The following is a 72,089-nucleotide window of genomic DNA, read 5'->3' on the forward strand; positions in this document are numbered from 1 at the left end:
ACGTGTGTAAAGGTGACAGTGTGTGCACCGTATGGGTCTCTTAGGCTATATTTCACAGAATACTTATTCACTGAGTTATGATTTGAGTTGGATGTCTCTATGAAATTGTGGTGTGTTAGTACCTCCTGTGAATGCTCAAAGTGACAGCGTGGGGTGTTCATTAGTACTTGGGAATACATCTTTAAGGTTTGCCTACATGATGAATTAGAGTTCGTTATCTTGCCAGAGAGTAATTCAGAATAGCATAGTGAAGTGCTTATATTTATATTCCTTTATGATTGCAATGTTGAGAGTTTCCACTAGTGAAAGTATGATCCCTAGGCCTTGTTTCCAAATACTGCTATCGCTGCTTGTTTACTGTTCTACTGCATCTGTATTGTCCGCAATATTACCACCATCAACCACACGCCAGTCCTGGACAGCAAAGCACTTTTCTGGCGCTGTTACTACTGCACATACTTATTCATACCACCTGTATTTCACTATCTCTTCGCCGAACTAGTGCACCTATTAGGTGTGTTGGGGACACAAGAGACTTCTTGCTTTGTGGTTGCAGGGTTGCATGAGAGGGATATCTTTGACCTCTTCCTCCCTGAGTTCGATAAACCTTGGGTGATCCACTTAAGGGAAACTTGCTGATGTTCTACAAACCTCTGCTCTTGGAGGCCCAACACTGTCTACAAGAATAGAAGCACCCGTAGAAATCAGAGATCATTAAGCCTCCTCCAAGCTTGAGCAATACTTTCTCCAACATGAGGCCAAAAATTATAAATATGACAACGATCATCATAAGCTTCTTTAGGAGTGTAGAATTTTGTATAGAAGGCCTTTCGCAGTAATTCCTAGTCAAGACAACATTTAACTTCCAGAGATCTAAACCACATGGAAGCATTACCAGCAAGAGATATATATAATAATTTTCTCTTCACATCATCATGAGGAACATCAGCCAATTTAAATAAAGAGCATAGATCTTTAATGGCATGTAATTGTCTCATATAGTTTGACTTTTATCCACTGTGAAGTTTAGTTTTATAGCTTTCTTTGCAATAGAAATAGGAATTTGAAATGCCACCTTAGGTAGGCTCGGGTGGTTTCTCTTCATTCTCTTTAACAGATTGAGCATATTCATATAAAATCAAACCAATCCATGATGGGACAAATTGTAAATAGCAAAAATAGTAACACTTTTCTTACCAAACCACTTATCAATAGCGCTACGCTCCCCGGTAAGGACGCAAGAAAAGTGTCTGTATGGCTCCCAAGTGTCTGTATGAGGTGGAGCACGTGGAGGAGAAAGAAAATTATGTTGCTGAAAATGATAACACTGCTGTTCAACACTCACCACCTGTTTTGCAGCAAATAACAAATAGTTCCATTGCTACTGATAGACCGAGGCGTAACAAAGGTCCACGTCCTCGTTTAATTGAAGAATGTAATCTTGTTCATCATGCTTTGAGTTGTGCTGAACAGGTGGAGCATGATACTGAACCTGCTACATATACTGAGGCCGTTGCATCCGTTGACCGCGTGAAGTGGATTTCTGCTATGCAAGAGGAGATGCAATCGCTTGACAAGAATGGCACATGGGATGTCGTGCCCTTGCCTAAACAAAAGAAGGTTGTCAGCTGTAAGTGGATATTTAAAAGAAAGGAAGGTTTGTCTCCTAATGAGCCTCCGAGGTTTAAGGCAAGGTTAGTAGCAAAAGGTTTTAGCCAAATCCCATGTATTGATTATAATGATGTATTCTCTCCGGTTGTGAAGCATAGTTTCATTCGTGCATTCTTTGGTATTGTGGCTATGCATGATCTTGAGCTTGAGCAGCTAGATGTAAAGACTGCTTTTCTGCATGGTGAGCTTGAGGAGGAGATATACATGGACCAACCTGAAGGTTTTGTTGTGCCTGGTAAGGAGGATCTTGTTTGCAAGTTGAAGAGGTCCCTTTATGGTCTGAAACAGTCTCCAAGACAGTGGTACAAAAGGTCTGATTCATTTATGCTTGCACACGAGTTTAAGAGATCTCAGTATGATAGTTATGTTTACATCAAGTTTGTTAATGGATCACCTATATACTTGCTGTTATATGTTCATGATATGTTGATTGCTGCCAAGAGCAAGAAAGAGATCACTACTTTGAAAGCACAATTAAGTAGTGAATTTGAGATGAAGGATCTTGGTGCTGCTAAGAAAATACTAGGTATAGAAATTACAAGAGACAGAAAATCTAGTGTGTTATTTCTTAGTCAGCAAAATTACATTCAGAAAGTTCTTCATCGTTTTAATATGCATGATGCAAAGTCTGTTAGTACACCAATTGCTTCTCACTTCAAATTGTCAGCATTGCAATGTCCTAGTACCGATGAAGATATTGAGTACATGTCACGAGTTCCGTATTCTAGTGCTGTTGGTTCCTTGATGTATGCCATGGTTTGTTCTCGTCCTGATTTATCATATGCTATGAGTTTGGTCAGTCGATACATGGTTGATCCTGGTAAAGAACATTGGAAAGCTGTTCAGTGGATTTTCAGGTACCTTCGTGGCACATCCAAAGCTTGCTTGAAGTTTGGCAAGACCGGTGAGGGACTCGTAGGCTATGTGGATTCAGATTTTGCTGCCGATTTGGATAAGAGAAGATCCCTCACAGGTTATGTGTTCACTGTTGGTGGATGTGTGATGACCCACAAGTATAGGGGGTGTATCGTAGTATTTTCGATAAGTAAGAATGTCGATCCCAACGAGGAGCAGAAGGTGTTGACAAGCAGTTTCGATGAAGGATTCACTGTAAATGCTCACAGACAAGTATTCAGGGGGTTTTGATGTAACAGTTGAATAAAGTACGAGTAAGTAAAGTGCGAGAGTAACAATTGCAGCGAGTGGCCCAATCCTTTTTAGCACAAAGTACAAGCCGGTTTGTTTACTTATAATGACCAAACGTTCTCGAGGACACACGGGATTTTAGTCTAGTGCTTTCGCTACATACGGCTAAATAATCTTCATTGTTATGATAAGTGTTGTGTGGGTGAACCTATGCTAATGTACCGCCCTTCCTAGGACTAATACATACTTGTGATTATACCCCTTGCAAGCATCCGCAACTACAAGAAAGTAATTAAGATAAATCTAACCACAGCCTTAAACTCTGAGATCCTGCGATCCCTCCTGCATCGATATACCAACGGGGGTTTAGGTTTCTGTCACTCCGGCAACCCCGCAATTGGCAAACGAATACAAGATGCATTCCTCTAGGCCCATAAATGGTGAAGTGTCATGTAGTCGACGTTCACATGACACCACTAGAAGAATAACACCACAACTTAAATATCATACCATTGAATATTACTCAACCATAGTTCACTACTAACATTTAGACTTCACCCATGTCCTCAAGAACTAAACGAACTACTCACGAGACATCATATGGAACATGATCAGAGGTGATATGATGATGAATAACAATCTGAACATAAACTTGGTTCAATGGTTTCACTCAATAGCATCAACAACAAGTAGAGATCGATACCGGGAGAGTTTCCCCTATCAAACAATCAAGATCAAACCCAAATTGCTACGGCGGTGACGGTGTCCAGCGGTGGAGACGGCGGTGATGATGGTGGAGATGATGATGATGGTGATGGAGATGATGTCCAGCTTGATGACGGTGACGATGGCGTCGATTTCCCCCTCCCGGAGGGAATTTCCCGGCGGATTCCCTGCCCACGGAGAGCTCTTTTCTCTCTGGTGTTCTCCGCCCCGCAGGCGGTCGTAACTCTTCGCGAGGTACCCTCTGTGGCTTAGGTTTTCGGGACGAAGGGTTTCGCGAAGAAAAGGAGGCGAAAGGGGCTGTGGGGCCCCCACACCACATGGTGGCGCGGCCAGGCCATGGGCCGCGCCGCCCTATGGTGTGGGCCCACCCTGGGTCCAGCTGACTCCTCCTTCTGGCTTCCTTCGTCATCTTGAAAAATAGGATTTTTGGTATAATTTCCTTCCACAGTTGATCTTCCGAAATATTGCGTTCCGACGGTGCTTTTTCCAGCAGAATCCTGGCTCCGGTGCTTGATCCTCCAATAATGATAAAACATGCAAAATAGATGAAATAACATAAGTATTGTGTCCCAATATGAAATATATCAATGAATAACAGTAAATTATGATATAAAATAGTGATGCAAATTGGACGTATCAACTCCCCCCAAGCTTAGACTTCGCTTGTCCCCAAGCGAAACTGAGCTCGATAAACAGGACCACATGTTTATGGAGTGAAGAGTCGATAAATAAAATACGGACAAGAAGCATCATATTCATTCGCACAAGACATTATAGTAGACAACTTCCTCATATAACTCAACTTGAAACAAGTATAAGGTAATCACAAATAAAGGTGCATAAGAAATCATAATTGGTGATGGCAAACTTCGTTCTTGGTCAGAGAACAGTTAACAGATTATACTTATCTCATTGAGCAGCGCTCTCATGTTAAAGTTTATAAGGCACAACTTGCATACTCAATCATAATGGTCTCTTCATGATCATTGATAACTTGCAAAGCTATATTAATTCAGATAAAACTTGTACTAAACAAGGAAGAATAAAAGACATGATGAAGCAAATCACAATATAATGGTTTGATCACAACTACTCAAATGCTTGCTTGAGATGGAGGGAAATAGGTTTACTGACTCGACATAAAGTAAAAGAAAGGCCCTTCGCAGAGGGAAGCAGTGATTAAATCATGTGCTAGAGCTTTTTCAGTTTTGCAATCATATAAAGAGAATAAAAGTAACATTTTGAGGGGTGTTTGTTGTTGTCAACGACTGGTAGCGGGTATTCTAACCCCCTTGCCAGACAACCTTCAAAGAGCGGCTCCCATATTATTTTTATTTTGTGTGGCACTCCTTCCAACCTTTCTTTCACAAACCATGGCTAACCGAATCCTCGGGTGCCTGCCAACAATCTCATACCATGAAGGAGTGCCTTTTTATTTTAGTTTTATTATGATGATGACACTCCCCCCAACCTTTGCTTACACAAGCCATGGCTAACCGAATCCTTCGGGTGCCGTCCATCAATCACATACCATGGAGGAGTGTCTATTTAGTTTAATTAATTTGGGACTGGGAATCCCATTGCCAGCTCTTTTTGCAAAATTATTGGATAAGCGGATGAAGCCACTAGTCCATTGGTGAAAGTTGCCCAACAAGATTGAAAGATAAACACCACATACTTCCTCATGAGCTATGAAACATTGACACAAATAAGAGATACTGAGTTTTGAATCGTTTAAAGGTAGCACATGAAGTATTTACTTCGAATGGCGGAAAATACCATGTAGTAGGTAGGTATGGTGGACACAATTGACATAGGTTTGGGTTAAGGTTTGGATGCACGAGAAGTATTCCCTCTCAGTACAGGTCTTTGGCTAGCAAGGTTAATTAGCAAGCATAAGAGTTGAGGGAAACAAACAAATATACATGTGATAGAAACAATCATGCATCTTCCTTGTAAGCACAAACAGTTTTAACTTCAGAATAAAAAGCTATGAGCTAACAAGAAAGAAAGACAATGAAACATCTACATGTATTTCTCTTTTCTACTTAAACCTCAAAGTGTTGTTGCTATTGACCAATACTAAGTTTTCCAAAACCAAGTAGATTTATTCAATGCTCCCAAAGTGATACCAATACTAACAACAAGGTAAATCATATGATAGAGATTGCAAACTAGAATAAGATGTGTAATATGTAAATGATAAGACTTCTCATTAATATTCCATAACGATAACTCACACCAAGGGATACATAGACAACCAACTAAAGGAGAGATACTTCCTAACTGCAACCCATCTTATATGATAACTTCCCTACTCATGATATGACACTACTTGACAATAAAAGTAAAAGGTAGTGATAATGTGATACCGCGGCACTCCCCCAAGTTTGGAACAAACCAAGGGGATGCCAATACCGATGGTGAATTACTCCTTTGGCGATGATGGTGATGAACTCCTCCCGCGCTTCTTACAGAACTCCTTCAACTTCAGTTTCTCAGCTTGACAATTCTGCACTAAGATTCGAAGAGATTCATTGTTATTTGAAATTGGCGATGATGACCTTGTGATGCGAATCGAGTGGTATTCCAGCATTCTTCGGAGACGGCAATTCTCCTCCTGGAGTATCTCCACTTCTCTTCTTAGAGCCCGATATTGATCACAAAACTCATCGGTAGTCCGTAGAACTTCTTCCAACATAGGGAAGGAGTCGAGGCTAAGAGCGGGTGGTAAAGGTCCCTGCAGGTTATGAGAAAAAGAACGTCGAGTGTCAACAGATCCCACCAAGATTTGCTTGCTCCCACCGGCTTGCTGCTCTTGTCTTGATGGCACCTTCTTCACTTCTTCCTCCGAAAGCCCCTTGCCCTTGTTGTTGGAGGCCATGGTGCTTCTAGACCGAAAACAGATCCTGGCAGAAACAGCTCGAAACAAAACACATCGATAAAATGATATACGGACCTCCAGGGGTCCAGGGGATTATATAGCAAAAATTTTCACGACAAACGGAAAGTACCAGATCGAACCAGAGTCGGAAAGGGGCGACGAGGCGGCCAGACCATAGGTCGGCGCGGGCCCAGGCCAGGCCGCGCCGGCCTATGGTGGCGCCCCCTCGTGCGTCCTTTCCACTCCGTTTCGAACTCGTAATTTTTCATATTTTCCAAAAACAGCAAAAATATTGTTCGGAAAGTAAATTGCGTACTTTTCATTACCAGTACTGTTACCTATTCAAAGTCGAGTTCTGGCAGACTGTCAATTTGCCCTTTGATGAAAGCCTCCGGTGTTTCCACTTGAATAATATCAACATCAACATTATAGGAATCACCTGAGATATAATGCTTGAGTCTTTGTCCATTCACCACTTGTGTGGCATTGCCTTGGAGAGAGCTAATTTTAATTGCTCCTGAACGATACACCTCCTCGACAACATATGGTCCTTCCCATTTCGAGAGTAATTTCCCTGCAAAGAGTCTGAGACGAGACCGATACAATAGGACTTTATCCCCAATATTAAATTCTCTTTTGATAATCCTTCTATCATGCCATTTTTTAACTTTCTCTTTAAAGAGTTTAGCATTTTCATAAGCTTCACTTCTCCATTCATCTAGAGAACTTAATTGCAACAACCTCTTATCACCGACAAGTTTAGGATCTTTATTTAATTCTCTAACAGCCCAATAAGCTTTGTGCTCTAGTTCTAAAGGTAAATGACAAGCTTTCCCATAAACCATTTTATAAGGTGACATTCCCATGGGATTTTTATAAGCAGTTCTATAAGCCCATAGTGCATCCTTCAATTTACTAGCCCAATTCTTTCTAGTTTTATTAACGGTCTTTCCCAAAATAGATTTAATCTCTCTATTTGATAATTCTACTTGACCACTAGTTTGAGGATGATAAGCAGAAGCAATTCTATGATTAATACCATACTTAGCAAGAGTTTTTCTAAAACCTCCATGAATAAAATGAGAACCTCCATCAGTCATAATATATCTAGGCACTCCAAATCTAGGAAAAATAATGTCTAAAAGCATTCTTAAAGAGGTCTCACCATCAGCACTTTTTGTAGGTATAGCTTCCACCCATTTAGTAACATAATCAACAGCAACAAGTATGTGAGTGTTACCTTCTGAAGACGGAAAAGGTCCCATGAAGTCAAATCCCCAACAATCAAACGGTTCAATAACAAGAGTATAATTCATAGGCATTTCATTACGTCTGGAGATATTACCAACCCTTTGGCATTCATCACAAGATAAAATAAACTTTCTCGCATCCTTGAAGAGAGTTGGCCAATAAAAACCTGATTGTAGAACCTTTTGCGCGGTTCTCTCTCCGGCGTGATGTCCTCCATAAGCACTACCATGACATTTACTCAATATCTCTTGTTGTTCATATTCGGGAACACACCTTCGCATAATACCATCCACTCCTTCTTTATATAAGTGTGGGTCATCCCAGAAATAGTGCCTCAAGTCATAAAAGAATTTCCTCCTTTGCTGAGCTGAAAAGGTTGGAGGCAAGTACTTGGAAACAATAAAGTTAGCGTAATCAGCATACCAAGGACTATCTCGCGAGCTCACCTTTATTACAGCCAATTGTTCATTTGGAAAACTATCATTAACAGGAACAGGATCATAAGCAATATTTTCCAATCTAGACAAATTATCAGCAACAGGATTATCAGCACCATTCCTATCTACAATATGTAAATCAAATTCTTGCAAAAGAAGTACCCATCTAATAAGCCTCGGCTTAGCATCTTTCTTTGTAATAAGGTATCTAATTGCAGCATGATCAGTATGAATAGTAACTTTTGAATCAACAATATAAGATCTAAATTTATCGCAAGCAAAGACTACAGCTAATAATTCTTTTTCAGTTGTAGCATAATTTCTTTGAGCAGCATCAAGAGTTTTACTAGCATAATGAATATCATTCAGTTTTTTATCTACTCGCTGTCCAAGAACAGCGCCTACAAGAAAATCACTAGCATCACACATAATTTCAAATGGTAAGTTCCAATCGGGAGGTTCAACTATAGGAGCAGCTTGTTAAGGCTTTCTTTAGAGTTTCAAAAGCTTCCTTACAATCATCATCAAAAACAAATGGTACATCTTTTTGAAGAAGATTAGTAAGAGGTTTTGAAATCTTGGAGAAATCTTTAATAAATCTCCTATAAAACCCAGCATGACCAAGAACACTACGAATACCTTTAACATCCCTTGGATAGGGCATCTTCTCAATTGCCTCAACTTTAGCTCTATCAACTTCAATACCTCTCTCAGAAATTTTATGTCCCAATACAATTCCTTCATTAACCATAAAGTGGCATTTCTCCCAATTAAGAACAAGGTTAGTTTCTTCACATCTCTGCAAAACTTTATCAAGGTTTCGCAAGCAACTATCAAAAGAATTCCCATAGACGGAAAAATCATCCATGAATACCTCTACAATACTCTCACAGAAACCATGAAAAATAGCAGACATGCATCTTTGAAAAGTAGCAGGAGCATTACATAAACCAAAAGGCATACGTCTATAAGCATAAGTTCCATAGGGACAAGTGAAAGTGGTTTTCTCTTGATCTTTAGCTTTAACAAGAATTTGTGAAAACCTGCATAACCATCAAGAAAACAAAAATGGGTATTTTTAGACAATCTTTCTAGCATTTGATCAATAAATGGTAAAGGGTAATGATCTTTCTTAGTAACTTTATTAACTTTTCGAAAATCAATGCACATTCTATACCCTACAACTACTCTTTGAGGGATGAGCTCATCATTATCATTAGGCACAACAGTCATTCCTCCTTTCTTGGGAACGCAATGCACAGGACTAACCCATCTACTATCAGCAATAGGATATATAATACCAGCTTCAAGAAGTCTTAATACCTCATTCCTTACCACTTCCTTCATCTTCGGAATTAGACGACGCTGATGTTCAACAACAGGCTTTGCATCATCTTCCATATTAATAGAATGTTGGCAAATAGAAGGAGAAATCCCTTTCAAATCATCAAGAGTGTAGCCAATAGCGCCTCGGTGCTTCTTCAATATTTCCAATAACCTTTCTTCCTCAATCTCTGAAAGCTTAGAACTAATAATAACAGGATATACTTTCTTATCATCAATATGAGCATATTTAAGATTATCAGGCAAAGGCTTTAATTCAAAAACAGGATCTTCCTTTGGTGGCGGTGTTGTACCCAAATCTTCCACCGGTAAATCATGCTTAAGAATAGGTTGGCGAAGAAAAATTTCCTCAAGCTCATCTCTTTCTTTCCTAAAAACTTCACTCTCGCTATCCTCCAAATGTTGCTGCAAAGGATTGTTAGGAATAAGAACAATAGATGCACACTGTTCCATTTTAAAATCATCACTAGGCAAATCAGCTTTATAAGGAGTTTTGGTAAATTTAGAGAAGTTAAACTCATAAGATTCACCAGCAAATTTAGTCAAAATTTTCTCTTTCTTGCAATCTATAATAGCTCCACAAGTATTTAGAAAAGGTCTACCAAAAATAATAGGACAATAATCACTAGCAGCAGAACCAAGTACCAAAAAGTCAGCAGGATATTTAATCTTACCGCATAAAACTTCCACATCTCGAACAATACCAATTGGAGAAATAGTTTCCCTATTAGCCAGCTGAATAACCACATCAATATCTTCAAGTTCACAAGAATCAATTTCGTGCATAATCTCCGTGTAAAGCTCATAAGGAATAGCACTAACACTTGCACCAATATCACATAATCCATAATAGCAATGATCACCAATTCTAACAGATAGCATAGGAACACTAGCTTGTTTGGGTTTATTAGGATGTGAAACAATATTAGAAGCATCTTCACAGAAAATAATATGACCATCCTCCACATTTTCAGTCACAAGGTCTTTAACTATTGCAACAGCAGGTTCAACTTTTATTTGTTCTTCAGGTTCTACAGGTTTCTTTTCACTTTTATGAACCACACTATTTATAACAGAGTACTCCTTCATTTTAGCAGGGAAAGGAGTTCTTTCAATATAAGCTTCAGGAATAACATGATCAGTAGTTTCAACTACAACGCATTTATTAATAGATGAATCAATTTTATCTTTATACGGTTCATGATACTTATCAAAATTCTTCTTTGGCAATTCATAATGAGAGGCAAAAGCTTTATAAAGATTTACAGCAACTTGAGAATCAAGACCATATGTAGCACTCATATTACGAAATTTATCAGTATCCATATAAGCTTCAATGCATTTATAATCATAAATTATACCTGATTCTCTGTCCTTGTCGTTCTCCCAACCTTCAGTATTTTCTTGGATCCGATCAAGAAGGTCCCTTTTAAACTCTTCTTTGTTGCGTGTAAATGATCCAGAACAAGAAGTATCCAGCAAGGTCTTGTCTTGAAAAGAAAGTCTTGCATAGAAATTATCAATAATAACATTACCAGGAAGCTCATGAATGGGGCATTTGAGCATTAAAGACTTCAATCTCCCCCAAGCTTGGGCAATACTCTCTCCATCATGAGGCCAAAAATTATATATGCGATTCCGATCCTTGTGAATTTCACTTGGAGGATAGAACTTAGAATAAAACCGGGCACAATATCATTCCATTCAAGAGAATCCCCATTATCCAGTAATTTATACCAATGCGCCGCTTTACCGGACAGCGATAAAGAGAATAGTTTCTTCCTCACTTCATCCATAGCAATACCTGCACACTTGAATAAACCGCATAATTCATGCAAGAACAATAAATGATCTCCAGGGTGGACAGTTCCATCCCCTTCATAGCGGTTATCCATAACACGTTCAATAATTTTCATAGGTATTTTATATGGTATCACTTCCTCACCTGGCGCCTCATCCACTACCGTTGCAGTAGTAGTAGATTTCCCAAATAAAAATTGAAGAGAAGATCTCTCCATAATGACTTATAGCAGCAGACAGAAATAAAATCAGCACAAACAGTAAAGGTTTTCCTTACCAATTCCACTTACCAATAGCGCTTCACTCCCCGGCAACGGCGCCAGAAAATAGTCTTGATGACCCACAAGTATAGGGGGTGTATCGTAGTATTTTCGATAAGTAAGAATGTCGATCCCAACGAGGAGCAGAAGGTGTTGACAAGCAGTTTCGATGAAGGATTCACTGTAAATGCTCACAGACAAGTATTCAGGGGGTTTTGATGTAACAGTTGAATAAAGTACGAGTAAGTAAAGTGCGAGAGTAACAATTGCAGCGAGTGGCCCAATCCTTTTTAGCACAAAGGACAAGCCGGTTTGTTTACTTATAATGACCAAACGTTCTCGAGGACACACGGGATTTTAGTCTAGTGCTTTCGCTACATACGGCTAAATAATCTTCATTGTTATGATAAGTGTTGTGTGGGTGAACCTATGCTAATGTACCGCCCTTCCTAGGACTAATACATACTTGTGATTATACCCCTTGCAAGCATCCGCAACTACAAGAAAGTAATTAAGATAAATCTAACCACAGCCTTATACTCTGAGATCCTGCGATCCCTCCTGCATCGATATACCAACGGGGGTTTAGGTTTCTGTCACTCCGGCAACCCCGCAATTGGCAAACGAATACAAGATGCATTCCCCTAGGCCCATAAATGGTGAAGTGTCATGTAGTCGACGTTCACATGACACCACTAGAAGAATAACACCACAACTTAAATATCATACCATTGAATATTACTCAACCATAGTTCACTACTAACATTTAGACTTCACCCATGTCCTCAAGAACTAAACGAACTACTCACGAGACATCATATGGAACATGATCAGAGGTGATATGATGATGAATAACAATCTGAACATAAACTTGGTTCAATGGTTTCACTCAATAGCATCAACAACAAGTAGAGATCGATACCGGGAGAGTTTCCCCTATCAAACAATCAAGATCAAACCCAAATTGCTACGGCGGTGACGGTGTCCAGCGGTGGAGACGGCGGTGATGATGGTGGAGATGATGATGATGGTGATGGAGATGATGTCCAGCTTGATGACGGTGACGATGGCGTCGATTTCCCCCTCCCGGAGGGAATTTCCCCGGCGGATTCCTGCCCGCCGGAGAGCTCTTTTCTCTCTGGTGTTCTCCGCCCCGCAGAGGCGGCTGTAACTCTTCGCGAGGTACCCTCTGTGGCTTAGGTTTTCGGGACGAAGGGTTTCGCGAAGAAAAGGAGGCGAAAGGGGCTGTGGGGCCCCCACACCACATGGTGGCGATTTTGCATGTTTCATCATTATTGGAGGATCAAGCACCGGAGCCAGGATTCTGCTGGAAAAAGCACCGTCAGAACGCAATATTTCGGAAGATCAACTGTGGAAGGAAATTATACCAAAAATCCTATTTTTCAAGATGACGAAGGAAGCCAGAAGGAGGAGTCAGCTGGACCCAGGGCCGCCCTATGGTGTGGGCCCACCCGGGTCCGGTGACTCCTCCTTCGCTTCCTTCGTCATCTTGAAAAATAGGATTTTTGGTATAATTTCCTTCCACAGTTGATCTTCCGAAATATTGCGTTCTGACGGTGCTTTTTCCAGCAGAATCCTGGCTCCGGTGCTTGATCCTCCAATAATGATGAAACATGCAAAATAGATGAAATAACATAAGTATTGTGTCCCAATATGAAATATATCAATGAATAACAGTAAATTATGATATAAAATAGTGATGCAAATTGGACGTATCAATGTGCTGTGAGTTGGAAGGCAACGTTACAAGCTGTTGTTGCCCAATCTACAACCGAAGCATAATATATAGCAATTAATGAAGCTTGCAGAGAGTCTGTTTGGTTGAAAGGTTTGTATATTGAGCTTTGTGGAGATGATTCTTGCATTAACTTGTTTTCTGTCAGTCAAAGTGCAATATACCTTACTAAAGATCAAATGTTCCATGAGAGGACAAAGCACATTGATATCAAGTACCATTATGTGCGCGACATTGTTGCTTAAGGTAAACTGAAGGTATGCAAGATAAGTACTCATGATAATCCTGCCGACATGATGACAAAGCCGGTTCCTGTTTCCAAGTTTGAGCTTTGCTCGAGCTTGGTTGGTATAACTGTTTAGCCCAAGTGGCTGTTGGCGCTAGCAAGTGTTTTTCTTTGTTGTTCAGGAGATTGTTGAAGTTCATGCTACAAGATGGAATTTGTCTCAAGGTGGAGTTTGTTATATTGTGATCAAAATTCATATACTAAAGGGAGGCTAACTTCTGACGAGCGGAGCGAGGCTCGTCGCCGGAGGCTTGGTCAGAAGTTAGCCCATACGTCGTGCCCTACAGGGACGCCTGCGGGGGTGCGGGGGGCGGCAGCTCCCCGCGGTACGGTACGTATCGTTGGCACCGCCTATATATACATCTTGTAAACCGCCGGCTAGGGTTTATCAGATTATAAGATAACCCACGGCGTTTGTAAACACTCCCCGATATAGTGAAGTTTTGCTGGCTGGCGCCCGTGATTTTTTCCCCTTCTGTGTTGGAAGGGGTTTTTCACGTTAAATCTTGTGTCCCCTGCGTGTGTTCTTGTTTCGTTCTTCGTTATTTGCTTTCACTTTTATAACATGAACAATTAATATTGCCTTCTCTCTGCTGGGAGGTCGGACGTCGGAACAAATAATCATGAATACTTCTGCCATACCCTGCTGAGCTAACCCGGCCCTGGCATTGTATATACAGTCTTGTACACAGAGACACACAGCCTTCTTTTGTCATCTCGATGTAGAGAACCCGTGCAGCTGAGCTCGTGCAGCTGCTCTCCCTCGTCTGACAAAGATTGGAACTGCCAACGACGGCATACTTCTAGTACCAACGGCATATGGGTCTTAGCAATTGGTTAAAAAAACTTATATGAAGCTTTGGCACAAGCTCTGGGTTATGGGTCCATGTATATTCTCCTCTATGCTTTAGCCAAATACCCTTTGGTGCATATTTTGGACAAAAGAGGGATAAATCCCTAATTGAAATTTCGGCTCCCAAGTTCCAGTGAGCACTTTATTTTGTAAAATAATACACTTATAAGTTCCACCAAAAAATCAGAAAAAAAATGTGTACACATAAGATAAAATATACGGATGATAATTTTTTCATGGAAAAATATTTTTTATTCCAACAGTGCCATTTTTGCTACTTTAGATCACATATTTTTGTGCGGGGACCACAAATCTTGCAGACTTGTAATGGCTTCCCTTTTTGCATAGTTCTCATTTTCCTTAGTTGAACTTTTAGTATTAATTTGAGCAATAATACACTAGAAATATGTCATTTGTACTCTTGGAAATCTCCTTTAATACGAATGTACACTGCTATAATTTTTTGTAGCATATAACCCAGATTTATTAAAACTATGGTGAAAGTTGAACCTCTTGCGTGCCACAGAAATAAGAACAGAGGGAGTACATGTTAGTTTTTTTTTTCTTCAAAACTTACGGATATATCTTCTGATCTTCGTAAAATAAAGAGCATACCGGAGCGTGAGAACCAAAAATTCAGCACTCATATATACAACATAGGCCAGATGTATGTGGGATCTTGCGGATCAAATAAGGGGCATCTGTGCGGACACGTGGACAGCGTCACACGTGTTCGTTGGATCGCACGCTGCGCCCAACGCGGCGACCCATAAAGCCACCACGTGGCTCGTCTTCCCTGGGCGGCCCTGCGTCATGGCAAGCCTCGACGAGACAGCAATGGCGGACGGGAGAACACGCAAGAAAGTTCCTGCATGCGAAAAGGCCTAGGGTGCGCGCTCGCTCCTAAGTTTCCCCACAAGGCCGCTGGCTATAAAAGACGGCGCGTGCAGCCTCGAGGACCTCACCCGCTCCGCCGCTCTCTCCCCCTCTACCTTCTCCGGTGCCCTCTCCTCCTCCATCGCCATGTCGCGCACCCTGCAGACCACGTGGGTGAAGCTCTCCCTCTCCGCCCGCGCTAGGTTCCCACGGACGACGGAGGAGGAGCAGCAGGACGCGCTGTGGGTCGCCCATGACGAGGCGATACGTGTCGCGATCGAGGGGGTGGAGAAGAAGGAAGAGGACGCAGAGCAGATGGAGGGGCCGCGGCTGGCTGGTATGAGGCCTACGACGGCTGGTACGTACAAGGCCGCGGAGGAGGGGGCCGACCCCGCCACCGAGGAGGAGGCGGATGCCGTCGTGAACGCCAAAGAGGAGGAGGCCGTCCACGATCGCGAGATGGCGAAGCTCAACGTCGCCATCGAGGCGAGGCCTCCGGGCCGGCCGCCGCCGTTTAGGCGACCTCATCGGGGGGAAGAACGAGCTCATCGCTTAGGAGGCTGCCCGCCGCCTCGTCCAGATGCCCTCGCCCGACCGGCGGGAACACGAGGAGGCTGCGGAGGCGGAGCTAGGCCGGCAACAGTGGCAACATCGCCAGCAGGCGAACAAGGAGGCCTCGGATGCCGGTCGCGTCCGCCTCGAGGCATGAGACACTGTGGAACGCGCCGCCAGACATGAGGAGGGCGGCTACGGAGGAGCTCCGGAGGAAGGCCACCGCCGGGCCACCCAGTGGTAAGCTAGAGCGGAATCCTCACGCGTAGATGCCGCCATCGTCGAGTGAAATCCACGGCTGCGGCGGCAAGGCCTGGGTAGCTAGGATAGTAGTATGTAGAAGAAAATGTAGTATATTTAATTTTATTGAAAAATAGTGTTAAGTCCCTATGACACGCGGGCCAGGGGAGGACGCGAGTGGCCAGCGGTCGGTGTCCGCGGCCACGCAAACGAGGCCAAGATTTGGGCCGGGTTCGGGCTGTCCCGGACGCCGCGGCCATCCATTTTTGGGATGGGTCCGCGCGCTGGATTGCGATTTTATCTGGAGCGATCCATTCGGATGCGCGGGCGCGGGATGGATCGCCGCGTTGGAGCTGGCCTAAGCTCTTAGGATAGTAAAATTATTTACATGGATGTCCAATTTTCTCATGTTTTCATAGAAAGAAGACATTTAATAGTTAAGCTAAGTACTATTTGCTTGCGCACATCATATTTTATTTATTTATCGTAGGAAGTAATTATATACATAATTACGGGAGTGATGTTTTGGCACCCGGGAGTATATGCTCCCGGTTTTTAAACTTTGTTTTAAATACACTTTTAAAATGTTGAAAAATTTGCACACAAAATTTAGTGGGTACATCTCAAAATTCTACACGTTCACAAAGTGGTTCCACAGAAAACCGACATTTTGAGTGTCATCTGCAAAAAAGACAAATTTTGCCGTAGAAAAAGGTTGTGCACGAGACGTTTTGTTTGTCTTTTTCACACAAGTCACAAAAAATATCGTTTTTTCGAAAAACTTGATATGCGCACGTAAAATATCGATACATAAGCGAGAAATTTGTTGTTCGAATTTTTCGACATTTCAAAATATTTTTTCCGGTAGCAGGAGCATATGCTCCCATGTGCTGAATTGAATTTCTGCATAATTAAGCTGTATTTTCTCATGTTTTCACATAAATAACACATGAAATACCCTTTTATCATTTGAATTGGCATATCCAAATATTATTAATGTTGCACACACAGCTACATACTGTCCTAATATGAAAAGCAAGCACATTTACCTCCACGGCCTAGATTCAAATAATTTGGTACGTGTAGGTAATTAACTAGTACAGAGTGTATATTCATGTGAGCTACATCTACATGCATACCGGCCAAGCTAGCTATGCCATTGCCAGCCACAACAACTAACTAGTGTGGGCAGAAAGCACAGCACAGCCATGACTTCATTGCAAGTTACATTTTTACACACACATCCACGACCATGGCTTCCTTTTGTCCCCACAAAGAGCACAGCGTACTGCACGCACACAGTAGCTAGGCTGACATGGGAGATCTCTGCCCCTCCCTCCTCTCTCCAGAGAAAGCTAAAGAGGAGCAAGATTACAAAAGGAAACCAGCAAGAAACAAAAGCTCATCCACCTTCCTGCCTTTCCCAGACCAGACAGGGCATGCAGCGGCAGCATCAGCAATGTAGTACCAGTGCTAGTCCATGCATGCACTCATGTGTCATGAGAGCTTGCTCACTCCATGCCACACTGGCCAGTGCCACTACTGTGCACTGCATGCACCAACACGAGCTAGCAATCATTGATTGGTTCCCTTTCCTCTCTTCCGTTCAAACAGATACTATACACATGCCTAGCTAGATCATCCAATCCAATCCAAGTCCCAAACATTCATTCACAAGACCAGACAGACAGGAAGCATATGCTGCTACATTGCAATGCAAAGGCATTGGAACAAACATCTTTGTTTGATCTCAGGACTCTGTATGCATGCATATATGTGTTGGTAAATGAATGCATGCAACCATACCTTTGTTTGTTCTGACCTGATCTTGTCTTGCATGCATATGCATGGAGAGGTAGCAGCCCTCGCATGATCAAAAATGGACTTGTGCAGATATTGCTGTTCGAGCTTGTTTGCTTGTGAACATAAATTGAATTAAGCTTCTTCTAGTTATCCAATGTATATATATAGCAGAGGCAATCAAGTGTGAAACTTTGCATTGTGCACATATGGTGGCATTAATTCTCTTTGTTATTTAGGGGCTGGGTTTGCAATGGCTTTGGAGCAACGTACATTTGCATGGCTAAAGCTCAAGCAAACCCTAATGGTAATAATATATGTATTCCTAATTATACATGGCATAATGGCATCACCAAGAGAGTTAGCCATAAATGTATGGAGCAACTAATTAGCACACAAAACTAATTGACTTTGGAGACAAACACGTATATAGGACTAGTACCATGGCATGAGATAACCATATGCAATCCTCAGCTAGCTAGTATGATCGAGCTAGCTAGGCTGCCGCTTGCATGTTCATGTCGGAGACACGTCTCCTCTTGGGCCGGTCGCCGCCGGCGGAGGACGACCCGTGCCTCTCCACGAGAGCCCTGAGGGCTTCCTTGAGGAAGCCGGCGCCGCCGTCTTCGGAGGAGATGGAGTAGTCGTCGTCTTGCCCGGCGTCGCGCGCGAGGACGAGCACGTTGCGGACGCGGCCGCCGAGGGTGGCCATCTCGGCGCGGAGCGTCCGGAGGCGGAGCGCGCGCAACGTGTCGATGAGCTCAGGAAGGAGGTCGGAGCGGTCGTCGCAGCAGACCGAGGCCTCGAACACCGCCGCGTTGCCGCCGACACCCCCAGACGCGAGCACCACTATCTCATCGTGCTCCGTCGGGAACAAGTGGCTTACCGGCGCCCCAGCGGCCTCGCCGACGACGCCGGCCATGCGCTGCTTCAGCTCCCGCACCCTCTCCACGGCCTTGGCTAGCAGCGACGCCTTGTCGATCTGCAAACACATGTACTTCACGAGTTAATTAACTAGCTAGGATCCATCTAGAAACCTCGTTTGCACAGTTTAATCTCTCGGAGGATGAACCCTAGAGCTTATGATCCAGGAGTGCAAACAATTAGAAAGAAGAAGGTGTAATTTTTTTGAGGATCGAGTAGGAGACATGGTACTAGGCACAAAAGAAGCAAATCATGAAGAGGAACGAGCCAAGAAGAGGCAGCCCTAAGCTAACCTAGCTAGTACACTGTCATAGGATGATAGCTAACTAGGAGAGGCCGGCTCCATTCTACTACTTCCCCTAAAATAAAACAAAAAGAAACCAGCTTTAATCACAAGGATTAGCTGAGCATTCCGTACCAGCTAGCTACACATATGGATAGCACCTATAGCTACTGCAATCTAGAATTCTAGATGAAAATTCAATTCTTTAGAGATCGATTTCACTCCATATCGATCGCGCGCATGGAACATGGAGCGTGGAGAAATTTAGGGGAAATTAAAGAAAAGAAGGGAGCACAAATCAAGGAGACCAAATTGCCTTGGGGTCGCATGCGAGGACGGCGCGGAGGCGGTCGAGGTGGGACTTGATCCGCTCGCGGCGGCGCTTCTCGGCCTCGCGGTGGTTCCGCGTCGCCGCCACCGCTCGGTCGTGCGCCGCCTCTGCGGCTGCCGTCGCCGCGACCTCGTCCTCCTCGGTCAACAGGGCGGCCGCGTCGTCACCCGGCGACTGCCACATGGAGCCGCCCATGAAGAAGGGCGGCAGCATCATGGCCAGCTCCCCCTGCCGCGATGCGCCGGCGAACGACGCCTCCGCCGGAAACATGCGCGCTCGATCGGGCTAGGTAGCTTCTCGCCGAGCCTTCTTCACGTACACCTCGTCGATGAGAGAGGGTGAGCTAGCTGCCTCCGAGGTAGCTAGCGGTTAATTGCCGCGGCGGTGTTGTAAGCTTGCGAAGTATACTACTGTTCCAGCGACATGGACGCGATGATGCTAAGAGAGAGAGAGACGGATGGGATGGGGGATGGATGACCCCGGGAGAGAGAATAAATAAACGGAGCTCCGAGGAGAAAGAGAGAGAGCGTGTGGAATTACGGACGGATAGAGAAAGCGAGAAGAATGTTAGAGAGAGACTGGTGAGTGAGTGAGCGAGTGGCTGGTGGTGGGCCCGCGTGTTGACTCGTCAGAGATAGAGGGCTGGACCTGGACGAGCCCTGCGAGCTAGGGTCGTAGAGATGTCCCGGCGGGGGCGGTTGGACGGCTGCGATGGTGCCGACCTAGCTCCCGCGCGCCGGCGGTCGTGGTCGGAGGAGATACGGTTGTGGCGGTGACGACGGGGATCCGGGATCGCCGTTTGACTCTCTCTTGCGTGCAGCAACAACAACACCTAGCTCCTTCCCTCCGACTGCGAGGAATGTTTGTTCATGCCTCGTGTACATGTCATGTCGTGGCAGCACCACTTCTCCTAACATAGCTTAGCTAGTCCTAGCTACCTAGTTGGATGCACCCAAGTAAGTCTCTGTCTGTCCATTCATCAATCCCATGGCAAAGAGAAAAGTATGTGTGGTATTAGGTAGGTTCTTTCTTTGAGTATATCAATATAATATGTCGGTTTATTTACTTTGTGGAATATTCTTGTTTCATATGTCTTCATATTAGTTTTATGACATTTATAATTTAAACCATTGTCAAACTCGTGCGCCCAAGACTAGGAACAAATCAAATACTTCTTACATTTTGGGCCAAATGGAGTATTTTCGTGGACCATTGAACCGGTAGATTTGTACATGGCACTAAACTTGGAAGTGAAACATTTCAACCTCTCACAAAGTTGTGCAGGTAAGTTGAGCAGATTAACACTAGCTCTATAGTGATTTTATTTGATGAAATTTGACACATTTTGATTTTCCAATACGACCCTAACAAGCATTAGTCAGTCGCCATGTTATTCTAACAACTTTTCGTGTTTGCTTCGGTGCCCCCCTAACAAGCATTAGTCAGTCGCCATGTTATTCTAACAACTTTTCATGTTTGCTTCGGTGCCCCCCGCCCCCCCCCCCCCCCCCCGGGCAATCCACCAGCTTCTCAATATCCATCAATTTCGCTCTACGAGACCGATTATGGCTCCATCGACTAAAGCAAGGAGTAGAACTCATTCGGTCAGCTCTGTGTGGTAGAAAGGTGGGTCGTGGGCCCATTTAGGCCGGATTGAGTCCGGTAGGACGTACGAGGCAGGGAAATGTGACCTTTGCTAGGCTGAAAAAGGCCTGGTTCGGTTTGTCTTTTCTATCCTTTTTCTGTGAGACAAACCGAACGGAGGTTGGGTCGTATTGAGACACCATGAACGGGAGCCTCATTGTGGAGGTTGTGCGCGGCAACAGGGACCACGTGGCTAACGGTGGGAGGCACCTGGATGTGGCATGAAGCTACTAACAGCCGCGACGAGCTTGTGGCTTCGGTTGCGAGAAGGGGCGGTGTCGGGGTCGATTCCCGCAGTTGCAAGCTCTAGTTGCGGAGGCAGGATCGATTTGTCATCCGAGAGCTATTTCAGGCAAAGAGAGATGTCCTGGCGGCAGCGGCGAGCTACAGCTTGATTTTCGTGGTGGCGAGAGTGAATCGGACAAGTTTGACTCCATAAGCACTGGCGTAGTCTCTTGAAGACCATACTAGACCATGGCCCGGTCTTTAAAAAACCAAAAATAAAGTTAGTAAGGTATTTTGGCCCATTAAATTCATTGAGGCTTGAAGTTCTTAGCATTTTTTAGTCTAATAGCTCTGTTTCGCCCAGGCTACTCCATTCGACCGTCCCTTATGTGGCAGTCACGCTACGCCACTGAGTGGAAGGTATGTCGATTCGGTGGCGGAAGACATGAATCGTGCTACGATGAAGTAAGAGTTTGGCGCTAGGAAACGTGCCTAAGAGAGGAGGGACTATGGGGGGAGAGAGATAAGATATGCATAACGTTCGGTCACTTATCGGTGGCATTAGGGGTGTAAATGGATCGGGTTGAATCGGATTTTGCTCATGCCATATCATTTACCATATATTTCTTTTGGATTTGGATAGGAGCAGATATTGATTGGTTTTGAATTCAAATGGGGATATACTGGAATGCGGATTCAAATCGCAAATGGGCGGACTCGGACCAGAAACAAGAAATAGACGGATATATGTGCTCTCATCGGTAGATAATTATAGGTCTTGCAAATCTTGAGAGAGATTGAAACTTTATGTCTTATGTACGTAGTTTAGTAGAAAGAGACACGGTGCGCTAGAACTCAAGCATTGATAGAAATTAGTTGGGACGGCGTGAGTCCACGCATGGACAAAACCAAGAGATGAAAAGGAGAGTGTGTTTTCTATCTGTTTGTAGTACCCATGGCTAACACACATGATGGCATGGAGGCGAGGTCGATTAGTAATGAGTGTATGCTCTACTGCCTGGTAGCCCGTGCGTGCGAACGCAATTATGCTTGCCGCGCGCCTCGCCCTTTGCGGCTTCTCCCACCAAAAGAGAGCCCTGCCTGCAAACACACCGCGCGTCTTATTCCACAGCGTCATCATGGATCCACATCGATCATCGCATCGAAACCAACCATTGCATCAACGTCCAAAAGCTAACGGCATTTGCGTCCTGCCGGCTGCGATCGTTTGTTTTTTGTTTTCTCTCAATCTCCTGTGTGTGGAGAAAATCATGTGTTTAGTTCTCGCACGTTTTTCTCCCGAAATAATGAACACGTAAAAAAATATGATATGCCGTGCAAAAAATTCCGTCGCCGGGACTTGAACCCGGGTCTCTCGGGTGAGAGCCGAGTATCCTAACCACCTAGACTACGACGGAATGCGTTATTATGAGCTCCATGAGTTAACATATTCCCGATTGTCTGATTTCCAGACGTGTCATAAATTCTGCACGTGCCAGGAAGTACCACGGCACAGTAAAAAAAAGATTTCATCAAGGAGGGAAATCTACTTTGGCTCATAGGTGTATGCACCCACTATTCAAAATCTTATTTTAAAATGTTTAAAAATTATGAAAAAAATAACAGGGTGTACATCCAGACATTTTATGTTCACGCACGAAGTTTCACAGAAAAATATTATTTTTTTGTGGCCAGTGTAAAAAACAATTTTCGACGTAGCTTTTAACGAGACATTTTTTGTCTTTTTTACATAGTGCACACAAAATGTTTTTTGGTGCCAAACCTTTGTGAGCTAACATAGAATGTGAGGATGCACACTTAGGATTTTATTTCAAAAATTTAAACATTTTAAAATAATTTTTTCATAATAGGTACATCTAGACCTATGAGACCATATCCTACATCAACAGACATTCTTAGAAATGCAGGCATGTAGACTGTCTTCAATGCAAATATTGTTTGAGGCTATCTGGTGAACCGTCCTAGCGTATATATATGTAATAGAACAGTAGCTGGTAAAGTAAAAGAACTAAATCAGCGACGCTTTTGCATATATTTTCAAATATTTGTATTTACAACTTACAGCAGCAGCAACAACAACAAGCATTCTCATTCACTAAAAAAAAGGATTCTTAAAAATACAGACGCATCTTGATATGAGCAATCTCTTTCCCCTGTTGATATACACTTGAGTCTGGGACTCCCATCTGCAGACGCATGTCCTCGCTTGTTCTGGACTATAATTCTGCCCAGATGCCGATTTGTAAGCTGTATGCACTATGCAGTCTCCAGTGAATATCATCATCTTCAAGAAATGAAAACACTCGCCCTCAATAAAATGAGCAATGTGGATAAAAGATGGATGCTTAGCGTGCCCTTGGTCTACTTGAAAAATAGACAGATGTACACCATATCAACATTACAGGTGCTTCAGCGTCAGACACCTATCTGTAATTGCAAAGGCATCAGGTGTCAGCCTTAGCGCGTGCGCTATGGGCAAATCCAAATCTGTGATAGGAACATGCAATTGGAACTCTGTTGGCAAATAGAGGATCATGGTAAGGAATGTGCTCCAGGCATTTCTTCAGAGGAACTATTCAAGGTTCTCATAGGAAGAGACCACAGTGCTGTGCAACAGATTTGGATTCTTATATTTCTTGACTCATGTCAAACGCATGGTTCTGTTGGAATGATGGCATCTTAATCCGGCGGAATGAAGCGCAGCGGTCTTTCTTCAGGGGAATCAGTTTCCCAGAAAATAGACTGCCTATGATCCAGCTTGCTGGCTGCAAGAGACATAAAGAAGAATTAGACGCACTAGAAATGATATGTCGTGACAAGTTACTTCTCTGTATTTACATAAAATAGGAATTCAATCATTGAAATACATATGTGCAGTTGTTTTATATTCATACACCTCTTATATCTGGAATGGAAGTTTTATAGTATTTAAAAATCAACTAACCGCTGTTTTTATATCATGTTCCAGCCCACAATGGCTTAGATGGCGTGATGCACTCGCCTCATTTGAAACAAGAATGATTCCATGTGTAGAACTTTTATCCTTCAAGCTTTGTATTAATCCTTGAAGAGATATAAAAACTTGGCCACCTCCATGCTGTGAAGCACAAAATATAATATAAGGGACATGTCGTAGAAATAAGGAAACTCGCTATTACTGCTTGATTAGGTCATGCATCATGTTTTCTGACCAGTCTTGCAACATACCTTGATAATGTTGGAAAATTTCGAACAGAAGCTGATTTTTCCATGGATCAAGAATCCTACACCACGAAATACCAATTTATTACTTCTTAGGTGAAGTGGCTGGCCAAATGTTGAACTCTCCTTCATTGTATGCCTTTGTCGAATGAAATACCTAGCAAAAGGGCATATCAAAAGTTGAGCATTAAGGAACAAAGTATCTAAACCTATTTAATATGGACAACAAAGAAAAAATTGCTTGCTCAATTTTTAGTTGCTGAAAACAAATCTAGGACAAACAATCTTCAAAGCAAAGTGCCTTGACTATGTTTGAGACCAGAACTGATCGGCTAGGATTTCTAACAAAGAAACATCATATACATGGACAATATACTGGCCTAAAGGCACCTACATCGACTTTACATGTTTTGTATGTGAAGTCTTCGGAATTACAGTATGAATATTAAGCTAAGTAATTGTGTCAGTGTTAGATAACCTTTCAAGAGAAAATTCTTAGGTAGCCTATGATGTTTGGCATTAAGTTCATATAATTTAGCCCATCAAATGTGAAATATCTTTCATAGAATAGAATAGCTTGGCATCAAATTGAGAAAGCTTCATCTGAGCTTTTCACAGATACCAAAATGCATAAAAACTTTGTGAGTATTTGGTAATTTTCTTCATTACTTCAAGAAAGATATGCAAAACTGAAGCTTTCGTGAGCAAACATATGATAAAATTTATAATTCCATTTTCACAGGATAGGTGTCAGTGCCTTACTTTCCTGGTGGCAACAGGACATCTGCTTGAAGAGAATCAAAAAGCCAATTAGGATTCAAAATCCAGCAATCGGTAGCACAACCATATAAGAACTTAGCTGTCGATACCTGTTGCAACAAGCACCCATCAGAAACAAGTTCGATTTGGTCAAAATGAATGTGCAATTTTAAATGTGAGCATACGCTCGTTCCTACGACATATACTAAAACTAAGGGGATATATACTAAAACTAAGGGGATACATAATGAACGATAGATGGTACCTAAAGAACAAAAATGAAATGGGATAAATAACCTTTTTAGGGGAAAGAACTATGGGAGGCTTCCACCTCACAAGCTCTGCAAGCTTGGTTTTTTTATCAAATGGACAGGGTGGCACTTTAGAAATAACACAGCCTCCAAACTTTCGTATTACAGACTCAACCTCTTTTTCCTTATGACTTTGAAATCCAGTCAACAAAAACTCTAGCCCATGAAATATGGTTTCTTTTTTGAAAATGTTTTCCCTGGGCTCCCGCATGTCAGCAATTCTGCTCTCAGACCCTGCAAAGATGCAAAAGTGAGGCTCACCGAAAGTATGCAAGTATTGTGCAGGTATTACTCAAGATATAAAGCACATCTCTAACATAAGAGATCATAAACCAGAACTTACAACTGAATCGAGATTTAACCCTTCTGCTCTTGGTTTGTCTAGTACTAAGTTTAGCATTAAGCAATTCGGGACCTTTTCTTTTAAGGCCTTGTTTGACAGCTTTCAAATACGTTGTGGATTGATGTCCATTATCATCCTGAGCACAAGATGACTTCTTCTGAGCCAAAGAAAAATCTTTCGAGCTTCCAGCTTCAGCATTGTTTTCTGTGAATTGATTAGAAGCTTGCACACGCTGTATCTTCTTATTTAAGATTACTGGAGCGCATCTCTCCTTCTGACAAACTGCTACATTAACATCATTACGAGTCGCACTACCTCCCGATATGTTTGATATAGGTCCTATCATGCTAAAAGGCCTGAGTGAGCTGTATATTCTGCGCCTCCGTGCATTAGATTCTGGTACCTTATCTAATGGCTCAGAAGACGGAGTGGCTTCTACATCTAGGTCTTTCTTCAGAGATTCCTTTGAACGTATTGGTTCTCTCTCCTCCCCATTCCTCTGTTTGCATTCAGGAGCTTGACTAGTGGAAACTTCATTGCAAGATATGCTACATGGAACAAATGAACAGAGAGGATCCTCAAGTGGTAAGCTTGAACATACTACTTCATAGCCTGAATCTGCGCTTTGATTCTCTCCATAGAAACCTTGAGTGTCTTGGGGGAAAGATGCTCTTGAAGACGCGACCATTTCTGTGGATATCACTCTAGGTGCAGGAGAGCACTCATAAATGCTATCCATTGACTCAGAGATGAAGCTAGTTCTTATATGTTTCCTTGTACCACCAATAACCTTTGCCGCTTCTTCAGTTCTTCCACCTTCCTGGAATAAAGTTTTACATTGAAATTAGGTAGATGAAGAGTGCTGCATGGGGTAGACATAGGATTAGTTAAGTCAATTATACCAAAATGTATTGGCAACAAAGTTACCTTAATGATATGTGGACCTCTTACTGGAGTGACATGGTTGTTTTGCGTCAACATCTGGAAAGCAGTCTCCTTATTTCTTGAGCATGAGATTGCTTCATCTAGAGCTATTTGCTTTGCAGAATCACATCCTGAAGTTGATTCTTTCAGTAGTGTACCAGCTGAGTTATTATTTGCCAGAGAATCAGGTACATGATCATTGGTACTAGCATCTTGGCTATGCCATTTTCTATTTTGCTCTCCGGAGGAACAAATGTCTAAGTTGTGTGCTTCTAGATCACGTGGGGCACAACTAGGAGACATGAGCTGTTTCAGATCAGTTGTGTCGCGGTCTTGAGATGAACAGGCTGCTTGAACAGTTGACAGGCCTACATCTTCAAATGCATCAAGCATTCCGACCTCATCCAATTCTGCAAGCCAGTCACTCTCATCCAGACCATTTTCAAAGGATCCACAGTCATGTTCTGTCTCCTCAAGAAAACACTGTTTCCGAGCTTCCTTTACACGCAAAGCAGCTTCGAGGGCAGCTGCAGTCAGCTTATCAGGCTGGCAATCATTAAGTAACATCTCTGCAATAACCATAGCCTCAGAGGCAGCAATAGATAGCTCAACTGCATCATTAGCATCTGCATTCCGGAGCTTCTGAACATCAACCTTCCCACCAGATGGTTGATGCCTTCTCGCACCAACCGGTTTAGTGATATCCTTCCTAGCCACTCTACAGACTTCTGGTAGCTTATCATCCTTGGGGCATTTAGCCTCATCCACAGCTTTGACCTCTTGTGCTTGGCCGGCAACATAAGAGCCCTTTAATGGTCCTTTCGATGTACCAGAGTTTAAAATCCGAGGGCTAACATCGGCTCGAACTGAGGACAGCTGTGCTGCACTTTCTGAAGAAAGGTGCAAAGAGAAAGGCAGCGCCTGGAGGGAAAATATACAATTTGGGTTACAACAGCACAAGAAAAGAAAAAGAATTTTTCTGTGCTGCAGACGAAGAGGCAAATATTCTGACTGTTACAAGCGGGTGTTTGGTTCTACAATAACATGTTCACTAATAATGCAATCCACCAGGGTGATTGACAATAAAAAAACTATGCGCAAAGTTTAGAACCCAATTAAAACCAGAAGCACATTTTACATGAAAAAATATACAGTAGGAAAGATGAAAATGCCATACTAAACCTACGATTTTCTTCTTTTACTATTCAACGGAAGATTACAGGCAGAACAAAAATAAGTACACTGTACAAGTGTGCATCCCTTGAACGAAAAATGAATCTCAGGGCAAAGGAGAGACCCACAAGATAATAAGTGTTATGCTGGATTGAATCAACAATGCAGCATCCAGGCGTAGTACCATCTCCTGAATTATTATCTAGCAGAACAACAATAACCTATGCCCTGACATAACTTGTGCGCTTAGCATAAAAAATCTAAGTGGCCCAAGAAAGGAACAGCATCTCATAAGCCTACCTCTCTGCTGGTTGGAGTACTCGCAGCAGGTGTAGCCTCACTCCCCGACAGATGCAAGCGAAACCCGCTGTAAGCACCAGCATTTACCGTGGCATTCTGACAGTCCAGTTGGTCTTGTGCAGGGTCCCAAATAAACACACAGTTCTGCAGTTCGATGAAGAAAACACAGGCATCAGAGCAGAACAGACAGCGCTCTGAGAACAAACATAGATATATAATAATGCACAAACCAGTTGTGTTCAGATCCAATTCAATCATATGACGGTTCTCACCATGTACCTATCGTATGCTTGGGCTGTTGTTTATGAGGTGGGATGGCTAGGCAAAAATAATAAAATGGTAACCTGTCTTTCCCCCTTTCCATTACATGCTAAACGGAAATACAAGGTTCTTACAAGCAATTGGAAATCAAAACAGGATAAATCAGAGACTAGTAGGAGGTTCCAACCAATAGGCGCACAAGTAAGACAAGAAAGCGCACCTCACAAGGCGGCGACGAAACGCCGGCGCTGTCTCTTCGGTGCTCACCGACCGTCTGCTGCCGATGCGGCTGAAGCCACTGCGGAAGCCAAGCATTATCCTGAAGAAGTCGAAGAAACACGGATGGGTGTTAGAGAAGGGCGCATCCCCACAGTCCACATCTCACGCCGATGGCGTCCCCATCCCTCCCCTCCCGAGAGAGAGAGAGAGGGAGGAGGAGAAAGAGGAGGGCGCTTACCTCGGAGAAGCGCGGCGAGTGGTAGGCGCAGGTCGACATGGTGGCGGGTAGTCGGCCGGCGGCTGCGGCTGGGCGCCGGCGCGAGAGGGGGCGGGCCTTCTCAGTTTCTTCTTTCTTTAATCGGACCTGATAAAAATCTCTCTCTTTCGTCTCCCGCCACCGCAGCGGTTCGCGCCATAATGATAGCAAAAGGTTCCCAGCACTGCAGGCTGACAGGTGGGGCCATATTGGCGCCGCAAAGGCATGGGCCTGGGCCTGGGCCGTCGTCATCTATTGTACCCATTCGACCACCCATCGCAAGGAAAAAACGTGACAACTCAACCACGTTCTGTCATGTGCAATTTTCTTGGCATGATTTTAGGATAATTATTTCTTAGACTTCCATTACTCAATGGCAGCACATTTCTGCCTTCAATATAACATCAACCGATTTACAGGGCCAATTATTTGAGAATCAGCAGGAGAATTTCCGATCTTTACACGATGTTATGCTCAAAAAAAAAAAAACTACAGCAAAATTGGGTTATATAAGAGCCAAAATGTCCCAGGGTTACAGAGAGAATGAACACTGCTGCACAAATTACTTCACAAACGAAGAAGCTTCACCACAGATATTGGATGGTAGAAACAACAGGTGGGCGCCAATGCTCCGAACTCACTAACCCTTCAGGTCGGCGAGAGCTGTCTTGGTGGCGGCAGAGATTACCGCATCCGAAGCATTTGGCAGGTAGTAATATTTCCCTGGCAAAGCATGGAAGTATATTGTCTTCATCGGAAGTATGCAGAAAAAAAAATGGAGTATGGTGCTTAGGGATGCAAATGTCAGATACATCTCTTTAAGTGACAAAAAGGTTATTTCCTCTCAGATTCGACTCGTATATTGCCATGAAAACTTGTACTAGAAAAATCATCACAAGATCAGTGCAGTTATTTATGATGATTGATGTCATGCCGGTAATACCTTGGGCAACCCTTGCAATCTCCTTGGCAAATCCTGTGGATACAAACTTGTTCTCGGTATCAATGACCAGAAGTGACATTCCTGCCTTGTATATTTTGGCAGACACCTCGAGAATCTCATCCTTGCAAGAGAAAGCAAATCCAGAAATATCGTTTGAGCACAGCAAGAAAATTCAAAATGGTGGCCAAAGGCTTCTATCATCGAAAATGGATATTTTTCATATCACACTACATTGTTTGATGTCATGATACGGGTTGTACCTTTAATTCCTGATTAGAAGGTCTTGGTGCATCTGAAGCAGCAGCAGCTTCTGGGTCATTGGATTTCTTCAGTGATACGTTAGCTCTTCCATCAGTGATTGCAACAATCATGATGCGTCCAACATCACCACTCTTTTCAGCATTCAACCCCACTCTGACAGCCTTCAAGGAGAAACCACAATGTTATCCAGATTACAGATACCCTGGCACTATACCACAATTCAACATGGTGCTTAATTTTCCGTTCTTACTGTACTGAGGCCATGAGCTAAAGGAGAACCGCCACCACATGGAAGTTTTTCAAGACGTTTTCGGGCCATTGCTATGGATCTCGATGGTGGAAGTAGAACCTCAGCATAATCTCCACGGAAGGGTATGATTGAAACCTGAGATGGATGGATGCCAAAATGAAATATAAGGTTGGGGTACAGACTATCCATATAACCATAAAACAAAATTATCTCAAAGGGAATAACGACAACAATTTTTACGTTTCAGTGGTACCTGATCTCTGCTTGTGTAGCTTTCTGCAAGCAACTTCAATGCTGCACCTTTGGCGTTCTGCATGCGATTCAGCGCCATGCTGCCACTAGCGTCCACAACAAATATGACCTGTCAAAAAGTAAGTTCAATGACATATATGGAGTCGTGTGATTGGAAAGTTCAATTCGCTGCATATAAAGGGCAGAAATGTAGATAATATGATACAACTAGGAGAGTAGCGTAAAATATGAGCAACATAATCTACAGATTTCCAAGAAACTGCACAAGAAAATATGCAGCGAGAGAGACATACCAGAGCACCTGCTTTTCGAGCCATTCTTTTGGCTCTCATGTCAGTCTTTTCAACAAAAACTTTTCTTGTCTTGTCAATATTTTTCTCTCTCCGCAGTTTTTGGTATGGTGCAGCTGCTCGAAGTGTCGCATCTACAGCTAATCTTCTTACTGGACCCTACTACAAAATCGACTGATTAGATGAGGAGCCTATTTGATCAGAAAGGGTACCAACCAATAAGGTAGGAGTGGTATGCAAAGGAACAATGCAGTATAGGTGTCTGGTATAGTCAGTAAGAGGTTAAGGAACACATCAGAAGGCATCAAAGGAATGCAAAATGTAACAAGTAAGACCAACATAAGAAGAAGTGCTAAAGCACTTAGCACTGTTCGCTTTGAACAGTCAAGTGTTCAAGTTGCAAAGTTGACAAGGTAAAGTCAAGACCTTCGGAAGCATAGGCTTTATGTATCGGCCCCTGTCTTCTGAGAATATGACATTTTTTGCTCGTCCAGCCTTTCCTTTTTTTCTTTGTGCTTGCTGAGCAAAGAAAAGGAGCTTATCATCTACTAGTCCACCTTCAGCATCAAAAATAAACTCCTCGGGTATCTGGTCATCCTGTTTTTCATTTTCTTCATCATCGTCCTGTTAGGGGAAAAAGGCAATAATGAAATAAGAGAAAACAAATAAATAAGGCAGGTATAGGTTTCTTAATCATAATAATCAACCTCCTTTTCCTCCTCCTTCTCCTCATCTTCCTCCTTCTCATCTTGATCTTCTGCAGAATCTTGATTTTGTGGAGGTTGCGGAGGTGGGGGTGGAGGTGGTTGGTTTTGCTCCTCCTGTGGGTTATCAGATATGATCGAGCGTGGTAGAATAACTAGCTCTACCTGCAAGAAGGTGCCATGTGTGTCAAATATGAACTGAATCAAACTTCAAAATTTTGGCATAAAATGCAAACAGAAATAGCATATCAAAAGAAAAAATAGGATTTATATGAGCGCTAGATTTGCCTTGCTACTGTACAATTTATTCTTAACAAGCAGGTATAGTAAATTTTATTAGTCAAGTAAAGAAATGAAGAAAGCAATCAACCGAAATTACACATGGTGTCTTGCTTCGTTACAAAATGAAGAATTCACAGGCATAAAAATACTTAACAGCTTTCTTGAGATCATCCACATAAACTTTTTCACGTCCTTCCATAGCAGCAAGACATTTAGCCACTCGAGCAGCATACAGCTCAGCTCTGTGCCCCTGCAACAAGTGGTAACACTCAGGAATTTGTATCTAAATATGAGGATACATCTATTTCAACTTTCCAACTCGCTACCAATCTCAATAACTTGGCATAACTGTCTCAAACAGTCAATGTCGTTGTAAAAATATAACAAGACGATTGATGGACATCAGGCAGGTATAGTATCTAGACAGTAAGGTAAGGCCAGTAGGCCAGAATTCAGGGTTTACAATTAACACCAGTAGACTGACATAAGTGGTTACGACAGATAACAAGTTGAACACAAGAGGAACAATAAATTGACATGTTACAACTTTAGCTAAGGCATGGAAAAAAAAACAGTGACCTTGGCTTTGTTGCCAAAAACTACAGTTTTGAGCATTTGAAAATGTTCTATCCAGTTACATTTGATGCACATGTATGGAGAAAAGATCTGCAAAGACTTTGAATAATGATGCCAAACCAAATAAGGTATGCATACCTAAAATGATATCATAAGTACTAGGCTAGCCAATTCTGGCTAAAAATGTAGGCTGTTATGTGCAGCTACCAGTACTATGCAAAACACAAAACAAAATTGCTTTTACAAACACCAGGCTCAAAGTACGAAAACAGTAATGCCAAACTAACAGAGACAGATCATAATGCACCTGCCTACATACACAGGTTTTATAAAGGAACATGCTTGCAATGAAAAATCATCAACAAAGTGCAGTTTCTTTCCATACAGAGTGCAGAACATAACAAGGATACTGCAGATTTTTTCTAAAAGATGATGCAAGCTTTCAATTCCAGATCTCAGCAACCCACTGGCTGGAAGAACATCAAGATTCAACAAGCCAACTAACCTGACACCCACCGCGTATAGCTTCCGTGACAAGATACTTGAGCTGCTCTGTGCTGATAGCAACATCCCTCAAATACTCTCTTGCCAAAATTATCTGTGTAACCATGATTACTATTGTGAGATGGGCACTATATGACAAAAATTTCAGCTCAAACTACTATTGTCATATGAGCAGTAGATATAATTAGTTCTTGACCTATTCATTCAATTTTGAATGCAAGATAGATGATAAATGTTGGATATACTGCAAGTACTAATATGAGGTGGACATATGTGCTCTAACTATCAAAGTATAAACAGCTGGATGAATAATCCCAGATTAAATGCATCCTATGTGCTTTCTGCTTAATATGTGTCTGGCTTGTTTACTCAACAATGTGTAGTTAACAGAGAGATTTGCCCTTCAATTTCACAATTAAAGACAGCTAGGATTTCCAATGTATTCACAATATAAATTATGCTACTTTTTCAGGACAATTTTTTTCCCATTCTTTCCATACAATTCCCTTTACTTAGTTGCAACTTGCAACATCGTGTCTGAATGATTGAATATACAGTGCTCTTGAAATGTATTTGTACGAAATACCAATAAACCGGAAAAAAAAGATAGATCCTGCACCCTACTCTGGTTTGATAAGGCAGGTATGATGTAACCTTTGTTAACAATAGGTATCAGTATTTCAGTTTTCCAGTGGTACCTGAGTTTTTGCAACCTCGGTTTCTTCTTCCACCATCTTAAAAACATCTTTGCTAGACTCCTGAAACTGGGTTGCAATATTGACAGCTGCCACGCGGTCATCAAAATTCAATGGAAGGTCGGCACTGCAACAAGAAACAGTATGACAATGAACAAACTATGGACTTGGTACTAAACAGAGAATAAGGAAGTAATATTTGTAGTCTAAAGTACCTTAAATTAATTGCAATACGATCAAGTAAGTGCTCACGTACAGATCCTTCCTCCGGGTTGTAAGTAGCAATCAAAAGTGGTTTGCACGGATGACGGAAGCTAATACCCTCTCTTTCCACAATATTAACTCCCTCCGTCAGGACATTCAGAAGCAGATTGCTTATGCCCTCATCCAAAAGATTTATCTCATCAACATAAAGAACACCTCTATGCGCTTCAGCAAGAAGACCAGGTTGAAACACGGTAGTTCCTGATCTCACCGATGCTTCGACATCAACAGATCCAATGAGCCTATCCTCTGTGACACCAAGTGGAATCTGTCAAAGGGAAACCTACGGCATTATGAAACAAACAATGATTTGGGAAGACAGTAGAATAATAAGTCGGCGTGCTATACCTGCACAAAAGGTGCTTTAATAATCTCAGATTTGACATTGCCATCAGCATCATATTGCACTTGGTCAGCTAAATGTTCCTCCCATCTGCCATAGCAGGAACTTAACCAAGTAAGCTAACAAAACATTTAAGAAATAAGAATAAGCTGAATATCATAAGTATTACTACTTATGATATTGCTGGGATAACCAAGTAAGCTAACAAAACATAGAGGAGCTAACATAACCAAGTAAGCTAACAAGACATAGAGGAGCTGCATTGTGTAGGGACAGTACTCTTCTGGATTGCTGGGGTCAGCATTTGAAATTGAGCCCACAACCACTTCGATGGGCGGAAGCATAGCATGCAAGCCTCGGGCCATCACCGTCTTCGCCGTCCCGCGCTTGCCGGAAATGGCAATGCCTCCAACCTCACGGTCGATTGCCCCGAGAAGCAAAGCAGTTTTAATTGAGTCCTGTCGAGCCAAGCCAGGAAATTCACTAGTTATTAGAACTAGAAACCAAGTCACGGTGATACCTCAATGCAATGGGTGAAAAAAGTAAACTCTATCTTGCAAGTGATTGTCTTTCTTTAGCCTCACAGAGCATTGCTGTGATTAATCATAATATCATGGTAGTAAATTGCATTATGTTCCCGCGAACAGCTCTAAATAATGTAAACTGTGTGGCTGTTACTATTTCTACATTGATACTGTGAAACTCGCAATACACCAAATGCTCGAATCCATTGGGTGAAACAGCACGATAACTCCGTTAGAAGACCGACGAAATGCCCCTGACCAGCACGGCGAAATGCCACTACCAGTACCAGTCCCACCATCAGCAGATGGCAGCACGAGGGGGTGGAAGGAAAGCTCCTCCTCACCTGACCGACGACGGCGGCCAATGGGAAGTACTCCCGCCCATACTGCTGCTGCCCAGACGCCGTGCCGCTGGACGGCGCGGTAACGGCGCCGTTGGTGGAGTCGAGGAGCTCGGAGGCCGCCGCGACGGCCGCGAGGCGGGTAGGAGCCTCCCGCCTCCGGACGGCACGGGTGTAGAGGGAGACTGCGGCGGCGGGAGAGGAGGGGAGGCGGCGAGGCTGGAGGTGCGGTAGGGAGGTGGAGAGGGCGGTGGCCATCGCCATGGGGAGCGTGTCTCTCTCTCTGCGCTATCGCTTCTTCTTATCTGGTTTCCGGGGAAATCGCATCCATCTCGGCCGATCGGGAGACGCACGCACGGACGTCCGATCAGGAACGGAAGGATGGACAGCAGAAGCCCGCGCGTCTAAATAAATAAATAAACTACGCACTCAGTTCCAAAATAAGTATCACGGATTTGTTTCTGCTTGTGTTTTTTTTGTTTCTGTTTGTGTATTTTAAATTTGGGTCTGAAAATTCTGTAGAATGTAAACACACATCTTGTGAACATGTAAAATTTTGTTTCCGAATTTTTTGACACTTACAATTCAAAATTTAAAGAGTGGTATCAAATAAGGTGTGGTATCACTAGATATGTTCTGGAGCGAGCATAGCAACAAGATCGAGTGTCCTTGTCCAGCCATCTAGCCATAGTAGCCTCGCGTCCAACCCAAGCAACGCCAGCCAAGCTACGAGGAGAATGAGAAGAAAAGAGCGACAGACTTTGTACTGAATTAAATTTGCTTGCAAAAAAATAGAAGATAATTTAGAAGACATTCTAGGAGTATTTTCCATCCAATTTTGGTAGGGTTGGTATGCGATCAATGTAAATGTGCACCCAAAAAATGAAACAACAATCACACGTTGGCACTTGAAATGAAGTTTGATGCATTCATAGATTGTTATGGGGATCAACTATTCTGGTAGACGCTGCAAAAAATGCAAGTAACCGAATATTCTTAGATCGTATCTAAGATGGTTTTTCTAAACCGTTGTTATATTTTAATTTTAATTTTAATCGCGTAACCGTGGCACCAAAGCTGTCTTCTAAGGATGGTGAATAGACGTTTTAAAACTAAATAAGTATGATACAGGCCAGCTGTATCGCAAAGTTCAACTGAACATTCTCTCAAAAAAAAGTTTAACTAAACATTATTTGCAAGTAAATATCCTAAAATAACTCAAAACCAGTCTCTGCAAATAGACGTAACTAACAACCAAACACAATAACTCTTACATATGATATTTGTTGAAATAGCATAGCATAGCAATATATGCATCAAAAGAAAGTAACAAAAAATGAATATGTACATATATTGTAGAAACATATACAACCTCTTTGATGTAACTCATACAATACTTGTTGTGTGGCTACAAAAGATCATCGGAATATTTGAAAGGTTGCATCCACCTTAATTTATTTCTCTTCTTTACTGTCTTTAAAAAAAAGTTATTTAGCTCTCATGTGTGTTTATAGAACCAAATTTCCCTTCATTCATATTTTGGATGTCACTTCCAGACATGAAGACAATGTGAGTTGTTGTCGTGACTGTTGTTAATTTTCTTCTCCTAGCGGCTGCACTTGGAGCGGTTTCTAGCACGGAAATAGATATGAACAAAAATTGAAGTTGTTATTTCCAAGCTGCCCCAAGAGATTTTTCACTTCGTTTACATTATTTGCTACGGGCATAGTTGGTTCACATAATTGTGGATGTTTTGGTATGTAACATTCATAGTTATTATTCTACATAATTGGCGGTCATATTTTATTTTGTTCTAGATGATAGAGATGATGCTTTATTTTTCTAGAAGTTACTTCGTGTAAATTGAACATGTAATATTTATGTGAGTTACTAATTGCATTTGCATATATTATCTCTGAAGACCATGGGGGCCAATACCCCCTCCCCCCCCCCCCCCCCCCAACACACAAACACACACACACAAACGTTGAATGCCCACCCACGCTGAAATCGTGTAGCGTTTGAAAAATCATTAAAAATATCTTAAAGATGATTTGCTACTTATTGAGATGTTAGATGAGACTAAATCAAATAAACAAATATTTAAACTACTACCCTAGATTTTGTGCAAATTGTTTGTGGAGATCACGGCCGTATGATCCCTCCACGAAAAAATACCCATCTTTGCTAATTTGGGTCTGCAATGTTTGTGACTACGCTGCGCCTTCTCAGCGTCCAGCCGTCCCATGCGCCGAAACCACACAAATCCTATATCTAAATAGGAGCCCTCCACTAGGTGATTTTTCTCAACATGCAAGCATGCCACATCATCAACCAGCCACCTCACCAAATTCTCAAATGTAATCCTGATTTTTTTTTAGAGAAACTCCTCCAACTCAGCAATAAAAGGGTCATTAAGTCATAGTAATTAGCAGGCATTTTTCTCTTCTTTTTATAGAAACACGCGTATGATTTTGTTCCTATCCGTGCTGACCCATCATATCCTCTTCCAAATATTGATCTCTCCACCAAGCTGTTTTATCTTCTTCCTGCTTAGCCCACAAAAAACTGAACGGGGCATTGATGCAAAAGAAACTGAACGGTGCTTGGTTAATAAAGGAAACTGATAACCCACAAGTATAGGGGATCGCAACAGTCTTCGAGAGAAGTAAAACCCAAATTTATTGATTCGACACAAGGGGAGGTAAAAAATACTTATAAGCCTTAACAACTGAGTTGTCAATTCAGCTGCACCTGGAAAAGCACTAGTAACAGGGGTGATGTGAAAAGCAGCAGTAATATGAGAGCAATAGTAATGTGATAACACAGCAGCGATAAGAACACAGAGGCAACGACACCAGAAAATAGTTGATACTACTTCCAATGTCATATAGGAACGAGTATATGATGATGAGAGATGGACCGGGGTTCCCAGCTATCTACACTAGTGGTAACTCTTCAATAACAAGTGATAAGTGTTGGGTGAACAAATTACAGTTGGGCAATTGATAGGATTGAAATAGCATTAAGACATAACATCAATTTATTAATCATGTAGGCATGTTTTTCATATATAGTCATACGTGCTCGCAATGAGAAACTTGCATAACATCTTTTGTCCTACCAGCCGGTGGCAGCCGGGCCTCAAGGGAATCTACTGGTAATTAAGGTACTCCTTTTAATAGAACACCGGAGCAAAGCATTAACACTTGGTGAAAACATGTGATCCTCATACCTAAGCCTTCCCCTCCAGTTATCCCAGTTGCTGTCACTCTGGGGCCTCGGGTTCTGGACATAGATAGGTGCAAACAACTTGTAGATACAATCTAAGCAATAATTATAGAGCTTAAATCTAAGATCACGTCACTCGTGCACTAGTGACAAGCATTAAACACAACAAGATTGCAGCAACAATAACTTCACAAACTTTATAGATAGACTAATCATAATGTAACAATCCATCGGATCCCAACAAACACAACACCGATTACATCAGATGGATCTCAATCATGTAAGGCAGCTCATGAGATCATTGTGTTGAAGTACATGTGAGAGAGAGTACCAACTAGCTACTGCTAGAACCCGTAGTCCATGTGGGAACTACTCACGGAGCATGATGGAGGCGGTGGAGTCGATGGAGATGGCTTCCGGGGGCGCTTCCCCGTCCCGGCGGCGTGCCGGAACAGAGATTCTGTCCCCCGAATTGGAGTTTCGCGATGGCGGCGGCGCCCCTGGAGTCTTTCTGGAGTTTCGTCAATTGGTATCGGGTTTTTAGGTCTCGAGGGATTTTATAGGCGAAGAGGCGGCGCGAGGGGGTGCCTGGGGGTCCCACCCCATAGGCTGGCGCGCCCCCCCTCTAGGTCGTAGCCGGAGAGGAGGCCCAGAGCCCCCACACCACAGGCTGGCGCGCCCCCCCTCTAGGTCGTGCCGCCCTGTGGTGTGGGGGCTCTGGGCCTCCTCTCCGGCTCCCCTTCGGTGTTCTGGTTCGTCTCGGTGAAATAAGATGTTTGGCTTTTGTTTCGTCGAATTCCGAGAATATTGCCCGAACAACTTTTTTGGAACCAAAAACAACAGAAAACAGGAACTGGCACTGTGGCATCTTGTTAATAGGTTAGTTCCGGAAAATGCATAAAATCATTATAAAGTGTGAGCAAAACATGTAGGTATTGTCATAAAACTAGCATGGAACATCAGAAGTTATAGATACGTTGGAGACGTATCAAGCATCCCCAAGCTTAGTTCCTACTCGCCCTCGAGTAGGTAAACGATAAAAAGAATAATTTCTGTAGTGACATACTACTTACATAATCTTGATCATACTATTGTAAAGCATATGAGATGAATGAAGTGACTCAAGGCAACGATTTATAGTTTGCTAACAAATAGATAACATATAGCAAAAAAAATCATGAATAGTACTTTCAAGACAGGCATCAAAAAGTCTTGCATAAGAGTTAACTCATAAAGCAATAGATTCAAAGTAAAAGGCATTGAAGCAACACAAAGGATGATTAAGTTTCAGCAATTGCTTTCAACTTTCAACATACATATCTCATGGATAATTGTCAACACAAAGTAAAATAATAAATACAATAAGCAAGCATGTAAGAATCAATGCACAGTTGACACAAGTCTTTGCTTCTAAGATGGAAAGAAGTAGGTAAACTGACTCAACATAAAGTAAAAGAAAGGCCCTTCGCAGAGGAAAGCATGGATTAAATCATGTGCTAGAGCTTTTTAAGTTTTGAAATCATATAGAGAGCATAAAAGTAAAGTTTTGGGAGGTGTTTGTTGTTGTCAACGAATGGTAGTGGGCACTCTAACCCCCTCACCAAACAGACTTTCAAAGAGCGGCTCCCATGAAGGACGTTATTTCTATCAGCAAGGTAGATCATCCCTCTTCTCTTTTGTTTACACATGTACTTTAGTTTTTATTTATGGATGACACTCCTCCCAACCTTTTGCTTACACAAGCCATGGCTAACCGAATCCTCGGGTGCCTTCCAACATTTCACATACCATGAAGGAGTGTCTATTTGCAAAATTAAGTTGCTTACTGATGAATCAGGGCAAAACATGTGAAGAGAATTATTAATGAAGGTTAATTAATTGGGGCTGGGAACCCCGTTGCCAGCTCTTTTTGCAAAATTATTGGATAAGTGATGTCTACTTCCCCCTCCTTTTCCTGTAGACAGTGTTGGGCCTCCAAGAGCAGAGGTTTGTAGAACAGCAGCAAGTTTTCCCTTAAGTGGATCACCCAAGGTTTATCGAACTCAGGGAGGAAGAGGTCAAAGATATCCCTCTCATGCAACCCTGCAACCACAAAGCAAGAAGTCTCTTGTGTCCCCAACACACCAAATAGGTGCACTAGTTCGGCGAAGAGATAGTGAAATACAGGTGGTATGAATATATATGAGCAGTAGCAACGGTGCCAGAAAATAGCTTGCTGGCGTGTAGTTGATGGTGGTAGTATTGCAGCAGTAGTAACGCAGTGAAACAGTAAACAAGCAGTAGTAACGCAACAGTATTTAGGAACAAGGCCTAGGGATTAGACTTTCACTAGTGGACACTCTCAACATTGATCACATAACAGAATAGATAAATGCATATTCTACACTCTTGTTGGATGATGAACGCATTGCGTAGGATTACACGAACCCTCAATGCCGGAGTTAACAAGCTCCACAATTTGTTCATATTTTAGTAACCTTATAGTGTAAGATAGATCAAAAGACTAAACCAAGTACTAACATAGCATGCACACTGTCACCTTCATGCATATGTAGGAGGCATAGATCACATCAATATTATCATAGCAATAGTTAACTTCGCAATCTACAAGAGATCATGATCATAGCATAAACCAAGTACTAACACGGTGCACACACTGTCACCTTTACACACGTGCAGGAGGAATAAAACTACTTTAATAACTTTGCTAGAGTAGCACATAGATAAATTGTGATACAAACTCATATGAATCTCAATCATGTAAAGCAGCTCATGAGATTATTGTATTGAGGTACATGGGAGAGATGAACCACATAGCTACCGGTACAGCCCCGAGCCTCGATGGAGAACTACTCCCTCCTCATGGGAGCAGCAGCGGTGATGAAGATGGCGGTGGAGATGGCAGCGGTGTCGATGGAGAAGCCTTCCGGGGGCACTTCCCCGCTCCGGCAGGGTGCCGGAACAGAGACTCCTGTCCCCCAGATCTTGGCCTCGCGATGGCGGCGGCTCTGGAAGGTTTCTGTGGTTTTCGTCGATCGTATCAGGGTTTTCGATCCAGGGGCTTTATATAGGCGAAGAGGCGGCGCAGGAGGGTCGAAGGGGCGACGACACCATAGGGCGGCGCGGCCAGGGCCTGGGCCACGCCGGCCTATGGTCTGGGGGCCCAGTGCCCCCCCTCTGGTCCTTCCCGGGTGTTCTGGATGCTTCCGGTGAAAATAGGAACTTGGGCGTTGATTTCGTCCGATTCCGAGAATATTTCGTTACTAGGATTTCTGAAACCAAAAACAGCAGAAAACAGAACCTGCACTTCGGCATCTTGTTAATAGGTTAGTTCCAGAAAATGCACGAATATGACATAAAGTGTGCATAAAACATGTAGATAACATCAATAATGTGGCATGGAACATAAGAAATTGTCGATACGTCGGAGACGTATCAGCATCCCCAAGCTTAGTTCTGCTCGTCCCGAGCAGGTAAAACGATAATACAGATAATTTCTGGAGTGACATGCCATCATAACCTTGATCATACTATTTGTAAAGCATATGTAGTGAATGCAGCGATCAAAACAATGTATATGACATGAGTAAACAAGTGAATCATATAGCAAAGACTTTTCATGAATAGCACTTCAAGACAAGCATCAATAAGTCTTGCATAAGAGTTAACTCATAAAGCAATAATTCAAAGTAAAGGCATTGAAGCAACACAAAGGAAGATTAAGTTTCAGCGGTTGCTTTCAACTTATAACATGTATATCTCATGGATATTGTCAACATAGAGTAATATAATAAGTGCAATATGCAAGTATGTAAGAATCAATGCACAGTTCACACAAGTGTTTGCTTCTTGAGGTGGAGAGAAATAGGTGAACTGACTCAACAATAAAAGTAAAAGAATGGTCCTCCATAGAGGAAAAGCATCGATTGCTATATTTGTGCTAGAGCTTTGATTTTGAAAACATAAAGAGAGCATAAAAATAAAGTTTTGAGAGGTGTATGTTGTTGTCAACGAATGGTAGCGGGTACTCTAACCCCCTTGCCAGACAAACCTTCAAAGAGCGGCTCCCATTTTATTTTATTTTAGGTGGCACTCCTTCCAACCTTTCTTTCACAAACCATGGCTAACCGAATCCTCGGGTGCCTGCCAACAATCTCATACCATGAAGGAGTGCCTTTTTATTTTAGTTTTATTATGATGACACTCCTCCCAACCTTTGCTTACACAAGCCATGGCTAACCGAATCCTTCGGGTGCCGTCCAACAATCACATACCATGGAGGAGTGTCTATTTTTGTTAATTAATTTGGGACTGGAAATCCCATTGCCAGCTCTTTTTGCAAAATTATTGGATAAGCGGATGAAGCCACTAGTCCATTGGTGAAAGTTGCCCAACAAGATTGAAAGATAAACACCACATACTTCCTCATGAGCTATAAAACATTGACACAAATCAGAGGTGATAAATTTTGAATTGTTTAAAGGTAGCACTCAAGCAATTTACTTTGGAATGGCGGAGAAATACCATGTAGTAGGTAGGTATGGTGGACACAAATGGCATAGTGGTTGGCTCAAGTATTTTGGATGCATGAGAAGTATTCCCTCTCGATACAAGGTTTAGGCTAGCAAGGCTTATTTGAAACAAACACAAGGATGAACCGGTGCAGCAAAACTCACATAAAAGACATATTGAAAACATTATAAGACTCTACACCGTCTTCCTTGTTGTTCAAACTCAATACTAGAAATTATCTAGACCTTAGAGAGACCAATTATGCAAACCAAATTTTAGCATGCTCTATGTATTTCTTCATTAATGGGTGCAAAGTATATGATGCAAGAGCTTAAACATGAGCACAACAATTGCCAAGTATCACATTACCCAAGACATTAATAGCAATTACTACATGTATCATTTTCCAATTCCAACCATATAATAATTAACGAAGCAGTTTCAACCTTCGCCATGAAAATTAAAAGCTAAGAACACATGTGTTCATACAAACCAGCGGAGCGTGTCTCTCTCCCACACAAGCATTTATTCAAATAAAAACAAAAACAAGAAACATACAGACGCTCCAAGTAAAGTGCATAAGATGTGACGGAATAAAAATATAGTTTCAGGGGAGGAACCTGATAATGTTGTCGATGAAGAAGGGGATGCCTTGGGCATCCCCAAGCTTAGACGCTTGAGTCTTCTTGATATATGCAGGGGTGAACCACCGGGGCATCCCCAAGCTTAGAGCTTTCACTCTTCTTGATCATAGTATATCATCCTCCTCTCTTGACCCTTGAAAACTTCCTTCACACCAAACTTCTCATAAACTTCATTAGAGGGGTTAGTACATAATCAAAAACTCACATGTTCAGAGGTGACACAATCATTCTTAACACTTCTGGATATTGCTCAAAGCTACTGGAAGGTAATGGAACAAAGAAATCCACCCAACACAGCGAAAGAAGCAATGCGAAATAAAAGGCAGAATCTGTCAAAACAGAACAGTCCGTAAAGACGAATTTCTAATAAATACTTACGTTGCTCAGATCAGAAAACTCAAAACTAATGAAAGTTGCGTACATATCTGAGGAACACGCACGTAAATTGGCATATTTTTCTGATTTTTCTACAGAGAAAACAGCCCAGATTCATGACAGATAGAAATCTGTTTCTGCGCAGAAATCCAAATCTAGTATCAACCTTCGATTAGAGGCTTCACTTGGCACAACAAAACACAAAACTAAGATAAGGAGAGGTTGCTACAGTAGTAAACAACTTCCAAGACACAAATATAAAACAAAGTATTGTAGCAAAATAACACATGGGTTATCTCCCAAGAAGTTCTTTTCTTTATAGCCATTAAGATGGGCTCAGCAGTTTTAATGATGCACTCGCAAGAAATAGTATTTGAGGCAAAATAGAGCATCAAGAGGCAAGTATGAAACAAATTTAAGCCTAACATGCTTCCTATGCATAGGAATCTTGTAAATAAACAAGTTCATGAAGAGCAAAGTAACAAGCATAGGAAGATAAAACAAGTATAGCTTGAAAGATTTCAGCACATAGAGAGGCATTTCAGTAACATGAAAATTTCTACAACCATATTTTCCTCTCTCATAATAACTTTCAGTAGCATCATGAGCAAACTCAACAATATAACTATCACATAAAGCATTCTTATCATGAGTCTTATGCATAAAATTATTACACTCCACATAAGCATAATCAATTTTATTAGTAATAGTGGGAGCAAATTCAACAAAGTAGCTATCATTATTATTCTCATCAAGTGTTGGAGGCATAGTATAATCACAACAAAATTTACTCTCCATAGTAGGTGGCACCAAAAGACCACTATCATTATAATCATCATATATGGGAGGCAAAGTATCATCAAAGAAAATTTTCTCCTCAATGCTTGGGGGACTAAATAGATCATGAAAACCAGCTTCCCCAAGCTTAGAACTTTCTATATCATTATCAACAATGGTGTTCAAAGCGTTCATACTAATATTACCACCAGCATGCAAATAAGATTCCATAGGTTTTTTAATTTTCGCATCAAACAATCCATGTTTTAAATCAGGAAATAGCAATAGAAGCTCATTTTTGTCCATTATGCCAAACTAGTGTAAACAAGAAACAAAAAGATGCAATTGCAGGATCTAAAGGAAATAGCTTTGAGTACTTACAGCGCCGGAAAATAGCTTGGTAGCCGAGGTCCGGAGTGTGAGTACCTTTTACCTTTCCTCACTGCAAGAACGGCGCCTTAAAATAGCTTGATGTCTACTTCCCCCTCCTTTTCCTGTAGACAGTGTTGGGCCTCCAAGAGCAGAGGTTTGTAGAACAGCAGAAGTTTTCCTTAAGTGGATCACCCAAGGTTTATCGAACTCAGGGAGGAAGAGGTCAAAGATATCCCTCTCATGCAACCCTGCAACCACAAAGCAAGAAGTCTCTTGTGTCCCCAACACACCAAATAGGTGCACTAGTTCGGCGAAGAGATAGTGAAATACAGGTGGTATGAATATATATGAGCAGTAGCAACGGTGCCAGAAAATAGCTTGCTGGCGTGTAGTTGATGGTGGTAGTATTGCAGCAGTAGTAACGCAGTTGAAACAAGAAACAAGCGATGTAACGCAACAGTATTTAGGAACAAGGCCTAGGGATTAGACTTTCACTAGTGGACACTCTCAACATTGATCACATAACAGAATAGATAAATGCATACTCTACACTCTTGTTGGATGATGAACGCATTGCGTAGGATTACACGAACCCTCAATGCCGGAGTTAACAAGCTCCACAATTTGTTCATATTTTAGTAACCTTATAGTGTAAGATAGATCAAAAGACTAAACCAAGTACTAACATAGCATGCACACTGTCACCTTCATGCATATGTAGGAGGCATAGATCACATCAATATTATCATAGCAATAGTTAACTTCGCAATCTACAAGAGATCATGATCATAGCATAAACCAAGTACTAACACGGTGCACACACTGTCACCTTTACACACGTGCAGGAGGAATAAAACTACTTTAATAACTTTGCTAGAGTAGCACATAGATAAATTGTGATACAAACTCATATGAATCTCAATCATGTAAAGCAGCTCATGAGATTATTGTATTGAGGTACATGGGAGAGATGAACCACATAGCTACCGGTACAGCCCCGAGCCTCGATGGAGAACTACTCCCTCCTCATGGGAGCAGCAGCGGTGATGAAGATGGCGGTGGAGATGGCAGCGGTGTCGATGGAGAAGCCTTCCGGGGGCACTTCCCCGCTCCGGCAGGGTGCCGGAACAGAGACTCCTGTCCCCCGCATCTTGGCCTCGCGATGGCGGCGGCTCGGAAGGTTTCTGTGGTTTCGTCGATCGTATCGGGGTTTTCGATCCGGGGGCTTTATATAGGCGAAGAGGCGGCGCAGAGGGTCGAAGGGCGACGACACCATAGGCGGCGCGGCCAGGGCCTGGGCCGCGCCGGCCTATGGTCCTGGGGCCAGTGCCCCCTCTGGTCCTTCCCGGGTGTTCTGGATGCTTCCGGTGAAAATAGGAACTTGGGCGTTGATTTCGTCCGATTCCGAGAATATTTCGTTACTAGGATTTCTGAAACCAAAAACAGCAGAAAACAGGAACTGGCACTTCGGCATCTTGTTAATAGGTTAGTTCCAGAAAATGCACGAATATGACATAAAGTGTGCATAAAACATGTAGATAACATCAATAATGTGGCATGGAACATAAGAAATTGTCGATACGTCGGAGACGTATCAATAAGCGGGTGAAGCCACTAGTCCATTGGTGAGAGTCTGCCCAACAAGATTGAAAGATAAAACACCACATACTTCCTCATGAGCTATAAAACATTGACACAAATAAGAGATAATAACTTTTGAATTGTTTAAAGGTAGCACATGAAGTATTTACTTGGAATGGCAGAAAAATACCACATAGTAGGTAGTTATGGTGGAAACACATGGCATAGGTTTTGGCTCAAGGTTTTGGATGCACGAGAAGTATTCCCTCTCAGTACAAGGCTTTGGCTAGCAAGGTTGTTTGAAGCAAACACAAGTATGAACCGGTACAGCAAAACTTACATAAGAACGTATTGCAAGCATTATAAGACTCTACACTGTCTTCCTTGTTGCTCAAACACTTTTACCAGAAAATATCTAGACCTTAGAGAGACCAATCATGCAAACCAATTTCAACAAGCTCTACGGTAGTTCTCCACTAATAGGTTTAAACTACATGATGCAAGAGCTTAAACTTGATCTACTTGAGAGCTCAAAACAATTGCCAAGTATCAAATTATTCAAGACAATATGAGGCATTTTCTGTTTCCAACCAAATAACAATAAGTGCAATAGCTTCCAACTTTTGTCATGAACATTGAAAGTAAAACGAAGAACACCAGTGTTCATATGAAAAAGCAGAGCGTGTCTCTCTCCCACACAAGGATTGCTAGGATCCGATCTTATTCAAACAAAAACAAAAATAAAAAACACACAGACGCTCCAAGTAAAGCACATAATATGTGACCGAATAAAAATATAGTTTCACTAGAGGTGACCTGATAAGTTGTTGATGAAGAAGGGGATGCCTTGGGCATCCCCAAGCTTAGACGCTTGAGTCTTCTTGAAATATGCAGGGATGAACCACGGGGGCATCCCCAAGCTTAGACTTTTCACTCTTCTTGATCATATATCATCCTCCTCTCTTGACCCTTGAAAACTTCCTTCACACCAAACTTCTCATAAACTTCATTAGAGGGATTAGTACTCAAAAAACTTTAATCCACTTTAGTCCTGTAGTGACACATTGCAAGAACTCAATAAAACATTAGCTACAGCTCTCCATGTCTAGAAAGCCTTGCTTAAAGTCCACAAGAGACAATGCAAAAAAAACAGAGACAGAATCTGTCAAAACAGAACAGCCAGTAAAGACGAATTTTTTAGAGGTACTTCCGTTGCTCAATTCAGAAAACTCAAAACTAATGAAAGTTGCGTACGTATCTGAGGAACACGCATGAAAATTGGCATAATTTTTCGGGTTTCCTACAGAGAGACCTACTCAAATTCGTGACAGCTAAAAATCTCTTTCTGCGCAGAAATCCAAATCTAGTATCAACCTTCTATTAGAGACTTTACTTGGCACAACATTGCAATAAAATAAAGATAAGGAGAGGTTGCTACAGTAGTAACAACTTCCAAGACACAACAAAACAATAGCAAAATAAAGACATGGGTTATCTCCCAAGAAGTGCTTTCTTTATAGCCATTAAGATGGGCTCAGTAATTTTAATGATGCTCATATGGAAAATAGAAAATGAAGCAAAAGGAGCATCAAGAAGCAAATTCAAAACACATTTAAGTCTAACCCACTTCCTATGCATAGGAATCTTGTACACAAATAAATTTATGAAGAACAAAGTGACAAGCATAGGAAGATAAAACAAGAGTAACTTCAATAGTTTCAGCATATAGAGAGGTGTTTTAGTACCATGCAAATTTCTACAACCATATTTTCCTCTCTCATAATAATTTTCAGTAGCTTCATGAATAAACTCAACAATATAACTATCACATAAAGCATGTTTCCCATGATTTACAAACACATAATTTTTATCAAGCTCAAAAATAGTGGGATTAAAATCAAACCCACTTTTATCAATAATATAACAAGATGATTGATCAATCTCAAAAGATATGGGACTCCTACATAAAGTCAAGAACTCTCCAATCCCATTTTCATTAGTAGTACAATTAATATTATCAAGTAACATAGGACCATCCTCTAGAGCTTTATCATAAACATTTGCCAAGCAAAACTCTTTAGTACCATGCATTTCGATATCAGGCACAAAGAAAGCATTATCATAAGATTTATCAAAGTAGCATGGATTATCATAGATAACAGTAGCGTAATTATTCTCACAAGTTTTACTCATAGGTACTATTTTAAGAGAATCCACATGAACATGAAATTCATCCTCCTTTGGTAAGCATGGAGGACAATCAAATAGTGTAAGAGATAAAGAGTTGCTCTCGTTAGAAGGTTGGCATGGGTAGCTAATCCATTCTTCCTCCTTTTGTTCATCACTCTCTGTTGGAGATATGCCCAAGAGGCAATAATAAATGGCTATTATAATATATCTTTGTGTTTATGATAATGTTTACATACCATGCTATAATTGTATTAACCGAAACATTGATACATGTGTGTTATGTAAACAACAAGGAGTCCCTAGTAAGCCTCTTGTATAACTAGCTTGTTGATTAATAGATGATCATAGTTTCATGATCATGAACATTGGATGTTATTAATAACAAGGTTATGTCATTATGTGAATGATGTAATGGACACACCCAATTAAGCGTAGCATAAAGATCACGTCATTAAGTTATTTGCTATAAGCTTTCGATACATAGTTACCTAGTCCTTTCGACCATGGGATCATGTAAATCACTTATACCGGAAGGGTACTTTGATTACATCAAACGCCATTGCGTAAATGGGTGGTTATAAAGGTGGGATTAAGTATCCGAAAAGTATGAGTTGAGGCATATGGATCAACAGTGGGATTTGTCCATCCCGATGACGGATAGATATACTCTGGGCCCTCTCGGTGGAATGTCGTCTAATGTCTTGCAAGCATATGAATAAGTTCATAAGAGACCACATACCACGGTACGAGTAAAGAGTACTTGTCAGGAGACGAGGTTGAACAAGGTAAAGAGATACCGATGATCAAACCTCGGACAAGTAAAATATCGCGTGACAAAGGGAATCGGTATCATATGTAAATGGTTCAGTCGATCACTAAAGTCATTGATAACCCACAAGTATAGGGGATCGCGATAGTCTTCGAGGGAAGTAAAACCCAAATTTATTGATTCGACACAAGGGGAGGTAAAGAATACTTATAAGCCTTAACAACTGAGTTGTCAATTCAGCTGCACCTGGAAGGTGATGTGAAAGTAGCAGTAATATGAGAGCAGTAGTAACAGTAACACAGCAGCAGTAATAGCAATATGAGAGCAATGGCACCAGAAAATAGTTGATACTACTTCCAATGACATATAGAACGAGTATATAATGATGAGAGATGGACCGGGGTTCCCATCGATCTACACTAGTGGTAACTCTCCAATAACAAGTGACAAGTGTTGGGTAAACAAATTACAGTTGGGCAATTGATAGGAATCAAAGCATTAAGACAGAACATCCAAATTATTAATCATGTAGGCATGTTTTCCGTATATAGTCGTACGTGCTCGCAATGAGAAACTTGCACAACATCTTTTGTCCTACCAGCCGGTGGCAGCCGGGCCTCAAGGGAATCTACTGGATATTAAGGTACTCCTTTTAATAGAGTACCGGAGCAAAGCATTAACACTTCGTGAAAACATGTGTCCCTCACATCACCGCCATCCCCTCCGGTTGTCCCGATTTCTGTCACTTCGGGGCCTTTGGTTCCGGACAGTGACATGTGCATACAACTTGTAGATACAATCTAAGCAATACATATAGAGCTTAAATCTAAGATCATGCCACTCGGGCCCTAGTGATAAGCATTAAGAATAACAAGATTGCAGCAACAATAACTTCACAAACTTTATAGATAGACTAATCATAATGTATCATCCATCGGATCCCAACAAACACAACACCGATTACATCAGATGAATCTCAATCATGTAAGGCAGCTCATGAGATCATTGTATTGAAGTACATGGGATAGAGAGTACCAACTAGCTACTGCTAGAACCCGTAGTCCATGGGGGAACTACTCACGGAGCATGATGGAGGCGGTGGCGTCGATGGAGATGGCTTCCGGGGGCACTTCCCCGTCCCGGCAGGGTGCCGGAACAGAGAGTTCTGTCCCCCGAATTGGAGTTTCGCGACGGTGGCGGCGCCCCTGGAGTCTTTCTGGAGTTTCGTCAATTGGTACTGCGTTTTTAGGTCGAAAGGGGTTATATAGGCGAAGAGGCGGCGCAGGAGGGTCGACAGGGTGGCCTCCCCATAGGGGGCGCGGCCAGGGGCTGGCCCGTGCAGCCCACCCTCCTGGTGGCCCCCTGGCTCTCCTCCGACTCTCCTTCGGTGTTCTGGATGCTTCCGGGAAAAATAGGATGTTTGGCGTTGATTTCGTCCAATTCCGAGAATATTGCCCGAACAGCCTTTCTGGAACCAAAAACAGCAGAAAACAGGAACTGGCACTGTGGCATCTTGTTAATAGGTTAGTTCCGGAAAACGCATAAAAACATTATAAAGTGCAAGCAAAACATGTAAGTATTGTCATAAAACAAGCATGGAACATCAGAAATTATGGATACGTTGGAGACGTATCAGCATCCCCAAGCTTAGTTCCTGCTCGTCCCGAGCAGGTAAACGATAAAAAGAATAATTTCCGTAGTGACATGCTACTTACATAACCTTGATCATACTATTACAAAGCATATGAAATGAATGAAGTGACTCAAGGCAATGATCTATAGTTGCTAACAAATAGATAACATATAGCAAAACTTTTCATGAAGAGTACTTTCAAGACAAGCATCAAAAGTCTTGCACAAGAGTTAACTCATAAAGCAATAAGTTCAAAGTAAAGGCATCGAAGCAACACAAAGGAAGATTTAAGTTTCAGCAGTTGCTTTCAACTTTCAACATGCATATCTCATGGATAATTGTCAACATAAAGTAATAGTATGAATGCAAATATGCAAGTATGTAAGAATCAATGCACAGTTAACACAAGTGTTTGCTTCTAAGATGGAAGGAAGTAGGTAAACTGACTCAACAATAAAAGTAGAAGAAAGGCCCTTCACAGAGGGAAGCATCGATTGCTATATTTGTGCTAGAGCTTTGGTTTTGAAAACATAAAGAGAGCATAAAAGTAAAGTTTTGAGAGGTGTTTGTTGTTGTCAACGAATGGTAGTGGGCACTCTAACCCCCTTGCCAGACAAACCTTCAAAGAGCGGCTCCCATTTTATTTTATTTTTGTGTGGCACTCCTTCCAACCTTTCTTTCACAAACCATGGCTAACCGAATCCTCGGGTGCCTGCCAACAATCTCATACCATGAAGGAGTGCCTTTTTATTTTAGTTTTATTATGATGACACTCCTCCCCACCTTTGCTTTCTCAAGCCATGGCTAACCGAATCCTTCGGGTGCCGTCCAACAATCACATACCATGGAGGAGTGTCTATTTTTTTGTTAATTAGTTTGGGACTGGGAATCCCATTGCCAGCTCTTTTTGCAAAATTATTGGATAAGCGGACGAAGCCACTAGTCCATTGGTGAAAGTTGCCCAACAAGATTGAAAGATAAACACCACATACTTCCTCATGAGCTATAAAACATTGACACAAATTGAGAAGCATTTTGAATTGTTTAAAGGTAGCACTCAAGCAATTTACTTTGGAATGCCAGGAAATACCACATAGTAGGTAGGTATGGTGGACACAAATGGCATAGTGGTTGGCTCAAGGATTTTGGATGCATGAGAAGCATTTCCTCTCAGTACAAGGCTTAGGCTAGCAAGGTTGTTTGAAGCAAACACAAGTATGAACCGGTACAGCAAAACTTACATAAAAACATATTGCAAGCATTATAATACTCTACACTGTCTTCCTTGTTGCTCAAACACTTTTACCAGAAAATATCTAGACCTTAAGAGAGACCAATCATGCAAACCAATTTCAACAAGCTCTACAGTAGTTCTCCACTAATAGGTTTAAACTACATGAAAAAACTTAATCATGATCTACTTGAGAGCTCAAAACAATTGCCAAGTGTCAAATTATCCAAGACAATATGAGGCATTTTTCTGTTTCCAACCAAATAAAAGTATTGTAGCTTCCAACTTTTATCATTGAACATAAAAAGTAAAACGAAGAACAAGTGTTCATATGAAAAAGCGGAGCGTGTCTTTCTCCCACACAAGGATTGCTAGGATCCATCTTTATTCAAACACAAACAAAAATAAAAGCACACAGACACTCCAAGTAAAGCACATATGATGTGACCGAATAAAAATATAGTTTCAATAGAAGGAACCTGATAAGTTGATGAAGAAGGGGATGCCTTGGGCATCCCCAAGCTTAGATGCTTGAGTCTTCTTGAAATATGCAGGGATGAACCACAGGGGCATCCCCAAGCTTAGACTTTTCACTCTTCTTGATCATATATCATCCTCCTCTCTTGACCCTTGAAAACTTCCTTCACACCAAACTTCTCATAAACTTCATTAGAGGGGTTAGTACTCAAAAAAAATTGAATCCACCTTGGTCCTATAGTGACACATTGCAAGAACTCAATAAAACATTAGCTACAGCTCTCCACGTGTAGAAAGCCTTGCTTAAAGTCCACAAGAGACAATGCAAAAAAACAGAGACAGAATCTGCCAAAACAGAACAGCCAGTAAAGACGAATTTTAAAAAGGTACTTCCGTTACTCAAATCAGAAAACTCAAAACTAATGAAAGTTGCGTACATATCTGAGGAACACGCATGTAAATTGGCATATTTTTCTGAGTTACCTACAGAGAAAACAGCCCAGATTCGTGACAGATAGAAATCTGTTTCTGCGCAGAAATCCAAATCTAGTATCAACCTTCGATTAGAGGCTTCACTTGGCACAACATTGCACAAAACTAATATAAGGATAGGTTGCTACAGTAGTAAACAACTTCCAAGACACAAATATAAAACAAAGTACTGTAGCAAAATAACACATGGGTTATCTCCCAAGAAGTTCTTTCTTTACAACCATTAAGATGGGCTCAGCAGTTTTAATGATGCACTCGCAAGAAATAGTATTTGAAGCAAAAGAGAGCATCAAGAGGCAAATTCAAAACACATTTAAACCTAACATGCTTCCTATGCATAGGAATCTTGTAAATAAACAAGTTCATGAAAAGCAAAGTATCAAGCATAGGAAGATAGAACAAGTGTAGCTTCAAAATTTTAGGCACATAGAGAGGTGTTTTAGTACCATGAAAATTTCTACAACCATATTTCCCTCTCTCATAATAATTTTCAGTAGCTTCATGAATAAACTCAACAATATAACTATCACATGCAGCATACTTTTCATGATTCCCAAACACATAATTTTTATCAAACTCAAAAATAGTGGAATTAAAACTTTCAAACTCACTTTTATCAATAATATGACAAGATGATTGATCAATCTCAAGAGATATGGGACTCATAGATAAAGTCAAGAACTCTCCAATCCCATTTTCATTAGTAGTACAATTAATATTATCAAATAACATAGGACCATCATCTAAAGATTTATCATAAACATTTGCTAAGCAAAATTCTTTAGTACCATGCATTTCGACATCAGGCACAAACAAAGCATTTTCATAAGATTTATCAAAGTAGCATGGATTATCATATGTAACAGTAGCATAATTATTCTCACAAGTATTACTCATAGGTACTATTTCAAGAGAATCCACAGGAACATAACATTCAACCTCTTTCGGTAAGCATGGAGGACAATCAAATAGTGTAAGAGATAAAGAGTTACTCTCATTAGAAGGTTGGCATGGGTAGCTAATCCATTCTTCCTCCTTTTGTTCGTCGCTCTCCTCTTCTTTTTCATCCAATGAGCTTTCAGGTTCATCAATTTCCTCCTCTTTTTCATCCAATGAGCTTTCAGGTTCATCAATTTCTTCTTCCACCGGTTCCTGAAAATTGTGAGTGCATTCTTGTGCATTAATGAGTCTCTCTTTATAATCAATGATATAAGGATTACCACTGTAGCATTCTATGCAAGAATTAAGGATACAAGAGACATAATCTTTAAGGTCCTTACAAGCAACACAAGTTTCATAATTCTTAACCATGAAGGATTCTATCTCGGAGGCTCCCATAAATAAGACAAATTGTTCTACCTCTTCGAACCCATAATGATTATAGCAATTCCGATTATAGTTCTTAATTAAAAATTCCTCACTAAAGCCACATTGAAATTTAAGATGTTTAGTATCCTGTTGAGAGCAACAGTTTATATCATGGCGTTTAAGCAAGATTTTAGCCATTGTATTCCATTTTTCTATCATAGCACTCATTACTTTACCAGTTCTTGATTCTCTATAATTATTATAACATTCTATAAGCTCCAAGTAGGTTGTTGGTTCTCCCATAACAGCAGTTTTTAATTTTTTATGGATTTTTGGGTATATGAGAAAAGTAAAACAAGACAAAAAGAAACTAAGCAAAATAATACTAGACAGAAATAAACTATGCACAAATAAACTAGGCAAAAGTAAACTAAGCGAAACAAAATAAAACAAAATAAAAACAGAGAGAGATGTGGAGTGTACTCCCCAGGTGAACTTATGAGTAGAGCTATGCCTCCCCGGCAACGGCGCCAGAAAACAGTCTTGATAACCCACAAGTATAGGGGATCGCGATAGTCTTCGAGGGAAGTAAAACCCAAATTTATTGATTCGACACAAGGGGAGGTAAAGAATACTTATAAGCCTTAACAACTGAGTTGTCAATTCAGCTGCACCTGGAAAAGCACTAGTAACAGGGGTGATGTGAAAGTAGCAGTAATATGAGAGCAGTAGTAACAGAATACAAAGAAAGTAATAGCAATATGAGAGCAATGGCACCAGAAAATAGTTGATACTACTTCCAATGACATATAGAACGAGTATATAATGATGAGAGATGGACCGGGGTTCCCAGCGATCTACACTAGTGGTAACTCTCCAATAACAAGTGACAAGTGTTGGGTGAACAAATTACAGTTGGGCAATTGATAGGAATCAAAGCATTAAGACAGAACATCCAGATTATTAATCATGTAGGCATGTTTTCCGTATATAGTCGTACGTGCTCGCAATGAGAAACTTGCACAACATCTTTTGTCCTACCAGCCGGTGGCAGCCGGGCCTCAAGGGAATCTACTGGATATTAAGGTACTCCTTTTAATAGAGTACCGGAGCAAAGCATTAACACTCCGTGAAAACATGTGTCCCTCACATCACCGCCATCCCCTCCGGTTGTCCCGATTTCTGTCACTTCGGGTCCTTTGGTTCCGGACAGTGACATGTGCATACAACTTGTAGATACAATCTAAGCAATACATATAGAGCTTAAATCTAAGATCATGCCACTCGGGCCCTAGTGACAAGCATTAAGAATAACAAGATTGCAGCAACAATAACTTCACAAACTTTATAGATAGACTAATCATAATGTATCATCCATCGGATCCCAACAAACACAACACCGATTACATCAGATGAATCTCAATAATGTAAGGCAGCTCATGAGATCATTGTATTGAAGTACATGGGATAGAGAGTACCAACTAGCTACTGCTAGAACCCGTAGTCCATGGGGGAACTACTCACGGAGCATGATGGAGGCGGTGGCGTCGATGGAGATGGCTTCCGGGGGCACTTCCCCGTCCCGGCAGGGTGCTAGAACAGAGAGTTCTGTCCCCCGAATTGGAGTTTCGCGACGGTGGCGGCGCCCCTGGAGTCTTTCTGGAGTTTCGTCAATTGGTACTGCGTTTTTAGGTCGAAAGGGGTTATATAGGCGAAGAGGCGGCGCAGGAGGGTCGACAGGGTGGCCTCCCCATAGGGGGCGCGGCCAGGGGCTGGCCCGCGCGGCCCACCCTCCTGGTGGCCCCCTGGCTCTCCTCCGACTCTCCTTCGGTGTTCTGGATGCTTCCGGGAAAAATAGGATGTTTGGCGTTGATTTCGTCCAATTCCGAGAATATTGCCCGAACAGCCTTTCTGGAACCAAAAACAGCAGAAAACAGGAACTGGCACTGTGGCATCTTGTTAATAGGTTAGTTCCGGAAAACGCATAAAAACATTATAAAGTGCAAGCAAAACATGTAAGTATTGTCATAAAACAAGCATGGAACATCAGAAATTATGGATACGTTGGAGACGTATCAGTCATCGTTGTATATGTGGGAGCCATTATGGATCTCCAGATCCCGCTATTGGTTATTGGTCAGAGAGAGGTCTCAACCATGTCTGCATAGTTCGCGAACCGTAGGGTGACACACTTAAGGTTTGATGTCATTTAAGTAGATATGGAATATGGAATGGAGTTCGAAGTTTTGTTCAGAGTCTCGGATGGGATCCAGGACATCACGAGGAGGTCCGGAATGGTCCGGAGAATAAGATTCATATATAGGAAGTCATATTCCAAGTTTGGAAATGATCCGGTGCATTTATGGCAGGTTCTAGAAGGTTCTAGAAAAGTCTGGAAGAAATCACCATGGAAAGTGGAGCCCCGGAGGGACTCCACCTTGCATGGCCGGCCAAACCCTAAGGGGAGGAGTCCCAGGTGGGCTCCACCAAAGGTGGCCGGCCAACCCACCTCAAGGAAAGGTGGGAGCCCCACCTTGAGTAGGACTCCCCCCTTGAGTAGGTTTCCCACTTTTGGGAGGTTTTGTTGTTGGGGTCTTATTCGAAGACTTGGACTACAACTCTTGGGGATTTCCACCTATATAATGAGGAGCATAGGGGAGGGGCCGGCCACACCTTGCCACCCTTGGCCGCAGCCCCTAGTTGGCCGGCGCCCAAGCCCCCTCTCCCCAAACCCTAGCTACCTCTCTCCACATACAACTCCCGCATACGCTTAGGCGAAGCCCTGCCGGAGTTCTCCACCACCACCGCCACCACGCCGTCGTGCTGCCGGGATTCCGAGGAGGATCTACTACTTCCGCTGCCCGCTGGAACGGGGAGGAGGACGTCGTCTTCATCAACACCGAACGTGTGACCGAGTACGGAGGTGCTGCCCGATTGTGGCACCGTCAAGATCTTCTACGCGCTTTTGAAAGCGGCAAGCGATCATCTTCTGCAACAACGAGATCTAATCTCGTAGGCCTTGGAAATCTTCAAGGGTTAGTCTCGTTCATCCCCTCGTTGCTACCATCTTCTAGATTGCATCTTGGCTTGGATTGCGTTCTCGCGGTAGGAAATTTTTTGTTTTCTATGCTACGAATCCCATCAGTGGTATCAGAGCCGTGTCTATGCATAGATTGGTTGCACGAGTAGAACACAATTTTTTTGTGGGTGTTGATGCTTTGTTGTCTTTAGTTCGTGTACTCTGCATCTTGCGGCATGGTGGGATGAAGCGGCTCGGGCTAACTTTACATGACCGCGTTCATGAGACTTGCTCCACGTTCGACATGCAACTTGTATTGCATAAGTGGCTTTGCGGGTGTCTGTCTCTCCCACCATAGTGAAGATTCAATTTACTCTTTCTATTGACAACACTAGTATCACCGTTGTGGTTCATGTTCGTAGGTAGATTGGATCTTACTCGAAAACCCTAAACCACATAAAATATGCAAACCAAATTAGAGACGTCTAACTTGTTTTTGCAGGGTTTGGTGATGTGATATGGCCATGATGTGATGATGAATATGTATGAGATGATCATTATTGTATTGTGGCAACCGGCAGGAACCTTATGGTTGTCTTTAAATTTCATGTTGAGTAGTATTTCAAAGTAGTTGTAATAGTTGCTACATGAGGTGAACAACCATGAAGATGGCGCCATGGACCTTGACGCTACGACCGACGATGATGGAGATCATGCCCGTTGATGATAGAGATCATGTCCGTGTTTTGGAGATGAAGATCGAAGGCGCAAAGACTAAAGGGCCATATCATATCACATATGAATTGCATGTGATGTTAATCATTTATGCATCTTATTTTGCTTAGAACGCGACGGTAGCATTATAAGATAATCCCTCACATTAATATCAAGATAATAAAGTGTTCTCCCCTCGTATGCACCGTTGCACAATTCGTCGTTTTGAAGCATCTCGTGATGATCGGATGTGATAGACTACGTTCATAAACAACGGGTGTAAGTCATGTTGCACACGTGGAATACTTGGGTTTGCTTGACGAGCCTAGCATGTACAGACATGGCATCGGGACAACGGAAACCGAAAGGTTGAACACGAGTCATATGGATGATATGATCAACATGTTGATATTCACCATTGAAGCTACATCATCTCACGTGATGATCGGTTTTGGTGTTGTGGATTTGGATCGTGTACCACTTAACAACTATGAGGGATGTTGTATTAAGTGGGAGTTCATTAGTAATTAGATTAAAACATGAACTAATTATCATAAACATAGTCTAAGTAGTATTTTGAATTAATTTGTAGAATTGGCATCCGTTTCCTACCATGCGCTAGTCTTGTAATTGAGATAGAAATACTGTTAAGTCTGACAAGAAACTTTACGGACTGGTACCGTATTGTTAAAAAAAATCAAGAAATGATTAAGTCCTATTGCAAACTTTTAGTAAACCTCACATTGTTGATTCAAAGAGCTATGGTTTCAATTAGTACCTAAAGTCATCTTGTCTCCGTGAAACTTGAAGTTCAAATCTGTTTGAAAAGTAAGGAGATGAAAATTTTGTTTTCAGAAATAAGCGAGGTATGAGATATACGTGATATCTAAGACCTTGTTGCAAGATATTAGAATATAATTTGGTGAGACTACATAAACTCATAAGTTTTATAGGAATGTATGAAGGTTGAAGACGCCAGGCGTCCCAATCCTCCAACTACTGGGGCACTAACGATATTCGCATATCCATGAAGTGATCGTCCTTAGTATGCACCCTTGTTAAGACTCGTAGTTTCGAAGCATCACGTGATGATCGGGTATTATAGATTCTACGTGTGCATATGATACGTCCAAAACGTATCTACTTTCCCGAACACTTTTGCTATTGTTTTGCCCCTAATTTGTGTATTTTGGATACAACTAACACAGACTAACGCTGTTTTCAGCAAAATTGCTCTGGTGTCTTGTTTTTGTGCAGAAATTCAACTTTCGGGAAAATCCTCGGAATTTATATCAAAGGGCCTATTTTACCAGAAGACTCACGGAGCCAGAAGGGCAAGCCAGGTGGAGGCCCGAGGGCCCCACACACCAGGCCGGCGCGGCCCAAGGGGGGCGCGCCGCCCTAGTGTGTGGCCCCCTCGGCTGGCCTCCGACGCCCTCCTCTGGACTACTTAAAGGGTTCGATCTAAAAAACGCGAGGAAGAAGTCGAAGTCGCCAGAAACCCTCCAGAACGCCGCCACATCGCGAAACTCCGTCTCGGGGACCAAAAACTCCGTTCTGGCACTCCGCCGGGATGGGGAATTGGAGGAGATCATCGCCATCATCACCACCGACGCCTCTCCATCGACCAGCAATGCTTCCCCCATCCATGTGTGAGTAATTCCCCCGCTTTAGCCTGAAGGGGATGGTAGGGATTGGATGAGATTGGTCATGTAATAGCATAAGATTGTTAGGGCATAGTGCCTAGTGTCCGTAATTGGTACTTTGATGATATTGTTGCAACTTGTTATGCTTAATGCTTGTCACTAGGGCCCGAGTGCCATGATCTCAGATCTGAACATGTTATTGTTTCATCATAATATGCATTGTTTTATGATCTTACCTGCAAGTTGTATACACATGTCGCTGTCCGGAACCAAAGGCCCCGAAGTGACAGAAATCGGGACAACCGGAGGGGATGGCGGTGATGTGAGGATCACATGTGTTCACGGAGTGTTAATGCTTTGCTCCGGTACTCTATTAAAAGGAGTACCTTAATATCCAGTAGATTCCCTAGAGGCCCGGCTGCCACCGGTTGGTAGGACAAAAGATGTTGTGCAAGTTTCTCATTGCGAGCACGTACGACTATATACGGAACACATGCCTATGGATTGCTTTGTACTTGGACACCGCTTTATTATTATCTGCAAATGCCCTGCTTTGATTGTTACATGAGTTTATCTCATCCATGCAACGCCCGCCATCCATCCCTGTGCCTACGGTATCTTAATCCTGCTGTTTACTATAATCACTACTGCTGCCTTTGTTACTCTGCTGCTGCTATCTCACCACTGCTACTGCTATAAAACTGTTACTACTGATAAACTCTTGCGAGCAAGTCTGTTTCCAGGTGCAGCTGAATTGACAACTCCGCTGTTAAGGCTTTCAAGTATTCTTTGTCTCCCCTTGTGTCGAATCAATAAATTGGGTTTTACTTCCCGCGAAGACTGTTGCGATCCCCTATACTTGTGGGTCATCAAGACTATTTTCTGGCGCCGTTGCCGGGGAGCATAACTTTATTTGGAGGTTCACTTGGATTGATATTGTTCGCTGCAAATTCTCCATCATGGGTAAATCTCGCGATCCTAAAGTCGCCATATTACCATCCACTACAAGAAAAGGTACAACTCTGAGTACCTCTGCTACTCTTGATTCACCATCTGTGATAAGTCAACTTGTTTCACCGCCGCAAGCTTCACTTGCTGGTACTTCTGCTGAATCTAAAAACTCTCATAATATTGATAATGTTTCTGCTGTGCTTGATGATAGTGGTTCATTGGGATCCTTTCTAGATGCTACAATTGCTAGGTCTAGACAAATTGAAAATGCTGAAACTCCTAATGAAAATGCTTCTACACCTGTTATTTCACCTGAACTTGATTATTCTAGTGATGATCCTGATGAGGATTATGTGGAACTTAATGATGATTTTATTGATAAATGCAATGCTATTACTTATGCAAGAAAAATTAAAAAATTTCTCGCACAATATACTGTTAGACATAAGCTATCTCCTGATCCTAAATTTGCCACATCTCCTATATGCATTAAGGATAAAGATTATGATTTTTCTCTTGATCTATCTCATATAGCTATTGTTGAGAAAACACCCTTTTGTGGTACTGAAAAAGAAAGTGCTGTAGAACACATGAATGAACTTTCTTCTTTGAGTAGCTTGTTTTCTGATGATGTTAAGATGCGCACTTATTTTGTTGCTAAAATTTTTCCTTTCTCGTTAAAGGAAGATGCTAAAACTTGGTATAATAATTTGCCTCCTGGTTCTATTAAAAGTCCAGGTGATTTGCTTGATGTTTTCTTTCGGGAATACTTTCCTGCTAGTGCTCAACATGCTGCTTTACAGAAAATTTATAGCTTTGACCAGGAAGATGGAGAGAAATTGCCAGAAGCATGGGCAAGATTTTGCTCTCTTATCAGAGCTCGACCTGGACATGATTTGGAAAAGCATGATTTACTTGATATATTTTATAGTGGACTAACCATTGAGTCTAGAGCATATTTGGATAGTTGTGCTGGTTGTGTTTTCAGGAATAGAACTCCGGCAAGTCAAGAATTATTGGCTAAAATAGGCCGGAATCATGATGATTGGGCTACACCTGAACCAACTCCGACGCCAATATTGAAGAAGAGGGGTTTGATTAAATTGAATGATGAAGATATGAGGGAAGCCAAGAAGTCTCTTAAGGAGAAAGGTATTAAATCCGAAGATGTGAAGAACTTACCTCCCATAGAAGATTTATGCGAGATAATTCCCCCTTCATCCATGATTGAGGTAAACTCCCTTCAACGCTTTACTAGGGAAGACATTCTGTATTCAAAACCTCCTGCTCAATGCTTAGATGAGTTTGATAATTATATTATTAAGTAAGAAAATTTTAATATGAGAGTAGAGAATCATCTAATAGAAAATTCTCAAGCTATTAGTAATTTGCATGATATTGTGGAGAGAACCTCCAATGATGTTAAGATGCTTGTTAAACATTTTCAAATGGTTCAAACTCAAATTGATCAACTCACTAAAGTGCAAAATGACTTGTTAAAAAATAATTCTAAAGAGAAACATGCTTATGAAGTAACAACTAGAGGCGGTGTCTCTACCCAGGATCCTCTATATCCTGAAGGGCATCCCAAAAGAGTTGAACAAGATTCTCAACGAATTGAACCTAGTGCTCCTTCTAATAAAAAGAAGAAGAAACATAAAAAGGTTGTAGAATCCTCTGAACCCGTTAATGATCCTAATAGTATTTCTATTTCTGATGCGGAAACCGAAAGTGGTAATGAACATGCAAATGATAATGATAAGAATGATGCTTCTGATAAAGAAGAAGTTGAAGATGAACCTGAAAAGCATGCTAAAAATAAAAAGTATACTAAAGAAGATTTTATTGCTAACAAACATGGTAATGAAAGGGAACCTTGGGTACAAAAGCAAATGCCTTTTCCTGCTAAGAAACTAAAATCAAAGGAAGAAGAACACTATAATAAATTTTGTGATTGGATGAAACCTTTATTCTTGCAAATCCCTTTGACTGATTCTATTAAATTGCCTCCTGTAAGGGTACATTGCCCCTATGTGTGGTTTTGGTAATTAATGACAACCCCTATGGACTAATGTTTTCATTGAGTTTATATGAAGGAATATTCCATAGGTACTACTTGCTCTCCATGTGTTGGATTCAAGTATGGATGCCATGAAGATAAAGGTATATCTTGTATATTGGCATCAAGATCATCGATACAAGGTTGAGTTGGGCAAGTTCAAGATGAGCGTCTCAAGTGAATCACATACTTGAAGCTTGCCGTCCATTTGATGATAGTGGACATGTGAAGATGTGCATCAATGAAGCTTTCCCATCATTGTGTATGGGGGAGCATTTGTGAGTATACACGAAGCGACAATGATCAAGTGATGGGATGCGCAAGGCAAAGGTATGACCTTGATAGGTTTTCCTTTTACCGGTCTCGAGGTGGTTGATGGGAGACCGGATTATAGGATAGATAGCCGCACTATCAAGAGGGGCTTTCGGTTGGGTAACTTGATCACATCGTCTTAGGGAGCTCAATCCTTTGCATACTTTGCATATCCTTATTGCTTCTTGGTGTTTATCTGTGTGAGGTTCTTGAGCTTGTTGCTAGCTTTACAACAAGCCCAAGTTCATCGAAAACGGAATCCGCATGCATCTTCTATTGCGTTTTCGAGTTTGGACGTCTTCACCGGTTCTTGACGGTGGGAGACTCCCTCTCTAAAATCATCTAAAATGTTATGAGAGGAGTCTCCATATTTCCAGTTTTTGTTGGGGTTCTATTCGTCGTTATCTTTCCAACAAAATTGGTTTCATGCGATTCGGAGTTCGGGAGCATTAGTTATTAAAGAAAAGGAGAAAAGAAGAAAAAGAAAGAAAAAGGGGAAGGAGCCAGCCGGCCGGACCGGGCTAGGCGCCGGCCCACCCGGTCGAAAACCGGCCTGGGAACCGGTGCCATCCGGGCTGTTCCAGTGGCCTTTGGGCCCGTGACCGGTCGCAGGCCCGGTGGCCGACCGGCCCGCCCGGCGCGCACCCGGTCCGACCGGGCGCCTCACTGGGCCGCCTCGCGCCGCTCGGCCCACGCGGCCGCTCGCCCCGCGCGGCTTGCTCCGCGCCGCCCGTGCGCAATCGGGCCGTCGGCTCCGCCGGCCCACCCGCGCGCCCTGGCTGTATGGCCTCCTCGGCGTGCCGGCCTCACCGCCCCCGCCGGCCCACCTTCCCCGCGCGCCCCTTGCTCGCTGCCGCCCTGCCGCGCCCAGCTCCCTTCCGGTCGGTGGCCCGGCTGGCCGGATGGCTGACCGGCCTCCTCGGCCCAGCATCCGGTCAGCTGGCCGCCGCCGCCCGGGACGTTTTTCTAGCTGTTTTTTTGCCCGTTTTCTTGTCTTTTTCCCCCCCAATAGTTTTATTTGCTCCTAGCTATAAATAGACCCTTCTTCCACCTTGAGCAACTAGTTCTTCCCATTCTCTCTCCTCCATTGCTACTATTTGAAGAACTTGCTCTTCCCCTTGAATCCTCCAACCATTCTTGCTCATATTTGAGGATTTGAGAGAGGGGATCTAGATCTACACTTCCACCAAACCGTTTCTTCTCTAAGTGAGGGAATCTCTTGGGATCTAGATCTTGGAGTCTTTGGTTGACTTTCCCCTTGTTCTTCCTCTCCAATCTCATCCTAGCATTCGTTGCTTTGGTGGGATTTGAGTGTGAAGAACTTGAACACCTCCGGTATTCTTGCTTTGCATCATTGCATAGTGTTGAGCTCTCCACCACGATTTGTTCGAGTGAGAGACCGTGAGCTTGTTACTCTTGGAGGGTGACCTCCTAGTTGGCTTGGTGATTGGTGCTCCGGTGATCTCTTCAAGAAGATTGTGAAGAGGCCCGGGCTTCTCCTTCGTGGAGCTTGTGAAGTGGTTGTGGAGCTTGCCATCTCCGGAGCGGAGGAAAAGCTAACCATAAGGAAAGGGCCATTATCCTTCGTGGGTGTGGTTCGGAGAATAGGGTGAGCCTTCGTGGCGCGGGGAATCCTTCGTGGGACCTCCACTCCTCCAAACGTGACGTACCTTGTTGCAAAGCAAGGGAACACGGGAATACATCCTCGTCTCCGCGTGCCTCGGTTATTTCTATACCCGAGCTCTCTTTCCTTGTGATAGCCATCGTGCTTGAAGTACATATATCTTGCTATCACTTGTGCTACATATATCTTGTGCCTATCTTGCTTAGCTCTAGTTGCTATTGTTACACTTAGTTGAGCTTAGCATATTTAGGGTTTGTGCTTGTAAACTAAACGATAGTTTAATTCCGCATTCATACAAGACAAATCCGCAAGAGTTTGTAATTGCCTATTCACCCCCCCTCTAGGCGACATCTCGATCTTTCAATTGGTATCAGAGCAAGGTCTCTCCTTGTTTTAGGCTTCACCGCCTTGAGAGTAAAGATGTCGGCTAGTAATTTAGTGCACAATGACACAATTATCTTTGTTGGCACAAATTATCATTTGTGGCGAAATTGCTTGCTTTGTAAACTTCGGACCTTGTGTCCAAACATTGAGCAATTTCTAGATGTAGGTTTTTCTCCTCCGATGGATCCTCAAAATCTATCTTTAGAGGATGAGAAAAACTTACATCTTGAAGCTCAAGTATCTAATGAGCTTTTATTCTCCTTGAGACCCGATTTTCGTAGGTTCTTGATATATATAAAGCGAAAGTCGTCTCATGAGATGTGGATCAAGCTTAAGGAAATGTTTGGTGGATCCACTTCTCATTTGGTTGGTGGTGACTCCGAGGAGCTCTCTTCTTCTTCACATCATGAAGAGCTCCAAGTTGCTTCCACCTCCGGCCGTGATGAGTCATCATCTTCTTCCACTTCACCAACGTGTTGCAAGACACAAGGTAATGATATGGTGAGTGGTGAGGGAAATTGCAATGTTGATATTGTGCTCAATAGTGATGACTCTTCATCTCTATCTCATTGCAATGTTTCCTCTTTGGACTTAAACACATCTTGCATTGAAAATAATCTACATGCTTGTGTTGATAGTCCTTGCATATCATGTGTAAATTGCTTACATAGATCTCATGAGGATATGCTTGCCTTGTCTTGCTCCCATAATCAAAATGTTTCTATTTCCTCTAGTTGCTTGTTGACTAACATTGTAGAGGAAACCGAACACTCTATGGATCAAGACATGATTTCAAATGAGGATTCAAGAATATCTTCATCTTCATCCTCCGGTATGCACATGTGCCTTATGGCAAATGGACCAAAGGTATCTCCTACTTTGACTCCTAACACATCCTCTAATGATGAGAGTGATGATGATGATAATGATGAAGAACATAATATCTTGGTGCATGATATGGCAATGGTATATGCTTCTCTTCGTGGTAATAAAGAAGCTCGTGCTTATCTCGAACACTCTATGGATACCTTGAATAAATATAGGGAAACCATAGTGGAGTTGGAGTCCCATGTTGAAAATGGGGAAATGAGATTCACTCTCCTCAAGCATGAGCTAAAAGATGAGAAGCATGCTAATTTCATGCTTACACAAAAAATTGAATCCCATATGCATGAAAATGAGAAAACTATTGTTGATGCTTGTGCTACTAACTCTAATTCTTGTGAAGCATCGACCTTAAAGGAGAATGTTGAGCTAAGGGCTCAACTTGAGTTGCTAACTAGCAATTATAGGGAATTGGAAGAAAGTCATAAAAAGCTCTCAAGCTCTCATGATGATCTTCTAATTTCCTATGATGGGCTAAAGTTAGCTCATGAGGCAAGTATCACTAAGGTAACATCTTGTGAGCCTCATATGGATGTTAGCACAATCTATACTACAAATGTTACATTGCCATGTGCTAGTCCTTGTAATCCATCTAGTCAAACTAGTGATACACCTTGTGTTGGATTACTCACTTTGCCTTGTTGCTCTAACAATGAAGCTTCTACTTCCTCTAGTACTTGTATTTCTACTAACCACGTAGAGGAAATAAAAGAGCTCGAGGCTCAAGTCCTTTCTTTGAAGAAAGACTTGGAAAAGCGTCATGAAGGGAAATCCGCACTTGACAAGATGCTAAGTGTGCAACAATCCCCCAATGACAAAAGTGGACTTGGATTCAACTCCAATAACAAGAACAAGTCCAAGAGCAAGAGCAACAAGAAGAAGGGCCAAGACAAAGTCAAGGATCCGGCCAAGTTGGTTTGCTTCAAGTGCAAGGTTGAAGGGCATCATGTTAGATCATGCCCATTGAAGAAGAAGAAGCACTTGAGTGAGAAACAACAAGGGAAACGGCCACAAGGTCAAGGTCAAGCTCATGCTCGACCTCAAGTTGAAGATAGGGCACTTCCCAAGAAGAATCAAGATATTGTTCCCCAAGAGAAGAAATCAATAAAGAAGAGAAAGGGGAACACTTGCTACTTATGTCGTGAGAAGGGGCACTTTGCTTCTTCTTGCTTAGGTGGTACCTTATCTAACCCTATAATTGTTGATAATGATTATTCTCTAGGGAAGGATAAGGATGGCAATGTGTTTGCCAAGTTTGTTGGAACTCAAAGTGGTTTCAAGAAAAGAACCATTTGGGTTGCCAAGCCTATTGTGACTAACCTCTTAGGACCCAACTTGGTTGGGGACCAACAATCTCAAACTTGATCAATAGGTACATGTGGAGGGCATTGGAGATTTGGCTACTTCATGAAGAATTAAGGGATCTTCATATATTGTATTTTTACCAAGCCAAGTCGTATGGATTATCATCTATATCTTATATCCAATGTTCCTCTTTGCGGTAACTTATACTTCAACTCTTCATGTTTATTGTAAGTTACTTGCCCCTTTGCATGTTTGGTTTTGTACCAAATATGTGTATGTATGTGTTGTGTCTTACTTGCTTATCTTGTGTATTCAAGTATGTTTGTTTGACTCATCATATACTTATGTATTGTTTTGAGCCTAATGCATCTTGATGATATTTTATTTGGCTCTCTTTAAGTGATTAATGGAACATCTCATTTTGGGGGAGTGATATGCTTTGTGCATCTCTCTTTCTTTAAAATGTGTGTACATGGGTACCACCACTTAGTATTGATATTGCAAGATTATCTAGTCACTATGTGGTGTGCCATACTCATGAGAAATTCAAATTCTAAAATATCCATTAATCATCTCTAGTTGAATTCTAGTTACCTCTTATTTAGAAGAAATGTTTTATCACATTATGGGGGAGTAATATGTTTTGTACATATCACAAGCCTAGAAAATGTGAACATATGAGGTTATGCCACATAGAGTTGATGCTCTTAATTATCTTGTTCCTAGGTGGCATGTTTGCTCAAACAAGCTCCATTCCTAATAAAAATATTTTATTACTCACCTTGTGGGCTTTTGTTTGAATATGAAATTCTTGGTGCGGTTTTTCCTCAAATAAATATCTCTATATCTTATTTGGGACACCGTTTGCTTCAAGTTATTCTAATCATTGCCGTGCGTGATTGTGTGACTAGTTGAAGCTATCAAGAATCTTCATCCGTGCATAGTGCTCAATTCTATATACTTATCCTATGCCTTTTATTGTGAAGTTGATCCTTTCTAACATTGTCAATACTCCACCGGAAATTATTTCCAATATACTCATTGTCTTTGACAATTGATAACCTTGTATGTGGTTGAATTTTTGGATCATCTTCACCTTGGATTGTTTCTTATTGCCTTATTTTACTTCCAACAAATCTTTGTTGCTCCCATGTGTCTTCCTTGTCCCTTTGAAAAATCTTTTGATAAATTCTCTTGATTCATATCAAGTGTTTGTTTTGAAAGACAAACCTTTTCCTTACGGTACATTGTGCCATTGTGAAAAGTGTATAGGGTTTGGTTTATTTTGTTTGAACCTTGCTCTTTTGGGGAGTTTGCTATCTCATTCTTTCTTACATGATTTATTTGCTTGAATGAGATAAATCCTTGAGCATGTTTGCTTTATTTCATCCTTTATGCTCAATGGTTTCTTCTTAGTTCATTTGTTGAACTTTGTTGAACAAATCTTTTGTGATTTGCTTCTTAGATATAACTTGGACAACAAATTTGTTTTGTGGCACCTCTATGCCTTATCTAATTCTTTTGGTGTTTTGTCCAAAGTATATCTTTCTTGGATCTTTAAAGGTTTTGGTGCATGCTTATATGTAATTTGTTTATACTTGTAGCATGCTTGCTTTCTTTTGATCCATTATGTAGGATATACTCCATCAAATCCTAAATGGCTAAGATGTGCATGAAATTCAAACTTCATCTAAATATGCACATGTTTATATGGAGTGTGTCCTATATATTGTGGTTAGTCTAACCATGTTGGACCCAATGAGTTTGGGGACCAAGATGTACTTGAATAATGTTTTAGGTACATTTGAGATGCAATGGAGGCTTGTCTCATCTATAAGGAAGGTGTTATCACCATATGAGAATTGGAGTCAAGCTAGGATGATCAATGAACTCTTATCTACTACATCAAGTCATTATTATCTCGGTAACAAGTATCTTATTCATGCATACTCATATATCATCCAACCTCTTGTAGGTTGCATCTTGGCATGAAATTATTTATTTCAAAAATATTGCGGTTCTTGAAAAATCATTTTTAAAGCGAAACTTCTTATTGTACATTTGAGTAATTTGAGAAGATGCATATGTTGGGAATATATATATATATATATACATCATGTTTATGATTTACCTACCCAAATATGCCCTCTAGCAATTTATTGCATATCAATTCCTCAAAGAGCTCTTATGTGCAATATTGATGAAATTGCGAAATAAATCCATATTTATGATACTTGTTGCCTTTCTCAAAACACTCCAACTAGCTCTACTTCCCTTATTGTTAGTTGTGATGTTTTTGAGATTTAACTTGGTTGAAGTTCATTCATATACCATAAGTGAAAATTGGAGCCATAGGCTATATATGCTTCTTAAGCAAACATCCTTTGGTATATCTTATGACTTCATCTTGGATATCTTGTCTTATCTATTTTGTTAACCTCTTGTGTGTGCATGTTTCTTTATGGATCATTTGTCCACTTTAGAAACTTATATACATAAGAGCGTTAATCCATCACCTTGATATCTTTGTTCTTTGCCGACCATCTTTTATCCTTTTGTTTCTTAGTGGTGTTGGTAAAGGAGATTTATGAGTGCTTGGTTTATTTGTTTTCCTTCTTGCACTCATATCTCGTAATTGTTGGACTAAAGTTGTTCTTGATAAGCATATTCACTTTATCTTAGTTGTGTTCTAAATGATATATAGGGAGTGAGGATTCCATGTTTGTGCATATTGTATTCAAATACAAACATTATAAATTGTGCACGAACCTTGGGGAGCTTTCTTATTTCTAGAAGCACTATATTTCTCTTATCATGATATCTTTGTTTGTCCAATTGGATCTTTGATTGCTTGCTTTATTTGTTGAAGTTCACCTCACCATGTTATCTTTATGCAATCTTTGATCCTCAATATAGTTTGATTTCCTTCAAGTATTCATCATTGGATATGTGCACTTGATTCCACTCAAATTATGAGAAGTGCACACTTTGGGGAGGAACTCACATTATATTGGCCTTCTAAATTTTTCACCCATTTTGACAATCGATGCCAATGGGGGAGAAGTTTAGAGGGTTTAAGGGTTTAAGGGAATGGTTTTATATTTAAGCTTGGTTTGTGCTTAAGTGTTTTGCCTCTCATGCATTCCATATTTATATGTCTTGCATGGTTGTATATATATAGTGGAAACTATCCCAAAGGTTAATCTTGACAATGTATGCAATGAATTCATGTTCATCACACGTGCATACATTGTGGGGGAGTTTTCTCTATATATATTGGTTCTACTCACATCCATTGCATTTGTTGTAGTTGTGTGAGTAGAGCTGGTTTTGATATGGACTAGTTGCTTTGTGTTACTTGACCATATCAAATACAACCTCTTGTATACAACTTATTCTCGGATAAGTTGCGTACTTGTCACTAATATTCATTATATAAACCCTCTTATTGTGATTGTCATCAATTACCAAAATGGGGGAGATTGTAAGGGTACATTGCCCCTATGTGTGGTTTTGGTAATTAATGACAACCCCTATGGACTAATGTTTTCATTGAGTTTATATGAAGGAATATTCCATAGGTACTACTTGCTCTCCATGTGTTGGATTCAAGTATGGATGCCATGAAGATAAAGGTATATCTTGTATATTGGCATCAAGATCATCGATACAAGGTTGAGTTGGGCAAGTTCAAGATGAGCGTCTCAAGTGAATCACATACTTGAAGCTTGCCGTCCATTTGATGATAGTGGACATGTGAAGATGTGCATCAATGAAGCTTTCCCATCATTGTGTATGGGGGAGCATTTGTGAGTATACACGAAGCGACAATGATCAAGTGATGGGATGCGCAAGGCAAAGGTATGACCTTGATAGGTTTTCCTTTTACCGGTCTCGAGGTGGTTGATGGGAGACCGGATTATAGGATAGATAGCCGCACTATCAAGAGGGGCTTTCGGTTGGGTAACTTGATCACATCGTCTTAGGGAGCTCAATCCTTTGCATACTTTGCATATCCTTATTGCTTCTTGGTGTTTATCTGTGTGAGGTTCTTGAGCTTGTTGCTAGCTTTACAACAAGCCCAAGTTCATCGAAAACGGAATCCGCATGCATCTTCTATTGCGTTTTCGAGTTTGGACGTCTTCACCGGTTCTTGACGGTGGGAGACTCCCTCTCTAAAATCATCTAAAATGTTATGAGAGGAGTCTCCATATTTCCAGTTTTTGTTGGGGTTCTATTCGTCGTTATCTTTCCAACAAAATTGGTTTCATGCGATTCGGAGTTCGGGAGCATTAGTTATTAAAGAAAAGGA

The 72,089-nt window shown here is 41.7% G+C and overlaps 3 protein-coding genes and 1 non-coding gene across 4 annotated transcripts; all 4 read right to left on the reverse strand.

Annotated features, from left to right (window-relative positions):
* Positions 1–18,095: 18,095 nt before the first annotated feature.
* Positions 18,096–19,906, reverse strand: LOC127292195 (transcription factor bHLH106). Its single transcript, XM_051321556.1, has 2 exons — positions 19,406–19,906; positions 18,096–18,864 (listed from the first exon to the last, which is right to left on the reverse strand). Exons 1-2 carry the CDS (start codon positions 19,688–19,690, stop codon positions 18,379–18,381), a joined length of 771 nt encoding a protein of 256 aa, XP_051177516.1. The 5' UTR covers positions 19,691–19,906; the 3' UTR covers positions 18,096–18,378.
* Positions 19,907–22,634: 2,728 nt separating this feature from the next.
* Positions 22,635–22,707, reverse strand: TRNAE-CUC (transfer RNA glutamic acid (anticodon CUC)). Its single transcript has one exon. It is a non-coding gene; the product is annotated as a tRNA-Glu (tRNA).
* A 598-nt stretch (positions 22,708–23,305) lies between these two features.
* Positions 23,306–29,196, reverse strand: LOC127292197 (uncharacterized). The gene is made up of 10 exons (XM_051321557.2): positions 29,040–29,196; positions 28,803–28,901; positions 28,322–28,465; positions 26,852–27,769; positions 25,925–26,744; positions 25,568–25,815; positions 25,274–25,380; positions 24,518–24,668; positions 24,255–24,407; positions 23,306–24,075 (listed from the first exon to the last, which is right to left on the reverse strand). The coding sequence occupies exons 1-10, from the start codon at positions 29,076–29,078 to the stop codon at positions 23,938–23,940; spliced, it is 2,817 nt and encodes a 938-aa protein (XP_051177517.1). The 5' UTR covers positions 29,079–29,196; the 3' UTR covers positions 23,306–23,937.
* Positions 29,197–29,423: 227 nt separating this feature from the next.
* On the reverse strand, positions 29,424–35,594 carry LOC127292198 (magnesium-chelatase subunit ChlD, chloroplastic). The gene is made up of 15 exons (XM_051321558.2): positions 35,290–35,594; positions 34,701–34,879; positions 34,427–34,511; positions 34,030–34,346; positions 33,818–33,941; positions 33,121–33,213; positions 32,194–32,289; positions 31,761–31,922; positions 31,480–31,677; positions 31,057–31,212; positions 30,765–30,872; positions 30,512–30,646; positions 30,261–30,422; positions 30,001–30,121; positions 29,424–29,780 (listed from the first exon to the last, which is right to left on the reverse strand). The coding sequence occupies exons 1-15, from the start codon at positions 35,548–35,550 to the stop codon at positions 29,698–29,700; spliced, it is 2,280 nt and encodes a 759-aa protein (XP_051177518.1). The 5' UTR covers positions 35,551–35,594; the 3' UTR covers positions 29,424–29,697.
* Between the last annotated feature and the right edge of the window lie 36,495 nt (positions 35,595–72,089).

Source organism: Lolium perenne, chromosome 4 (genome assembly GCF_019359855.2).
Source record: "Lolium perenne isolate Kyuss_39 chromosome 4, Kyuss_2.0, whole genome shotgun sequence".
NCBI classification, from domain to species: domain Eukaryota; kingdom Viridiplantae; phylum Streptophyta; class Magnoliopsida; order Poales; family Poaceae; genus Lolium; species Lolium perenne.

Excerpts from the sequence above, each read along its gene's own strand:
- LOC127292195 (XM_051321556.1), bottom strand. The coding sequence starts at position 19,690 with ATGTTTCCGGCGGAGGCGTCGTTCGCCGGCGCATCGCGGCAGGGGGAG. Across the intron at positions 18,865-19,405 it reads TCCTCGCATGCGACCCCAAG|ATCGACAAGGCGTCGCTGCT; the intron begins GCAATTTGGTCT and ends ATGTGTTTGCAG.
- LOC127292197 (XM_051321557.2), bottom strand. The coding sequence starts at position 29,078 with ATGTCGACCTGCGCCTACCACTCGCCGCGCTTCTCCGAG. Across the intron at positions 25,381-25,567 it reads TAGTTCTTTCCCCTAAAAAG|GTATCGACAGCTAAGTTCTT; the intron begins GTTATTTATCCC and ends TTGTTGCAACAG. Across the intron at positions 24,408-24,517 it reads AATTTTCCAACATTATCAAG|CATGGAGGTGGCCAAGTTTT; the intron begins GTATGTTGCAAG and ends TGTGCTTCACAG.
- LOC127292198 (XM_051321558.2), bottom strand. The coding sequence starts at position 35,550 with ATGGCGATGGCCACCGCCCTCTCCACCTCCCTACCGCACCTCCAGCCT. Across the intron at positions 34,880-35,289 it reads TGGCCGCCGTCGTCGGTCAG|GACTCAATTAAAACTGCTTT; the intron begins GTGAGGAGGAGC and ends TTGGCTCGACAG. Across the intron at positions 31,678-31,760 it reads AGAAGGAGGAGGAAAAGGAG|GACGATGATGAAGAAAATGA; the intron begins GTTGATTATTAT and ends TTCCCCTAACAG.